The sequence below is a fragment of the Rhamphochromis longiceps genome, linkage group LG22, assembly GCF_057381845.1.
Source record: "Rhamphochromis longiceps isolate RC_006_pf linkage group LG22, R_longiceps_female_GT1.1, whole genome shotgun sequence".
NCBI classification, from domain to species: domain Eukaryota; kingdom Metazoa; phylum Chordata; class Actinopteri; order Cichliformes; family Cichlidae; genus Rhamphochromis; species Rhamphochromis longiceps.
In genome coordinates this window covers 23393348-23465436 of record NC_140577.1, presented here as the reverse complement: position 1 = coordinate 23465436, position 72089 = coordinate 23393348, and the positions used below count along the sequence as shown (strand labels likewise).

The window sequence follows — 72089 nt, the reverse complement described above, 5'->3', positions numbered from 1 at the left end:
CCCACTTGTGATTCCTAGATAACACCGCATCTGAGACTATTCTCTCCTGTGTTTCGTGTGTGTTGTGTGTGAGTGTGTCTGTGTGCCTACCATCTAATTGGCACAGCAAAGCCACCCCTGCCCAGCAGTTTGAAGCTGAGGACTCCTGGCAAAGACAGAAGGGCTTTTGGGACCTGCAACCGTATGAATTTTTCATTCACTTGCCTCTGCCAACTCTCGCCCCTCTTTCTCTCCCTTTATCTCGGTCTCACTAGGCTGCTCCCTCTCTCACTGACAAGTATTGTCTCTTGCTCAGTCTCCAATAGCACACCTGGTACCTGCGCAAGCGGAGAGAGTAAACACAAAAGCAACCCCCACGCTACCCCCACAGCCCTGATGAAACACTCCCTCAAACGCACCGTGTAGCCTGCAGATGGAGTAAATGGCTCCTAGACCACGGTGGCTGGTATTCTACATTCCCATGTTTTGTTTTTTTTAAATCTCCCTCCTCCTTCTCAGGGTCCCTGAGGCTGGGTATGTAGAGAGAGGGCAGATGAATGGAAAGGAATCCATTCTGCAGGGCAGTGTTAGCAAAAACAAGGGAAAAAAATACACGAGAATGTGAATGAATTCACACTGGAATTGCACTGAAGGCACTACAGAAAAGAGTAAGCACTGCATCGGCAAACGCACAACCTATCCTAGCCGGTAGCCACAAATCTCATCCCTCTGCGTAGCACTTTGTGTAGTCATTGGAGGGGTGCTGGCAAATATTTAAAAGCGAGATGACATCCACTGTGCGATTAAGTCCTTTCTGCGATAAGCTGCCCTGACGAGATGGCAGATGAAAGAGTAAACAAGGATTTTTTTTTTCCACTTTTTGTCATCTTCCTTATGCGTCACTTCTGCATCCGTGCACACACAACAGACAAAAACAATGACTGCGCGAGACAACCTGACATGTCCTTTTCATGGGCCAGAAAATAGAGCTGTCAAGTGGCGGTGGCACAGACAAGCCACTGAATCTGGATGGATTCCTCAAGCAAAATTGACTTTCCGAAAGCAGTTGAACCCACAGGCCATGACATTTTAGATCTCAGCTCCAGAGACATTTAAGATCTCAGTGGGTGACATGTTACCTTTGCCCATTGTCTGTGCTTGAATCTATATGGCTTGGCAGGTCCCGGAGATACAGGTAATGCCCAACATGCAACGATCCTGTGTTATGTTAGTGTGGAACATGTGTGAGATGGGCACTTCTGTGGAGCTCTGCACGGTGCTCGTCTTTGCGTGAGTCTTGGGAGAAGCGGTTGCCTTCACATGCTCAGTGCATTCTTTAAAAAGTTAGGAGTTTCCCTTGATCAATTATTGATCAAAGCCATTTACAAAACACTGCCAAAAGTCACGAGTGTGTATTGTGATTCATGGTGTTCATGTGTATGAAAGTGTGTTTCTGACTATGCGGCACTGAAAGAGAAAACAGAGGGGCATGGAGAGAGGGAAAGGATGAAGCAACAAAGGTATAAATGAGGAAAATAGGGATGGGGAGCACATGTGCATGTGGCTTCACAGCGAAAATGAGATGTGTTTTACCTGTTTCGTGATATGCTCTGTGGGGAGAGGGATTCCAAAGGCTCCTTTGGAAAAATGACACAGAATTTGTCACATGCTCTACGGTGTACAAGTAAGATATATTACATTCAAATCAGAACACGTTCCTATATCCCAGTAAATCACAATGGATGCTGTCAGACTGTCACACAGGATTTGTTCTATTATTAAGTGACTAGGGAGCAGATCCAAGTCCTGTAAATCATGCTGCAGAGAAAATCTGAAATTATACCCTTTTAAATACAGGTGGTACGAGTCAAATTTGTAGGAGACAAGGCTGGACTGGGACAAAAAATCGGCCCGGGCATTTTGACTAGAGACCGGCCCACCAGGATAAAGATTGAAAATGTGACGTCATTCAGGGGTAAAACCACAAAGGATTCTGGGAATTTGTGGCAAGAGGTACTAGCGCACGCAGGCTTTCAATTGAACTCAGTTACACAGTGATAAAAAGAAACCCAAAAAATGGCAAGAAGCTGTTGTATTATTAACTGCAATAGCCGGTCGCATGGCAGCCACGGGAAGCCGACGGGTAAAGAGATCGTTTTTTGTTTTTTTTTATCGGATTATGTCGTTGAAGAGAAATTTTTTAAGCCATGTTTCCGAAGTAAAAGCTGACGGATGGTCTGGATATACCAAATATAACGTCTCAGAACACTCCAGCTCACAGGTTAGTCTGCTCCAAGCATTCCCACAAAGGTCAGAGTTTTGTAGTAGTTAATGCGTCATTTTTCTTAACATAATTGGTGATATAGGTTACAAGCAAGTCTAGCGCTGAACAGAAATTGTCGCGCTATGCTCCTTTGTTTATTGTGCATAAATAGTGAATTGTCCTGACACAATATTGCGTTTCGCTTCTGTTATTACCATGGTACACTGACAAAAACACATACTTTTATTCACAGGATAAAACAGTTGTTTTGTATCACTAATTGTCCAGTGCGATTACAACATACAATATTATTGTCACTGCTACATTTCTGTAACGCGAACCAGAAATTATTTCCACTACTAATTAATTACCGTTGAGCTCAAAGGTTATATTAATAAACTGTTAACGAATGTGTATTTATGACGACGATTTGTGAGACTGGTAAACTTACCTTTTTTCGTACGATGGTCTTTCGTTCTACACGGTGCGTTTCAAGGTCCTGTACCCATCCGTCAACTGTACCTGGGCTTGTTGCAGTGACCTGAAGTTACTAAACTTCATGAGTGTGTGCACTCACTCCAAGAACCGTGTAATTATAAATATGAGCGTGGTGAAAATTGGGCAGCACGCTAACGTCTTTTGTCCACTCTGTGTGCTCGTAAGGGTCTAACCCTTTCACTCTGATTTTTCCTCGTATCTTTTCTTTGTCTTTTCGTCGAGTCTGTCTTTGACCGGCCTTGTTCTCCTTTTGTTTTGTACATTCCTTTTTTGTGCGGCAAAGAAAAAACAAGAAGGTATTGGAACCGGAGAATGAACGTTTTGCGGTGCTGCAAATTCTTGCATTTGATGCAGTACTTGGATTGTTTTGCCAAGAGTTCCCGGCATGCAATGCGCGAAAATCACGTGATTGCTAAACAAGGGGGAGGCACCCTCCCCCTTGTTTAGCAATTACGGCTTCCTCGGCTGTAATTGGTCCAGCCCATAGTCGATCATGACCAATTGGCCAATCCAACACCTTTCATTATATATACCCTTCCTAAAAAAAAAAAATTAAAAAAATCCATCGGCCCATAAAAACAAAAAATCGCCAGCGGCCCACCAGGCAAATGCCCGGTATGCCCGATGGCCAGTCCAGCTATGGTAGGAGATGTTACTTTCAATCAAGATGACTTGCCAGTTTAAAAGTTGCAGGATGCCACAGGTTGGACTTAAGCTGCAAGTATGCATGAGAACGAAACACCAGGCAGGATGAACCTTATGAAAGAAGATACGTGATTTCATCTAAATAATGAATCAGTCTCACTCATTGTCACATTTATTTTTTATTTAGGCATCAGTGCATTTTGTCCCAGGCCTCAGACTGCTGGTACCGTAGCTCTGCTTTTGAATGAAATTACTGTTTATTGGATTTGAATACATGGCATTATTGGAACTTCTCATTGCAGCCAAGCCTGCTGTCTGTGTTTTTCTTGTTTGTTTGTTTTTAATTTCTTATCTTGTCATAATAATTAAAAGGCAGGAATTAAAAAAAAAAATGTGTGTAGCCTTAATGCATTTAATCATTTTTTTCAGTGCTGTTTTTTGTACACTTCCTGATCAGCCTACAAGACTCAGTAAAACAGCAGCATGACAGTGGATGAGCATTGACTGTGACATGGTGCAGATTACAAAACTGTTCTGTCTTTTCATTAATAAAGGCTTATACAATGTCAGCCTTTCATTTTCCATTATTTTACCACTTTCTGTTACATTTATATTGGCGTAATTATGTAGCTTGCTAAGAAAAATGTTGTTTTTTTTAAAGTACTACCTTAAACGTTACAGTGTGTGTAGTCTCACAGCTAGATTGCTGTCAGCTGAGTTCTGTTTTCTTACTCTTCCCAGTTAAAATGCATTATGTACTATGGTGGTTGCTGAAGGAAAACATATCATAATCAGCTAAGAGAGAGCAAAAACATGGCATATTTCAACTACTGTTTGTGCAAAAAAAAAAAACAAGAAAAAAAAAACCCTTCAGTTGATCCAAAATGCTATTATGACATAACTGATAGGAACTAGAAAGACAGAGTATATATATCTCATACTGTCCTCCTCTTCACTGGCCAAAATCCATCTCATTACATATAGGTCTTGAATTTTCAGACTGCGTCTTATCTTATAGACCTTACAGAACCATATCACCCCAATACAGAATTTTAATTATTTTAATAATTCTATTTATTTCAAAGTAGAATGAGAAGCTGAGCCTTCAGCTTGCATGTCCACCTTCAGTGGAATCGGCCCTTGTAATGTAAATGTAATGTGTTCATTACAAGATCACGTTTTGAAAGAGTTTCATCATTTCAGTCTGGGGTTGAAAAATATAGTTCAGCGTTTGTTTGTGTTTTAAACTTAAAGTACTTGAAAAACCTTCAGACTTGGCAACTTAGCCAAGCCCACATCTGGCCTATTAACCAATAACTGATCACAGCAGAAAAGAGCATTGCTCTGGCTCATCCAGTCTGGCACCAGCTTAAGCTAATCTACCCTTACAGTTGTCAGGCCCGAGGAGGAATCATAGCAGAGTTTAGTTAATAGCAACATACCTACATGTTAGCCACAAGTAGATTAAATGTTAACTGTTTAACCATAAACCTTGTTTTTGCTGGTATAGCATTATCAAATAAAACCAGAAATGCCCTATTGTTGTCTATAAGGTTATATAGTCTGCTGTATTTCACTACAGGGAACTTTATATACTTTTGAAAACTACTTTTTGGGGATTTTGTTATTTTTTTCATGGTGACTGCTCACTGTCATGGTTGTGTGCTCCAGAAAACAGCATCCCTCCTTCTGACTATCCTAGAGGACCTGGCCAGACACACACTGCCCAAGAGACAGGCTGCCATTTTCATAAAATTAAAAATGCAACCTCAGAGAATAATCTGCATGCGCTGGTTGTGAAATACAGTATCTTTGTAGACATGTTAACTGCAAGACTAGGTTACAATGGATGCAGAAATTTCTATGCTAACATATGCAACTCTGTAACTGCAAATCTTGCAGTAAAAAAAAGTGCAGCATGCTGGCATTTGTTAATTGTCCTGTTTAAGCATTCCTGTTTTATATGCTTTGTATCTTTTTTTCAGTCTGTAATTGCACATTTTTTGCTCTGACCAGTATTATACTACAGCATAATGGCAGTATGGTGTGTATGCATATAGATCGGAATACTTAAAAATAGTACAGTATCTATTTTCATTGTAGACTATGAGGGGCCGTACAAGCCAAAATTCATACTTTGACTCTCACATACATATATTCTTCTTTCACACACATATATTTTCACTCTCACATACATATATTCTTCTTTCATGCACATGTATTGTCACTCTCACATACATATATTCTTCTTTCATGCACATGTATTGTCACTCTCACATACATATATTCTTCTTTCACACACATATACTTTCACTCTCACATACATATATTCTTCTTTCACACACATATACTTTCACTCTCACATACATATATTCTTCTTTCATGCACATGTATTTTCACTCTCACATACATATATTGTCATCTCGCACACCTTTATTCTTAATTCATATCCATGTATATTCACTCTCACATAAATCCATTAATCTTCCTTTCACACACATGTATTCTATTTTTCTTAATGCTACATATTTTTATGTGGACATATATTTATTCTCCTTGCAGGTGCAGCCCTTTCTAGTCATACATATATATACATACCCTTTACCTTTCAACACATATATATTTGTACTCCTATACTCATATACACATACAATCCCAGTGTTTATCCTTTACCCTTGCATACATACACTCTGACATTCACATCTGCATTTCCTAACACAGGAAGTTAATCCTTTAAGCAGGAAGTTATTCTTAAACCAGGAAATGTAATACACTTGGAGAACTTACTTGACATACCCAGACCTAAACCAGAAGAACCAAGCAATGAAGCTGTTCAAAGTTGTCCTGCTTTCTTTGCTAGTATTGCAGTTAATTTGTCGAGTAAGTAGTAATGAAAATGACATTAGAACTTTTTTAAATAATGTATTAGAATGTTTGGAACAAATTCAAAGAGAAGCTACAGATTCTTTTGTTCGTCAGAGGCTCCATAGAGAACTTGGTGATCACATTCAAACCTTATCTGGAATTTTGTCCATCTCAAGATTTGTTGACGATGCAAGAAATAGAGAAGCAGTGAATACATTACAGTCCTTAAATGGATGGCTAATTTTTTTACTGACTGCTTATGAAACCAGACAAGGAACTACATCTGAGAACAGACTTGTCTTGCTACCTCCACCTCTCATGACTTGCTCTCAAGGTCGACCGCGATACAGCATTTCAAGAGAGCAAATATCTCATTTAGTATCTCTTGGAATGAACTGGCAAAGCATTGCAACATGCTTAGGGGTTAGCTCCCGTACTCTGTACAGGCACAGAGAGGACCTTGGCATTGAGCCACTGACTTATGCAACATTATCCGATGAAAACCTGAACAGGGTTGTTAGGGAAATCCTTCAGTATACCACAAATGCAGGTGAACGATATGTGCATGGCAGCTTGAGATCACGTGGGTTACGAATCCAAAGGTGGCGTGTAAGACAAAGTCTACAAGAAATTGAGCCCTTTGGACGTTCCCTCAGAAGACGCAATGCAATACGTCGACGACTGTACAGTGTTCCTTTCCCCAATCAGTTATGGTGAGAAAATTCTAACAGAAAAACAGTCCTGATTCTAAGTCTATAGCGAAATGGATTATCTAAAGCAAAATAACTCATTGTTTTATTTACTCAAACGTGTGCATATCCTTGACCATGTCATAGTTTCCCCATACATAACTTCTACTTATTTCATTTTTCTATAGGCATATAGATGGAAACCACAAACTTGTGAGATGGAGGATGGTGTTCCATGGCTGTGTGGATGGTTTCAGTAGAACCATCATCTACCTTGCGTGTTTAGATAACAACAGGGCATCAAGTGTTTTGTCACTGTTCATGGTTGGTGTTCAGAACTTTGGAATGCCATCCAGCGTGAGATGTGATCATGGACTAGAAAACACTGGTGTTGCCCGTTTCATGCTTTACAGGCAAGGACTGAACAGGCATAGTGTTATCACTGGCAGGTCTGTGCATAATCAAAGAATTGAGCGATTATGGGCAGAATTAAATCGAGTGGTCTCATATCATTTTGTTAATCTTTTCAATTTTATGGAGGAGCATGGTGTATTAGATTCACTTAATGAGGTCCATTTATTTTGTCTTCATTATATATATTTGCCACGTATTCAAAGAGCTGCCACAGAATTTCAGAACCAGTGGAATAACCATGGACTTTCAACACAAGGAAGGCAAACCCCTCTTCAGCTGTGGCAAAGGGGCATTATCAACAATGCAGGAATACATAACCCAAATATGAATGGTATTTGTGAAAATGACTTTGGTATTGATGAATGCAGACCACTGCCAGAGCTGGAGACAAACAATAATGTCGTTGTTCCATCAATTAACATTTCCATCAGTGACACCATGATGGTTACACTTCAACAGACCTTTGATCCATTTGAAGATGATGGCAATAACGGTATAGATTTATTTTGCAACCTTGTTCGTTTTCTTGAGAGACAATCCTAAAATATCAACAAGGCCTCTGGAGAAATTTCATTTACTGTAATTGTGGTTGTGCAGCTTAAAAAGAATACAGTGCCAAGACTGTTGTTAGTTCAGTATTATTAGAAGTTTAGTCACAGCTTTAAATTTCAAGAATGCTACTATCAACCTTTACATGCATGTTTACGGTTTGTATACAATTTTAAAGAATTTATGAGTTGTATTATGTGAGTGTTGTTAGATTTGTATTGTTGATTGTCATTTATGCTTAGAAATATTTACTTATATATGCTTAGAGTTTTGTAATTAGTTGTAGATTGGTAGAGGTTTTGATCCTTGATAGTCTGCAAACTTTGTGTGTATTAGACAGCACTTTGGGAGCATGAGAGGTCATACCGTGTCTTATTGTTTTATGGTAGGATTAACGTAGCTACGTCTGTTCTAGTCTAAGTGCTCTTTGTTTAGATGAACTGCAGGACTTCCTCACCGTGTTATCTAGGATGAACCATCTAGGGTGAGGGGGAGGCTACCCTCTTCCTGACCAAGGATGTTTAACCCTTTGATCAGCAACACACACACACACACACGCATACACACAGGCAAGGTACTCTTTGTTTGTATGTAGACGTCGTATGTTAATGAACCTATGCATATTCATGTAACCTCAATAAAAGGGCAGTGTTACAGGAGGACGGACGAGACCAACTGGAGTCGAGCGGTTGTCCGGTTCTCTCCCGTGCACGAGTAACATGAAGAACTTTGCCTATTTGTGTCTTGCTTAGCAGTGTAATTATATTGTCTTAACGTTCCAGCGAATAGGTTTATGCTACAAACCTATCATTAATTGGTCCTTCGAGAGCCGGAGCCCTGGAATCGCATTCACCGAGGGGGGGAGAGGCACGCTGAAAGACTGACGTCAGCCAGGAAGTTCCTGTGGATTCGCGGTCTGTCTTTTCTCCTCGATGAATGACGGTCGGCGGGATTCGGGCTGATATTACACTCTAAGCAACGCCAAGTAAGTTTAAAGAGGCCGACTCTATAACCGTGTCGTTGTGCAGTCTCCGCCACTGTGTGAGGCGTTGAGAAGAGGCCGACTCTATAACCGTGTCGTTGTGCAGTCTCCGCCACTGTGTGAGGCGTTGAGAAGAGGCCGACTCTATAACCGTGTCGTTGTGCAGTCTCCGCCACTGTGTGAGGCGTTGAGAAGAGCCCGACTCTATAACCGTGTGGTTGTGCAGTCTCCGCCACTGTGTGAGGCGTTGAGAAGTTCGCTACTTTGTGTAGCGATACCCAGGTTCCTTGCTACTTTGTGGAGCAAGAGGTTCCTCGCTACTTTGTGTGGCTAGAGGTGAGTTCTCCGCCGCTTTGTGGGGCGTTGAGAAGTTCCGCGGGGTCCAGACTGTGCTGGACGATAGGCCTATTTTGTGTTGTTTTTGTTGTCGTTGTCATTGTTGTCATCGTTGTTGTTGTTGTGTGTGAGTGTGTGCGGAGCAGAACATGTGGTCTGTGACACCGACTGTTGTTGTTATCATGGGTTTCTAAGCAACCAAGAGTGAGTCGGAGGGAGACAGACGTTTGTGCTGGACTTTGCTCCTGGCAGCACAAAGTATTTATGTAAAAAAGAGAGGGAGCGACGGCTCCACAGCTGCCCGGGTTCACGCGAGCGCGGTCACGCGGGTTTCACGCGGACCTGAGCCGTGCGGTTAATCGCAGGCTTAAAAATGGAAGAGATTAAAATGTTAGAAGTTTTCAGAAAACACACCAGCCTTGAAGAGCGTGTGGAGAAGGCCAGCCCACATCAGCAGCTATGCTCTGGTGGGTGGCTGTCCCCCCACCCCTTGCTGACACAAAACGTTAACTCTTCAGCCTGTGTGCCAGACCATAGACGTAATTGAGGTGGATAGTTGTTAAAAGTCATCTACATTACGCTTGTGGTTGCTTAAATTCAGTACGATGACATGTGAGGTGAAGTGATATAGATAAATATTTAAACTAATGAAGTGCATAGAGGCACTTGACCTGTGTGGAAGACTGTCGTCTTATTATGAGCCATTGTTGAGATATAGAGCACATCTGTGAAAACAACTAATATGCTCAACCCTGTATGAAACATCTAAAAGTACATGATGGAGAAGCTGAGTTGAATATGAAAGTGTAAGACTTTGCCGCTGTGGGCAGAGCAACTACTGTGTGATGTTGTGTTGCAGTTTTTTTTTTTTCTTCTGAGCTGATGAGCAGGCTACACATTATCAGATCGAGAGCTGTCTGAGAACTACTCTAAGAGAGGGAAACAGCGCTATGATAACTGTGATAACTGGAGTGTGCAACGTTTCCATGAGCAGTTTTCCTGCATCTTGACTTGTGTGTAGAGTGTTCATAACATCAGCATCATGTTTTTGATTATTTGTTTGTTGGGTTGAAAAATAGTTAAATAAACTGGTGATCATATTTACGGATCACCATGGCACATATCATCAGCCATGTGATTTATTTTTGCAGATGACAAAGTGAGTGTGAATGTGTCTGACATCACAGTGTTTTTGTGCACTGTGCAAAAGTAATTGCCTTTGATTGTGAGTGACAGCGGTGATTTTGCAGGTCACCAGCTATTGTAAATAAAAAAAAAAAAAAGAGTGAATAAGAGGGAGAATTTATATTGTAGAAAAAAATAATCATAGGAAAAAGGTTTTGTGTTGATCAACCAAAAAAACATCTACAATTTCATTTTCTGCTTTTAAGAAAAGACTGTTCACATAAACACAGAGAGAGAGAGAGATGTGTGTTGATTAAGCAGTGATGATAATAATGAAATGTCTTAGTTTGTCACTTTCAGGTGAAAAGCAGACCTGAATCAATTTTCCACATGCAACGGTCGGAAGAAAGTTATAGTTTAACATCATTGGAAACATGCAGGCCAAGTTTCTGGCTGACTTATTTACAGTGCCATGTGTTTCTCAACCTCACAAGCGAGCTCACTCCTCCCTGAAGATAAGAAATGCAGCTCCAAAGCAATAACATGATAAAGAGACAGCAGCAAGTCCTGAGCAAAAAAGTCCCAACAAGCAGCAGCAATGTGGATAAACAGCAGCAGAAGAAGAAAGCAAACCCATCTTCCTGTCTGATTGGATGAATTCCACGGAAGGGCGAGCAAGATGGTGGCGTGAAGAATAGTTTTTGTTTGAGTTCTCAGCACGAGACACTTATTTGACGTCTTTCTGGCTTTCGGGACTTTTTTGGAGATCAGCGCGCTAAGCTTGCTGGATCTGAGGCCAGGTTCTGCGGTGGCAGCATGTTGAAATGCTCAAAAAGGACTGAGTGACTCGGGCAAGCCACATGCAGCTAGCATGCTGGCTAGCGACATGAAAGAAATGGACCCTTCATGATGCGTTCAACGTGCCAGCGCTGTGGTGGGAAAGGCTCCATCATAAACACGCCCTGCGCCGAGGTTCAGGCCAAGAAGAAGAAGACGATGACTTCCAAGCCCAAGAAGGTCGGCCTCAGCGTGGGCGAGCTGATTGTGAAAGCCGTGGCCGCTTCCAAGGAGCGCAACGGCCTGTCCGTGGCCGCCCTCAAGAAGGCTCTGGCTGCCGGAGGCTACGATGTGGACAAGAACAAGGCCCGTGTCAAGACCGCCATCAAGAGTCTGGTGGCGAAGGACACTCTGGTGCAGACCAAGGGCACCGGGGCCTCCGGATCCTTCAAGATGAACAGGGTTACTGAGACCAAAGCTAAGACGCCCGCCGCGGCCAAAGCCAAGAAACCGGCAGCAGCTGCTAAGAAGTCGCCCAGGAAGGCAGCAGCAGCAGCACTTCAGCCACTAGCACGAAGTCAACCGCATCAGAGGACAATAGTGACAGTGGCTGTGACTTCACTGTGCATGTGAAGAAAACGTTTGAGGAGAACTGAACAGTTGGAGTTTGACATTTGCCACCTGTGGAGTAAAATGGCAAGAAGAGACAGTGGGACACAGGACAAAGCTGAAGGAGAACTGCCGGCTGTTGGACTGTTGAAGTGGGAGAGGACAACAGAGTGAGAAGACTAGGTGAGAACACATAGGAATTATTTAATGTGGGAAATCAAAATTTGGGTTAGCAAACCTGGGGAAAAGAAAACTGACTGCTTAAGTTGGAAAATTGAGACGGAGTCTGAAACATTGCGAAAATAGAAACATATACAAAATCACACACACACAAGCAGAACATGCATTAACCCTACTAACAATTCCAAACACAAAATGACTCATGAAGACTCATAGCACATTAGTTAAGAAATGATTAAATAATAGCAGAGAAGTGTGTAGGAAAGGCAGCTTTAAGAACATGCTCTGCTGGAGATGCAGCTCCACAGACATGCATTAGACCTGCTTAATAACACAAACACATGTAATGAAAATTAGCTTGTTATCTTTCATCAGTGTTACAATAGTGTCAATTTAGCAGACACTTGTTATCAAATGCTGAATTTATCCTAAAGAAAAAAAATTGACTCTCCAAGTTGCAGGACAACAATTTAACTTTTGTGAGAAAAAAAGATCCTGGTTTGACCAACCAGTGATCAGACAATAAATTTAGTTGTTAAAATGGTAAATTGGGAGAAGCTTCCTGCTTGATTGAGGCAGCACATGTAATTTACTGTATGAGGGAAATTGTCTTTTGTGATACTATTTTGAACATGCTTTTCTGTCGTCCTGTCAACTTGGTGGGTTAATAGCTGATATGCAAATTAGTTGATTGGTTTTAGATTAATGAAAGGTGACTGAATTCTAGTATGAGTGAATGAGATGTGTTGGAGTTGTTGTGTGTTGAGCAGAGACTCTAAAACACTGAGTTTCCTGCTTTGATGTGCGAGTGAATCCTGTATTTAGATACACAACTCTGAATACGTCAGAACAGACTGTTTTGTGAAGTGCATGACAGCATGTCACATGTTTTATGATGAAGGGAAAAGGAAAATTGAATAAAATAGATCTGTGGCCTAAATGAGTGAAGAGCACAGACCTGGTAATTAAACTCATAGCTAATAAGACATTAGGATTATGTTGTGTGTTGTGCAGCTGATGGTTGATTTGGAGTGAATCTAGCTGATGATTTTTCTTTTGTTGTGAAGTTGAGCCTGCCAATTAGTATGATGGTATGATGAACCATGCTAATGGTATGATTTACCCTCCTGAGATGAGGAGCTTGTGTCATGACTTAACAAGGCCTTTTTATTTTGATACTTTCACAGTGCACTGAAAGTTTTGTTTGATAATCTCTGTTCTTTAAGCAGATCTGCACGTCGGGAATTAAAAGCGCTACACGTCGTCGAGAAAATTGTGCCAAGTGAGTTCTCCACATTTAAATGGACTCTGGAGAAAGCCACTTATTTGGGACAATTATTAAATGACAGTCCCAGTCCAAAAGGATTCAGCGATGTAATCCAAACTAAAGTTCTTCTTTTTCTTTTTGAAATGACGTCATTTTGCTGAGAGTGGAAACTAAATGCGACGATAGGTTCCACTATCAGCAAAGAAAGAAAGAATGAATGCATGAATGAGTGAGTGAAAGGAAAACAAACTGACTGACTGGTAAAAGCTGACAAAAGCTGACAAGACTTTACTGATGTAACACGACTGTGTGAAGTTGACCCCCGCCTGGCAGGGGTGCAGATGAGTCTGTGTGTGCTTCCCTTTACAGGAGCAGAAAGATGACAGCAACACTCGAGGTTGCGTGATGATTTAACATTTTAAATGCCATTTTCTGTGTCTGTGAATTTACTATGTGTGCGTCATTCACTAGCTTGTGTGCTCACAGAGATATCTGTGACAAAGTATGCATACGCCTGCGCAAGCGCTAACATTTGCATTTTCGTTTTTACAGCATTATGGTTCTTCATGTGTTTGATCATGTGATTTATAGGAATACTGGCTAATGTTTCTCTACTACGAGATTTCTGGGTTTATGTGTGAAGAAAACTGTAGTTACAGGCATATGTTGATGGAGAAATTAATATAGTTTGAGACATACTGTGATGAGACCAGTGTTACTGTTTCCACAGCGAGTGTTAACTTAATGGTGTTTTATGGCACCTCTAGAATCCGTTGACCTGTGTCTGACCTCCGTCTGACCACAGTCAATGTGTATTGCTAATGTTTGTTTCTTTGAGAATGCTGTGGTAGATTCAGCTGAAGCGGACAAGTGACATGGGTAAAACAAATAAGAGATTACGGTATTTATGGAATAGTTTATTATGGGCTCATTTGCTGGCCACTTTTGAACCCATAATAATAATATATGAGTGGAGTGACTTTGCTTAAGAGAAGTCACTGATTACATTAATGTTAACAGAGTACATGGGATAATCCATGTCTGAGGTGAATTAGGGTAATAGTTGTAGTTACTGATTTGAGAAAACCTGCACATGACACTTGTCTTGCTGATGTTGAATGCTTATTACTCTTATGATACAATTGTTTACAGGTATGAAGTTTGATTTCACTTCCAGATTTTGCTTTCCAGGCCGTGATGGTGTGTATGCAGGCTCCTGGGAGAGCCAGGTGTTAAGCAAACTTAATATGCAACACACGCTAACATCTTTTATTGCAGGGTTACGGAGCTACTCCAGAGGAGATGCCCTGATGTTGCCTGGGACATGATCTAGCTAATCTTTTTCTTTAAGACAGGGATCCAGGTTTGGTGAGTTGACGCATGGGAATGTCCATGCGTCAAGAGGTGGAGTGCAAGGATTAACATTAAACAATGTTTACTATTATTGTTGCAGTGATTTGTGTGATTAGCCGTTTTATTTACAAATATTAAACCTATGCAAGTGGTGCATCCATGTTCAGATGAGGCTTTGATGGCCTATAAGTGAAGTTCACTGAACTAAAGAATGTGGTTTGATGATTGTTGACATGCTCTCCAAATAGAAGTTTTTCTTCTTAGCAAGGAAATACAGGTGCAGCAGTAATCTCCTGAGAAATCTTCAGAGGCCCAGTGAGAAGCGTGAACCATTCCAGGCATAGCCGACAGCCAGGCAGTGGTTGAGGTCAAAGGTCAAGCTGGTTGGGGCCCATCATGAGATCAGACCTTGGAGCCACAGCAAGGACCATGAAACTGCCTGCAAAATAGAGGAGAGGATCGTCCACAAGATGGGAGCTGAGGCCAGGAGAGAGGCTTCAGGAGGATCAGAGATCATCTTCAGCACAGCAGACATCACACAGAGAGCTGTGCTACTGAGCTTCCAGGAGATTTTAAATAAAATGAAAGATTCAATATTGACGCTGAGGAAGACAACTAAGGTGTACGACGTGCTCTGCCTTAAACCTTCAGCAGCGTTGGAACATGAAAACTCGTGGGATGAGGGGAGCGTGCCAAGCTCCATCGACAGCGCAGAAGGAGTTCGGGGATGACATCATGATTCTATGAAAGCACAGGAACCAGAAGCTATGGTGGTGATGACAGCAGTTTCCTATGAACATCACCTAATGCTGTGCCACTATACTGTGCATACGATGACACTCTGAAGGCTGCTGGGATCATAACAGCAGTAAGACAACTGAACCCTGCACCCTTTCCACAGAGGTGTTTCTCTGCAGAGCGTGGACAATTAAGGAGTCATAAATATCCCCCTCACAAGACGAAGGTCTGAAGTCAGGTGATGGGGGCTGGTAAGAGGCCATAAAACTAGAGTGCTGAGAGGTCTGCAGCTTGGAAATAGCTGAGACCCATGTTGACGAACAACAAAACCAACTGGTATGTTTGAATGTCTATTCTACATACATTTGGACTCTGGTCCTATGGACAGTGATGGAAACAACTGGAAGAGACATTCATGACGCCCTGCAGAGCTTAAACCACTCTGCAGAGAGACATGTGATGTGCACACCCGGAGGAAGCACCACCAAGCTGAGATGTTTTTGAAAATGTTACTTTTTTAGTTTCACTATTAAATTAACAATTTCTTTGGTTGCTCGTAAGATGTAGTTTGCCATGAGATGAGCTCAATGAATGGGGTAACTGCTAATACATTTATTAAACTGTGTACCTTTTCAGTAATTTAGGGTGATTTGACATATGCTGAGTATAAAAAGGTTTGCATTGAAACTGTCAGACATGAGGTATTCATACCTGGGAACTTTTTAAGCATAAAGGTCAAAAAGGGGGGAAATGTTAGATTTGTATTGTTGATTGTCATTTATGCTTAGAAATATTTACTTATATATGCTTAGAGTTTTGTAATTAGTTGTAGATTGGTAGAGGTTTTGATCCTTGATAGTCTGCAAACTTTGTGTGTATTAGACAGCACTTTGGGAGCATGAGAGGTCATACCGTGTCTTATTGTTTTATGGTAGGATTAACGTAGCTACGTCTGTTCTAGTCTAAGTGCTCTTTGTTTAGATGAACTGCAGGACTTCCTCACCGTGTTATCTAGGATGAACCATCTAGGGTGAGGGGGAGGCTACCCTCTTCCTGACCAAGGATGTTTAACCCTTTGATCAGCAACACACACACACACACACGCATACACACAGGCAAGGTACTCTTTGTTTGTATGTAGACGTCGTATGTTAATGAACCTATGCATATTCATGTAACCTCAATAAAAGGGCAGTGTTACAGGAGGACGGACGAGACCAACTGGAGTCGAGCGGTTGTCCGGTTCTCTCCCGTGCACGAGTAACATGAAGAACTTTGCCTATTTGTGTCTTGCTTAGCAGTGTAATTATATTGTCTTAACGTTCCAGCGAATAGGTTTATGCTACAAACCTATCAAGTGTGTTGAGATTTTACAACCATGTTTTGTTTTAAAACACCTTGTTAAAAGAAAAAATAAATTTGTGCAACCACATTTTATTGAGGTTTTTGGTCATCACAATCACCAGATGTATTGTCTTGGAACAAGATGACTCAAACTGATAACATTAACATTAATACAGTCATACAGTCAATACATCAAACATGGATCACTGATCAAATAGAATAGAAGTGTCAGATAAACAATATTGAAGAACACCAGAGAATAAAAGCAACAAACAAGTACAAACCTAGAAAACAAAAATAATCACAATGCACATAAATTAATGCAATGAAAAAATTATTATTGAATTATGTTAGTATATATAACTATTGTATACTTGTAGAATGGTACCCTGACAAGCAAAAAACTTGAAGCAAATGAACATTTGTTAAAAGGTCAATGCAAAAACAGAGCCTCCAATCACAAAATAGGTGGGTGACATATGAAATATGGCAACATAAAGTAAATTCAGCTTGGTCTCAAGCGTGTTAATTGGTGTTTTAGGTGGAACATTTTGAACATTTGTTTGATTTCTGGGAAAGAAAATGCAATGATATTCAAAACACCCCCCCCCCCTCTTAGAATTACTTAATGGTTGACACTCATTAATTTAACTGAGTGCAAAATAGGGCTGCCACAAACGATTATTTTGATAGTCGACTAGTCACCGATTATTTTTGCGATTAGTCGACTAATCAGATCATCATCCATTAGACGTAAAACTACAGCTTATTGCACCAGCAGCATCTGCTCTTATATAACTATCATTAGCTTACAGCTTTAAGTGTTTAAGGTCTGTGCTAACTGAAAATAAAGACAAGATGATAGTTTATTGAATTTTAATGAAATTTGCAGATTGTTTCAGTGAAGATTAATAAACTCCTTGCTATCTAAAATATAACAGGACACTGGAGTATATTCTGGAGCATCTCACACTTCTGATAATCAGCTGTCTGCTTGACGTTTATTCAGCTGTGTAAAAACTATAACTTTAATCTCAGACAAACTGATTTACTCAGGAACAAATAAAATACTAAAAAAAAAAAGCCAAACAATAACATTTTTAATTTATCTAAGTGACTCATATATATTTAACCTGAGTAGCGAAAGACGGCGGTGGGTTTGAAAACGATTTGCGGGGAGTCCGGTGTTCTCACGGCGCTAGTGAGCCTAGCCCCCGGCTCGCTAACGAGCTAGTGGGTAACAGATGTCTCCGAAAACGTCGGAGCGCTTTTGAAAATATGTGGTGTCCTGATAAACTGAGCAGATATTTGAGGTTTACACAGCTACATTCTCGCCTGAAAATATGTTAAACGTTTATTTTGTGACCCAGAAAGAATAATAAGAGTAACATTAAAACTAACTAGCTGCCGCCATTGTTGGAAACTGCGCCGGGCCGCGCTATGAATTCTGGGACACAGCTGCTTCTTCTTCTTCTTCTTCGGGGTTTAACGGTAGCTGACATCCTTGTACATGCAGTGCTGCCATCTTCTGTTTCAGTCCGTTATTACACTCTTAAATCCTGCCACTTATTCCTGCGTCTTTTGTGATCGTACAAAGTTTCAAACGACGCGTCGACTATTAAATCAGTCGTCGACGATTTTGATAGTCGACGTAATCGTGACTAGTCGACAAATCGTGGCAGCCCTAGTGCAAAACTCAGATTAGCATACTAACCTGACCAGGAATTAAGCTATTCCAAAACCATGTGTATTACCTAATGCAAAGTCCATATTCTCCTGAAAGTCTTTGTAAGAGGTATGAAGTGGTAACTTTAAACAATTGATGCACGTGTTTGCAATGGGTAGTTTAGACATGGTTTGTGCATCTGGCTCTTGGTGAAGAAATTCAATGGACGGTTGTGGAGAGAAGCCAATTGGTGGAACAGTGTTGGCTCCAGTGGCGAAGGCAAAAATTGTCCCCAGCTTCTGTGTTCCGTCTTGATCTAAAGGAAAAGCAATACTGTCAAAAATGGCATTAAAGACAAAAAACACAGCAAGCATTTCTACTTTTAACTGATTCAATGAAAAGATGCACTGCATTATAAATTGAACACAATGCTTAAAACGCTAAATTTACCTTCTGCATCTGCTAGGTAGTCTCTCCAGAAACTAATGACAACTGCTTCAGCCTGCCTTTTATTGCTCCCAGCCGGAGAAAGGCGGATGGTAAAGAGGCTGTCAAGAAGGTCAGCTGTAAGCACTGAAGGTGACCAGCATGGAAGGGTGCGAAAACTCTCTGGGTGATCTTGGATTTTGTCCAGCACCTCAAGTGTCCGTAGTCCATCCTGAAATCTAAATGATAATCAGAATTACCTTTAAAATCACAAATCACATCAAAAATGAATGGATCCAAGAAGTATAATCTAAAACATATGAATTTATATATACAATAATTTTTACTTCAGATTATTCACATCATCAAAAGTGTATATCCCAAATCTGCATTTTTCATGTGATGCTGTCACCTTTGGAGGCATGGTGTACCTACACATAAAGAAATGTCACACAAAATTCCCAGAATACAAGGCAATCAGCATGGGTTTGAGTTACTTATTGGACAACAATAAATACATACATACATACCTTTCAAATGGACCACGGACTCTGTGTATTACTTGGAACATGATAATGTCATGTATAAGCAGATCCTTGTCTTCCAGCCTCCGTAGCGGCCTCAGGCAGCCAGCATTGGCTAAGTATTCCTGAAGTGGCTCAGTTGCTACTATCAGATCTTCAAAGGATTTACACTCTTTAACCTTCAAATAAAAAAATAAAAAATTAATGGGCCCCAATTAATACATGGAGTAGAACGAAATGCACACAATACTAAAACATTATCCAACAACTGACAAATCAGTTTTACCCTTTTAATTTTTTCACGCAGGTCACTATCGGCAACATCTTCTAAAACTGGTTCAGCCAAATCTGGGCCATCAACAAGGCAAGAGAAGAGTGTTGGGGACAGAAAGCCTGCTGGTGGACCACCATGTACAAGGCTTACTGCAATGGCTCTGCCTGCAATGAAGTACCTGTCCTCCCTCATGGCTAGAAATAATGAAAAACATTACATGTCAATAGATGCATGAAAGCGCTTGACAAGAACTTCATAAAAATGATTTTTTTATTGCATTACTCCAGGGATATCAGCCTAAAATCAATACATACCAGCACTATCAAGCGCCAAGTTCATTTTGCCTTCTTCACCCTCAAACATTGGAGACAGGGGCAAAGCTTCGATCAGAAGTCTTAGAAGTCAACAGCCTCTTCAGGTACTCCCATATCGTCAGAAAACCTGACAGAAATTGTGTGGCATGGATCATATGTCGCTCGTTTAAAACCTCTAATTGCTCCATCCAGGACTGTTGATCTATTAATGTTGAACTTGCATTTCTTCTGTTGGTTTACTTTTGCAGAAAGTTCCTCCAAAATATCTTTTGCTGATACCAAACAACTTGAAGTCCTGTAGGATTAGAAAAAAGAAAAGAAAAAAAAAAGAAAAAAATATTGAAAAGGACATCAGTAAAAACATTCACATACAAGGGCTACAAGGACATACAAAGTTTTGTCAAAATCAGAATCAGCATACTTTATTAATCACCAAAGGAAATTATCATAATCATAAGCAAAATGTACAAAGGAGTATATTGCTCAGTGGCTTTTTATATTGTTTATATGTTTTGGAGAACTAGAAAGCACTAGAGCAAAGAAAAATAGTTTCAATGCACAATAAGTAAATTTCATTTCATTGTCAGATAGGCTGTTAAAAATTCGCTGCCTATTTCAAATAAAATAAAATTTGCCAGCAATACAGCATTATCATTTGACTCTGTAGACATTATTCAAAAAACTGTTTTGTTAACAGCAAATATAAATATCATATATGCATATAAATATCTGAGGATGGATTACACTCCTTCACAACACTGGTTACAGTATTGGATTGCAACAAATATGGTGTGTTTAATTGGCTACTGTAAAACATTTGTATTTGAAACTAACCTTTCGCTCTGCAGGCTTGCTAGTATAGCCTGGTTAAGTTCCTCATCATCAGAAGACATGTCAGATAGTGGAGTCATGATTGAAAGGTAGTTATCGTAGTTTACAGATTGACTGTGTGTTGATGTAGAGGGTAATGCTGAACAATGATTCTCTGGATTCCTGGTCTGGTAGGGTGAGCTTGAGGTATTTCGGCACGTCAGGACCAGAACTGGATCACTTAAAGATGCAGATGATGAGGTAGAAGGCTGACTAGTGGAAGGGTAGATTTCCAATGAAGACACTGGTAACTGGCTGAAGGAAATGTTTGTTGAAGTGCTGCTGTACTTGTGTGAGATACTACTTTCATGGGTCAAGGCAGGAGTTTCCGTTAATAATGTTCCATTACAAACTGATGAGGTAGGAGATTGCGTCGGAGCAGAGATTGGTTGGAAGGCAGCTGTTGAACTGGCAAAACTGTCTGAAGATGATGAGCGCAGCTGCCTTGATGAAACAGGGTTTTCTTCACAGTTTTCCTCACTGCTGTAGCTTGTAATATCATCCTTAGAAATAAAATAATAATTATAATAATTCACATATATTGAATTTGAACATTAAATACCATATATCCAACCTCTTCTGCTTATTCTTATCAGAGGTGGGGTGGTTGGAGCCTATCCCAGCTACCATAGGGTGAGAAATTTCAAGAGTTAATAGATCTTTCTCACAATTACTTTTACATACTAGGCAGACAAAATTGTAACACATCTCCTGAACAGCAGTAGTCTTACGTTCTATAATTCACAAACAGTCCAACAGAGCAGCTGTAAATTTAGTCAATACCAGAGCTTAGGATTAACATTTTAAAAAAGGAACATTAACTTGGTACTATTCTATCCAACTACAAAAGGTGAAAGGCAAGTTTAAAAAGAACAGACATGAGAAAGTTCAAAGGTTGTTTATGCACCAATTTCTGGTCTTCATATTATTATTACAGTGCTATGTAGATTCATTCAAAAGTCAAATAACGTACCAAAATTGGTTTTGATGGTCTGATGTATAGGGCTTTCGATTTATAAATTTTATGTATGAGATTTGCATCCAGCTCCTGTCCTGCTCGCAGTTTGGGCGCAATCAGTCTGTTGCCACAAGCCATCAGAAACTCCAGGCTGGAAAACAGTTACAGTAAGTTGTAAAATGTTTAAAATCCAAAACAGCAAAAATGTTCCAATAACTTTTTTAGAGCTAATCTTGTTTTCCTCTTTGAATCAGACTGAAACCAGTAGTAACAGAAGTAAACTTTATACAAATGTCAAAAAAGTATGCCAAAAATGGAGTGTTCAAGAAAGGATAACTGATTTGGTTCTTTTATTTTAGTTTACTGATTCATGTCTACCTGTTCTCTGACTTAAATCGTTATGTAAAGCTTTGAAATGCCTAGATATCGAAAAGACTACTGACAAAAGCTGTGTCGCATTAGGTTTCGACTGCTAGCACAACCTACCTTACATCAATAGAAAGTTTATCTCCAAAGGCGTCCCTTATTTGTTCAGAGACAGTTTTCTGGTCCCAGGATTTTTGGAATTCAAATCCATTCAATATATGCCCTTGTTCATGTAAATGTTGTTTTGTGCGATGCTTGACAACAACACTGCTTGATGGCCGTGGAAGAAGGATGACATCTTTGTTGAAAGTATCATGATAATGTGTCTTGGCCCTATAAAACAAAACAGAAACTATATTCAGATTTATGTATCTTTTGTTTTATTTACCTATACTTAGACACTATCAGTTCCTTAAGAAAGTTGCTAATGTCACTTGGTAGAGACCAGCTTACACGTTAAACTGTTGCTAAGCTTTTATGAATAAAATAAAATGTTACACAGTTTATATTAAAAAAAACAGTATCGCAGCTAGCCATTTAGCCCACTTGAATATGTTTAAAGTTGCTTGTGCATGTAAGAGTTGAGTATAATAGCAAACACAAATAACAGAAACATAATTTGAAAGAAAAAAAAAATGCATAAAGTAATAGCATGCCTATAAATTGCCTTTGAAAAAAAATGGAAAATGTACGTAAAATAGAAAATGTTTTGGGGTTTGACCATTTTAATTCACTGACGCTTGAATTAAATAAATAAATAAATAAATAAATAAATAAATATATAGTACAATGCATAAGGATTTTTTTTACTGCTCTACAAAGAGGCATACAAAGAAACATTTGCTATTACTTTTTACTTTGACTAAAGAACAAAAAAGACACTGATCATATTTCTTTTTTTCTTATTTCATACACTGTAGAAACTGGACTGAAGGCATGACTTGGCATCCATGTTTATCTACCTCTACAGTGGTACAGATATTGATCCACTCACAACACAGAGTTGGATTGATGTCTTCTAGCAAGATTAAAATTCTACCCCAATAAATAAATAAATAAATAAATACAAAACTAAACAAAAACAACAAGAAAATTAACCCAACCTTTTATTTAGCAGGCTAATGTAGCTACCACCTCCCACATTAATAAAGAAGATTTAATAAAGTAATCTTAAAGTAAGCATCAACTTACACTCGACGTACAAACAGCCACTAATATTGAAATAAATGCCACGGTCTTTACTGTTTTTAATGTGGATGCTGCTGAATAAATTAGCTAGGGCTAAAAATTTATAAGGGTAAAAAAGTGCGTTGCTAAATCAGCAAAGCACATTTCGTATTTTGTATTTCGCAGTTGTATAGTTAAGTGGCAAACTGTTTTGTTCTTACCTTTTCCTTGATCTGCAGTTCCAGTTGCCAAAGTGTTTTTGGGTCTGATATCGCAAAGACTGCCCCACTCCAGTCGAACTCCGTGTAGCTACTTGACTCGTTGAAGATACCCGGGTGTTAGCTGGTCTAAAAAGTTCCCTCATCTCACTTTCCACCGTGCTGTGGGTAACACTGGGTGCAGTTGAGCCCGTCCCATCTTGATCAAGTGACGAGGACAACGATGTGACCGTTTCAGGAGATGATAAAATATTTCTTAACAACCCGACAGCTTGCTGAAGAACTCGAGTTTCTTCTCCCCCCTCCATGCTGTCAGACACTTGAAAGTGACCCGCGCGTGCTTCTCAGCCAATCACAGCGGTACAGACACCCAGCCTTCCGTTTCCATTAAACTCCTTCCGTTTCCACTATACTCTTTCATTCACATACATTATTCTCTTGCATACATATATTTTCTTCAGATATGTATGCATTCTCTTCTTACATACATATATTATTTGTAAGATTAAATGCATTTTGAATGCATGTAAATGAGAGCAAAATGTAGGAATGCATAAATGAAAATGCATGTATGTTAGAGTGCAAATGTGTAAATATGTAGATTAAAATACATGTATAAGAGAGCATAATATTGCAATGTGTGTGTTAAATATGTGTAAACATGAGAATAAAAATATCTAAATATAAAAATTAAAATAAAACTACGTGAGAGTGAAAGTATATGTATGTGAAAGAAGAATATATGTGTGTGAGAGTGAAAATATATGTGTGTGAAAGAAGAATGTATGTGTGTGAGAGTGAAAATATATGTGTGTGAGAGTGAAAATATATGTATGTGAGAGTGAAAATATATGTGTGTGAGAGTGAAAATATATGTGTGTGAGAGTGAAAATATATGTGTGTGGAAGAAGAATGTATGTGTGTGAGAGTGAAAATATATGTGTGTGAGAGTGAAAATATATGTGTGTGGAAGAAGAATGTATGTGTGTGAGAGTGAAAATATATGTGTGTGAGAGTGAAAATATATGTGTGTGGAAGAAGAATGTATGTGTGTGAGAGTGAAAGAATAAATTTTGGCTTGTACGGCCCCTCATAGTAGACACACATGTCAGTCTGCGCCATCATGTGCTATTAGTATGGCTGTCAAGAAATTAAAACTGTAATTGTGATTGATCGCATCACGTTGTGCAGAAATTTATTGCGCAATTGCAATTATTCAGGGAATAATCACTGCTGTCACACTGCTACATTGATGGCTCCTGTATGGTGTGCTGGACACTATGTGTACTTACTTTGCTTTCACTGTTTAGCTGTTTTGCTACATCCATAAAATAATAGGCACATACCTCTTCATGCTGTCCCTCCTTTATTTTCATGAGTGTCAAAGCATGTAATTGCAGTTCCCACTGTCTGTAATGGGCTGTAACCCACACTAACTACTGTATGATGTTTTGCCCTCTCTGCCCTAATGATGACTGTGGCTCTTGCATGCAACTCATAAGCTGAGTCATTGACTTTCATCCAAAGTATGTCACACATACCTACCAGTACAAAGTGGCCACCCATTGGCAGCGGCAGCAGCCATAATTGATATTATTAAATCAAATCATAACATACAAAGTATATAACATAATGTCTTCTTTATTTCAGTGATGATTTTTCTTGCATATTCCATTTAATAACTGACAATTAGGATTAATGTAACTAATTATATGTCATTACATGGTTAAGATTTCCAGCACTTCCAGATTTTGCTTATCTGATGCTTTAGAAAAATAGTAACATAGAAACATTGCATTGATTGTTTTTCAGTCAACACTATTGAGGTTTGTAACATATTACCAGGGCTGCAGTTGAATAGTTTTTCTTAGGGGTGTACGTCTCTGAAAGAGGTGATACGTTAAGAAGGCATACTAAGAGCTGACTGAATTCTCTGAATACTAAGCAAAGCTTCAGTGCTTACTTTATCTCCTTTAGCATAGTACATAGTGGAATATCCTTTATGTCACTTAGTTGTTTTTCTTTTCTGAAGCAATTTGTAACATGAGTTTATAAAATTCTTCAATAAATTAAAAGAAAAATCTGGTGTGTGAAAATGTTCAAAGTTTAAATGTGTCAAATTGGGTGCAGTTAAGACTCAAATGCAGGACTCACAAACAGATGTGCATAAATTCAAACCAGCCTTTTGTTTGTTGAAATGGTCCAACAAAGTATATGAAAGCCTAAAACATAAAGCAAACAGTGGGATCTAAATACTTCAACAAAGAGAAAAATGAGGCAAGGTGGGCAAATAGACTTCTGACAAAGAACAAATGGAAACTGGAAATATACACACAAAAACACAGAGGGCAATCAGGGGAAGGGAAACGGTCGGGGAACAAGAACCAGTTGAAACTAATCAAGACAAATGACACAAACCAGGATACAAAAGGAACAAAAACTCAGACTGAGTGTAGAGGCACACGATGCACACCAAAGCAAAGAAAACCCTGAAAGCTATAAATCAAAGGCTTCAAATGTCAGAACTCACAGACTATAACCAAAATAGAGAACACATAATAATAAACCAATTCAATTCATCCTTTTTATAGAATTGGACAACAATATGACATGATATAAGAATATTTCCAGAACTTTCCTTTGGAGAGACACCACTGCTTTTTTCCACTTAGACAACCTTCCGTTCCTTCATGCACTAACTCGACTAGACGCTGGAACCCTTCCACAGAGATCTTGGCCCATGCTGATTTGATAGCATCACACCAATATTCCGCGGCCACATTAATGCATCTGATGGCACATTATGCTGCAGGAAGCATCCATCTGAAAAATGCATAGATGGTGATGATTAACGGCTGAACTTGGTCAGCAGTAAACTCTATAAAATTCAAGTGATGCTTAGTGTGATCTAAGTGATATGATTGGTTGTGTTCAATAACTGGCCCTTGTAGTATTTTCTTTTAAAGTCACAGATGAAGAATCTACAGTGTAACCCATTTGCTTGTGCGTGTTCCATGACATTCTTTGGTACACTGCTGCATAAAGTGAGTTTACATTTATGAACACATCTTACCACTCTTTCTTTCATCTATGATGCATTTCTGTCCCAGGGATTGCCTCCGCTGTCGTGATGTGTTTTTTTTTTTTTTTTTTGTTTGGTTGGTTGGTTGTTTTTTTGCTTCTTTTTGCTTCTGTCCCCAGAAAACTCGGTAATGCGTAAATATCCCGTTGTGAAGGCTGATTGTCAGATAGTGGAACCATCGCTTCTGTAACGATCATACCATATTCAAATCTCAAGTCTTGCCCATTCCAATATTTAGCCGAACAGCAATGGAGCCTATCAACTCTGTCTGCTTGCCTTATGTCTTATTTACACATCAGGCAGTATGAGAAGACAAGCTGTTTGCATAATAGTGAGGTATGAATGGAGGGAGTCTTTTCTTCTTCTCTTTTTTTGAGAGAGGTATTTGCAAGCTGATAGAAGAGAAACACCAGACAGTTCCACTGGAGGTATTTTATTGATGATTGGATTTTGACAACAGCAAATAATAACAACAACAATAAAAAATTCAGCTATATTCTACATCATTATGTGGCACTCAGCTATGATTTTTATACCCTGAACAACATCTCAGTTTCTTGACACCAAAGGTTTGTATTTATTAATTTTTTTCAAGTAGCATAAAAGTTAACATAGCTTTTATCAAACACGTATTTTCACCCTTTTCAATGTCACCAGTTGAGTTAAAGCCCTCTTTCGTGCAAGGGTTTCTAAAGTGATTTTCCTGAGGTAGTACCCAATCTCCTCCCTAATGTCCTCTGTAGCCTTCAGTTAACCATCTGCTGGGAAGGGAGCACATGGCAGAAGATGTGTTAATGAATGCACACTTATATAATCCAGACCTGTGGTGGAGGGAAAGACAGAGTGCACGAGTGGCAGGCCAGATCCACATCACTTGACACTCCACCAAGTATAAAAGAGAACAATAATAAGGTTTCTTTGTGCCACTAGTGCCTCCAAGTGGCCCGAGAAGGCAATTTTTCCCTTCTTCCTTCTTTCCCCTTTCAAACGTGACATGACAGCTGCTGTTTTCCCTTTTCTCTTTCTATAAAGAAAAACCCAAAAGACATAGGAGCTGATGTATCGCACACGACAAGGTAATATACGGATGGTATTGCTTTTTCGATGACCACTGCTAAATGGGCAGCATGCTGACACAGTAAACCACAACGCAACGACGACTGTTACAGATTGGTCCTTAGCCCTCCTTCTTTCCACCTCCTGCCAAAATGCCATACCTAGCCCTTGCCCTGGCCAACCATCATATCCCCCCCTTATGAATCAAAGACAATGGAGTAGAAGAGAGAGATGAGGGCTTCCAAGCAATTGGCTCTGCCTCACCATTTTTTTTCTTTTCTCTCTCTTGCAGTGTGTACATTTCCTACTTCTCTGCATCGAGCTGTCTAGCTGGGTTGGATGATAAATCCTGAGGCGAGTTTTAAAGCACCAACAGAATACAAACTGCCCAGGCTACGCTTTGTTCACACAGGTTAATATACACATCAGGGCAGCATATATGGGAGTGCTTGCCCACCCTTTCCTCTGCCCTTTCACCCATCTGCTCATGTATCACTCTTTATCTGTGTTGCTTTCAGTTTTGTTGGACTAAGTTGGCTTATTGACACGAGCAATCATCAGAAACAATACTGCTGATGCAGTAGGCAAACAAAGCCAGCAAAACAACTGCTACTGAATATTCACATTGTATTGTTGTTGTCAAGTTTGAGTATTCTCAGTCCATTTTTTATTCATTCTTCTACTTACCAAGCATGACTTTAAATCGATATTGCAGCATTTTAAAACAATATTTGGATTCAGTGGTATCAGTGGAAAGATCTATACTACTCTGCTATCTGTCCACTTTATGCTACAGTCACACTGGGGAAGGCAGTGCTTGAAGACTGCGGCACGACCAAAATCATTACAACCATGAACTTGCGATCTCATTGCCTTTGAAATGGATGCTTCACAACTTCATCAAAGCTACTTTGTTGTGTCAGGATGGCAATGAAATGGCAACATGATGGAGTCAGTGTGTTATCACAGTTGAACGTGGTCAAGGTTGCCATTACATACAAAACATGTTTTGTGCTAATAGATAGATTATTGGTAGAAACACAAATGATTTAACTGCAAAATCACAAAGACCCACAGCAATCTCTCTATTTTAAAGAGTTCCCATTTATCTGTTTGCCTTTATAGATTAAACAAAATATATTTCCAAACTGCCAAGAAGTCTGAGAGTGATATGGTTTGCTGAGTAACCAAGCTGTGTTGTTTCATTCAAATAGGTTCACTTCTAACGCCTATAAACAGCATGGCAACATGGCAAATGCGATTGGTTGAGTTAACAGTGGTTACATCCACCTTTTATAGGTGTGTTTGCCAAAAAGCGGGCAAACTTTATTCTTGTTGTTAGCTGATTCATTGATTCACTGCTAAACCAGGATAGAAAGTAAGGACTGAACTAGCATAGCACAAAACACTAGCATAAAAAAGCAAGTGAAGTAAATTGCGCTAAACTGCCACATAGACATTTCTAGCTAGCTTATAGCTATTATCTCAAACTGCTAGCTCCACGCTAGCAGTTTGGGTTAAAAGATCACAGGCCTTTTACACAGTGAACATTTTTTATTTTGTTAGATATTCAAGTCATTTACAGAAATGATGCCAGAAACATTTAAAATGGGAAATCTTAAATGTGTCTTGCACATTTTCTAAGCACCGCTGCATTACCATTTCATGGGATGTTAGTGCCTCTGAAAACAAGAATTTAATACTGAGATGTGTTGGGCTAAGCAATGCTTGTGCAAACAGTGTAGATTTGCAGTGATTAATCTGCCTGAGAAGAGATTAAGTATTAGATTGTAGAACTATTTGCATTGTGTATGAGAGGCTAATAGAGATACAAGTGCAATCTCAACCTATAAAAGAGCATTTTACACATTCTGTTTTGGAGATGGCACTTTTCTTCCTTTTGTTGGGAAATCCCCTTTCTGTGAGCTAACATATATCATTAACACACTGGCACAAATGTTGATAATATAATAATACATTTCTAAAGTTACTGTGTTCTTTTCTCTCTGCCAATAAATAACCACTTTAATAATCTGGGAACAAGGCAAGCAGACACACTGTGACCTAGACTATGGTAGGCTTCACTGGACCTGAACACAACCATTTTAGCTGTTGAGCCAGCAGGCCAAATCAAGTGGTCTTTATTAAAGTCGCTTTGATGGATTCACCTCTGGCCTCCCCTGCTGTGATCTATCGCCTGTCCAGCTCTTGGAGGTCGTAATAAACTTGTTTAGCAAGAGGGTCACTGCATGCAAGCAGGGTGTGAGTGTGTGTATGTGCACGCGGGGGGGCGGGAGTAGTTTCCTGCTTGTAAAGTCTGTTTTGTGGATCAGGTGGATCATATATCATATGTGGATCATATACAGCCTTTCATCCATGGCTGCTGGCCCCGGATCCACTAGTAATGATGTGTCTAGTTTCTCCACAGGTTATAGTGTTGTAGCATATATTTATACACACACTTTTAAGATATCAGGCACAGTGCCAGTGTAGTAGATTTTCTTAATAGAGTAGTAAATCAGGAGGCTGCCTCTTTCAAGTTTGTCTTCACATGCTTGTTTGTTAGATTTAGGCACAAAAACTATTTTGTTAGTATCTGTTCTTAATTGAGGTTAAATTAGGCCATTTTAAAATGTTAAACATGTTTATGTTTTTAATCTTACATGGGGGACATGGGTCATTCCAAAGATGAGGAGCGCACGGTACATCCATTCACATGGCTGGAAGAAAATGGTTAAAGCCTTTTTAAAGCATAATATAGATAGTTATAAGATCTTGCATAAACAACTTGTGGGGTCATTTTTAGGAATTTTCCTGATTTTGGATATACTGTACACTGTATTACCAAAAGTACTGGCTCATCTGCCTTCAAAAATATATAATAATAATAATAATAATAATAATAATAATAATAATAATAATAATAAATTGTATTTATGAGCACCTTTCAAGTCACCCAAGGACACTTTACAATAGGATAAAACACTTAGTAAAACAATAGCAGAATAAGAACAATAAAACGAAAGCAGAATATAAAATTAACAAACAGTGGATTTACAGTGAATAGTGATTTAAACTGGGGGAGAGAACCAATGTTTCTTATTTCTGGGGGCAGAGAGTTCCACAGCCTGGGAGCAGAGCAGCTGAAAGCTCTGCTTCCCATGGTGGTGAGGCGGAAGGAAGGTACAGCAAGCTGGAGAAGAAGATCGAAGTGAACGGGCAGAACAGGTAGTGGTTAACAGGTCAGAAAGGTAAGGAGGAGCGAGGTTATGAATGGCCTTGAAGGTGAGCAGAATAAGTCTGAATATTATCCGGAATTTCACAGGGAGCCAGTGAAGTTCCTGAAGAACAGGGGTGATGTGCTGGTAAGAGGGGTTCTGGTGATAATGTGAGCAGCAGTGTTCTGAACCAGTTGAAGCTTATGGAGGGATTTTTGGGGGAGACCATGCAGAAGAGAATTGCAGTAGTCAATACGGGAGGTAACAAGACTGTGGACAAGAATGGACGTACACTGGGTGGAAAGAGAAGGAAGCAATCTGTTAATGTTACGTAGATGGAAGTAGGCAGAACGGGTGAGATTATTGATGTGAGATTTATAGGAAAGTGAACCGTCTAGGATGACACCAAGGCTCTTAACCTGCGGAGAAGGGAAAACTGTGGAGTTATCGATGGTGAGTGAGAAATGGTTCGCCTTCAAAAGGTTGGATTTGGCGCCAATAAGGAGGATCTTAGTTTTAAAATTAGAGGTAAACCAGGATTTTAACTCGGATAGACACTCTGAAAGGGAGGGAGGTGGGAGGGAGGACTTAGGTTTGCAAGAGAGATATAACTGGGTGTCATCAGCAAAACAGTGAAACTGAAGATCAAATTTGCGGAAAATGGTACCTAGAGGGAGGATGTATATTATGAAGAGAAGAGGGCCTAAAACTGAGCCTTGAGGTACACCAGAGGTGACGGGGAAGAGACGAGAGCGGAATGATCTTAGTTGAATAAACTGGGAACGGTCGAGGCGATATGATTGAAATCAGGCGAGGGGCGTGTCAGAGATGCCGAGAGAGGAAAGTCTGCTTAGAAGTACAGAGTGAGAAATGGTGTCGAAGGCTGAACTCAGATCTAAAAGGACGAGAATGGTGAGAAGACCAGAGTCAGCTCCGATTAGAAGATCGTTAGTGACTTTAAGTAAAGCAGTTTCTGTACTGTGACATGAGCGAAAACCAGATTGAAATCTCTCGTAGATATTATTATTAACCAGGTATAAATGAAGTTGAGCTGCAACCACTTTTTTGAGTATCTTAGAAATGAAGGGTAAATTTATGAACTTGAGTGACATTGGATTCTTAACCCGGAGGGTTTAATATAATGCTGCCCCACCCTTTGCATCTATAATAACTGCAGCTCTACTAGGCAGGCTTTTCACCAGTTTTAGGAGTGTTAATGGGAATTTTTGACCATTCTTCCAAAAACACATTTGTGAGGTCACACACTGATGTTGGATGAAAAGGCCTGGCTTATAGTGTGTGCTTTAATTCATCCCAAAGGTGTTCTGTCAGGTTGAGGTCAGGACTCTGTGCAGGACAGTCAAGTTCTTCCACACCAAACTCCATCATTCATGTCTTTATGGTATTTGCAGTCATGGTGCGCAGTCATGTTGTATCCATTTCATGTTCCCATCTTTGTGAACTGTTCCCACAAAGATGGCAACATGAAATTGTCCAAAGTGTCTTGGTATGATGAAGTGTTAAGAGTTCCTTTCACTAGAACTAAAGGGCTGAGTCCAACTCCTGTAAAAAACAAAAACCCTCCACCAAACTTTACACTTGGCAATCAAACAACCACCAAACCCAGACTTAACCAGTGTCAGCGTGCTTTACTCCTCTGTGTCCATCATGGTATTGCGCTTCGTGATGTAAGGCATTGCAGCTGCTCAGCCATGGAAACCCATTCCATGAATCTCTCTACGTGCTGTTCTTGAGCTCTAGCACTTGACTGTGCATAAAGTTGGTGACCTCTGAGCACCAAGCACCTCTGCATCCACTGACCCCGCTCTATGATTTTATTTGGAATACTACTTCATACCTGAGTTGCTGTCGTTCCCAATCACTTCCACCAACAGTGTATTGTGGAATATTTAGTAGTGAGGAAATTTAATGACTGGACTTGTTACACATCCTATGATGGTACCACACAGGAATTAGCTGAGCTCCTGAGAGGGACACCTGAATTTAATGATTTGAATGGGTGAGTGACTATTACTATAGTCTATTTTTGTCATACATTTTTGTAATAAATAGATGGCAACCATTTGACCCGGTAATGTGTGTCCACTACTTCAATGTTCCACTGACATTGTTTCCATGTTATTTAAACTCATTATACAGTAAAAGAAAGCTTGTTTCTGTGACATAAGATTATAGATTGCCAGTTATCATCCACATGTGTCATCTGCCAGTTAACTGGCTGCTGTCTCCATCCATTCACTTTTTAATGAGCACTGCAGGGCTCAGCGTTATTGGACTGTTCAACTTTTATGTAGCAAGATGGAGACGAGAGCTTTGCACTGTGGGTTGTAGGAACTGTGTAAAATTGTATATGTTTTTACTATTTGGGCAAAGTCCAAATGTAATTTACAGCTATGTTTATAGATGTTATTTCAAATGTTTCATTTTTCAAAGCAAATCACAGCGGTGAAAGAGTATGATTTACATTTATCAGCTAAATCTCTCACAAATAAACATTATGAAATATGGTTGTTGAAAGAAGCAGGCAAAGCCTGAAGATACCGCAAAGGGCAGAGGCTGATATTATTGCTGTTCTTTATGGCGTTGTTTTATGAACAATGGTAAAACTTTAAAGAATAGGTTATCTTTCGCTCTGCGCACATTACAGATATCACAAACACCAAATCCAAGTTGACAAAGCAGTCAGTGTGAAATGGGGGGGGGGGTTCTTGGTTTCTCTGATCTCCTTTTTATTATCTATCTATCTATCTATCTATCTATCTATCTATCTATCTATCTATCTATCTATCTATCTCGTGTTGTAATAAGATAATCATGTTGCAAGTTAAATATTGCGTTATGTATGGTATCATAGGAAACAGCAATATTTACATTGTAATGACAGGCTGAGAGATACTCATATCAAACAGTGATAACAGGAGACAAGAGACTAAGTAATATAAAGACCAGTTTATATTAGTCATCCAAGTTATTGTTATAGATTCCACAGTGCTTCTTAACCAAGTGTAACACATTTTATAAACTTTACAATAGCCGTGCAGATAATGTTCATAGATTGATTGATTTACACACCACTTATTAATCAATTAGTAAATAAGATTCATTATTATTCTATTGTTAAGCAGTAAAAAAAAAAAAGTACAAAATAAACAAAAATTAATTTATCCTTTATTAATGATGGCTGTTATAAAGTGTCACCAAATTATCTTACATCAAATACACAACAAAAGTTTTCATCACTTCATCTTTTAGCCACAGCAGATCATCTACCTCCATCTCACCCTATGCCTAGCACACCAATGCTCCTTTTCTGTGCCCACGAACATCCTCTGTGGTCTTCCTGTTTTCCTCCCGCCTTGCAGCTCCCTCTTCCACATCCTTGTTTGATATATCCATCGTCCCTCCTCCTCTGTCCAAACTATTTCAGCCTCGCCTCTTTTAACTGTATCTCTAAACTGCTCAACCTGAGCTGTCTCTCTGATGTACTCACTTTCTATCCATCCTTAAAAGTAAGTTTTGTTATAACATTTCTAAAGTTTCATCATTTATTAGGGGTTGCATAACTGGTTTTTAAACTGCATAAAGTGATGTGTTATTTCTTCTTTTTTTTCTTTTGTCTGTAGCCAAGCTCATACTCTGTCTCCTTCCTCTCACAGCTGAACAATCCTTATTAAAATATAGCCCGAGTACCTTTGTGAATAGTTCCGGTTCGTGGATTTCCTCACTCAGGAATTCACAGTCATTTGCGGTGAGTCTGAATATATGTCCCCAGGCGATTGCTAAAGCACCCCTCCAAAATGTCCACAAGCTGAAATCACCGAAAGCCTTCTTTGAGTGTCTTCCCAAAAATACACATTTTCTTGGATATTGTATATTTCTGTTTAACGGTGATGACATTCACTTCACAATCCGGTGGCAAGTACATGCCAACATCATCAGAAATTAGCTGGGCGAACCATCATGGTTGTCATGGTAGCGATCACATTTGGACCCTTCCAGTAGTACCACTTAATACTATTGTAGCGAACCACGCTGGAGGAGGCAGGGTAATATATGCCGTTCAGGTTGGACGGACCACAAGCGTCAAACCACCATCCTGCAGAAGAGGAAGTGTGGCAAAAAGTTCAAGGTAAAAGTCAGAATTAATTGAATGCAAGCTCATGAAATGTAACACCCAAATGTACAGCTGTAAGTCAGCAGTAACTTTATACTGGCGCAGAAGGGAAATGAAATGCACTTCAGGACATTTACAAGGGAGTGGATATCGTTTTTTTTTTTTCTTTACAAGACGGGATATGAGGCGAGACAGATTGAGATGATGTGGGTTGAGCGACAGCAGGTGACTGATGCAACGTTACCTCCTGACGCGAGCTGCGCACACTTGCAGGTGCAGCGGTCATTGTCTCTGTCCTTGGTGCTGAACTGGCTTCCAGCGTGGGAGAGGCTGCTGGTTCGTCCAGCTGTGCCGCTGAAGCCCTCGGCATGAAGGCTAGAGAGGAAAAAAAAATGAATATAGAAATTCAGCAAAAAAGCTCAGCTGCAGGCGCTCCTATTCATTATTTAAAGCCATGTTGGGCAACTTGTTGGATGCTGCAAATGACAATGAGTGGAAACTGCCCCCAAACTGGCTGAAGCTCAGTATCTCTAAAGTAATCTAATCGTGTTCTGCTAAACTGAACACGGCACAGTTGTGTTTACTAACCCAGTTTGTCTGTATTTCAATAATACCACAGGATACCAACAGGATGAGGTTGACGAATTGGCTTCTTACTGTTCACTTTTCCTTTGTCGAACTTTGATTCTTCACAGCTTCTGGCAATATCTGACTTTACAATTTGGTTTTAGTAAACCGCTTCCTAAAGAGGGCACAATCCGATGTTCCTCTCTTTCACCGTTCCTTCTTCTTATTAAGAAACTCTGTAAGAGGGGTGTATTTTTGGATGAAAGCCTGTCGAGCTCATCATTAAATTCAAATAAAATTTGTCAATTTATTATTTTACAAAGATAAAACAAAAAGAAACAGATGAATAGAAATATGTAAAGTTATATACCACAATATAATATCATATCCTTTTTATCATATGTACAGTACGACTCCAGCATTCCTATTGTTACCCCATTGTTGTCTCAACATCAGTATAAAAAGTAACCTAAAGAAGTTCTCATTATTTTTCTTCCATGCTGTGCTTTGTGAAGCAGCGGCGCCTGTAAGAAATCTCTATCCAACTTAAATTGATTCGCTCAATTATTTTCATACACCAGCCCGGCAATTGGGTGTGTGTGCGTTTCTGCGTCTGATTCCGCATCTGTGTGTGAGAGTGTGTGTGTGCGCGCACATCACGACTGCTTTAAAGAGAGCAGACAAGGTCAGTCTCGCTGTTTGGCATCTCCTCTGCCCTGTCATTTTGTCTAGTTAGTGCCACACTCTCCCCTGAGTTATGTGACCCCCCTCTCCTCCTCCCATGTTGCCTGGGGCACGCTGTCTGTGAGGACTAAGTGAAGAATCCTCCTCTTGAATTTGTAAGTTCACCGCAGGGCAGGACAACACATCGTGAGACGAAGGGGGGGTGAAGGAGATAATGGTGCTGGTGCTGGGGGGCAGGAAAAAAGCTAGAACAGCACAGAGTTCATTAACAGAATTTCAATCAAATTTAATTACTTTTTTTTTGTTCCCCAACAATACTCATCTTAAATTTTATATTGTGAGGTATAGTGGTGCAACAATACAGAGAGAACCCAACTGATCCGTGAGCAGAACCAGGTTAAGCCGTCTGTCACGACCAGTCAAGATGTGGGGAAAGGTTCAGCCATGCATGAGGATGGGTTTTTTCATGCTAATTCAATGATGTGATGCAAATTAGGACCAATCAAATTAGTCAGAATGGCAACAGCAAGCTTACAGAATATGCTACTGGAAAGAGTGGCCTACAGAAGGTGTCAGCTCCTCCAGCACCCCCGAAAAACATTTGCATTAGCCATGACTTCCAGATGTGTTTTATTTTTTCTCTTTTCCCTCAGCTATTATACCAATACCACAGACCACAGGCTAACCCTTTTCAAGGTGACTGTCTTTTATATTGTTATTGTATGGCTTAATGACAGAGATACAGTTACGCTAAAAGAATGTCGACTACTTTCCCTGCTATAAGTGCAGCTATTCTTGGCTTCCTCGAAGGGAAAGGTGGTCTGTCATATCGATGATTAATGTATGAATCTTGTTACTGAGTTTTAGGTGAAGACCTTGATGCAGCTCTGGGGAGTGCACCGAATGCACCGAGGATGAGAACTGCTCTGGCTGACGAGCTGCATAGCACCACAGTTCCAGCTGGGGAGTTGCAATAAAAAAAACAACCCAGCTTCTTCGGGGTGCTAGCTGAATCTGATGCACATTGAACTGGTTAGACAGAACGTGGTTATATGCACTCAGGTGCTTCAACTCACACAGTGTAGCCTACAGCTAAATGTTGAAAGGCTGCGTTTCATCACGCTAATTATGGGGATGAAACTCAGGCAAATGCAATTTTGCTGCCCTATTAGGCGTCTTGGAAGCATACCTCCACATGTGATTATGATTTGTCATCTCTCAGAGCATCAATCTCCATAAACGTTCCCCAAACAAGGGCAAATTCCTGTGAATTTCTATCTAATCTAACCTCATATTACATTTCTGTCTGTTTTAGAAGCTACATGGCTTCGGCATTCTCACACCTCACCCCACCCCGACTCCCCCACACACACACATAATCTTGTTAGTGATTGCTGGGTTACCAAAGGGCTTTGTGTGAGTTGTCAGTTTCTGGCTGCGAGCAGGTATTGCTTAGTGTTCCTGTTATACTCTAGTGGATGTGGCTCCCTTTGGGGATTTTCAGGGGGAAACAGCAGGTGCATTGATGGGAAAAGAAAAATAGAGGCAAACTAAAAGTGCCCGCTTGCCCTCCACTTGGCTCATCATTTTGAATGACATTCTTTTAGAAACAGTCCAATTGCTGCCTCCACTTCAGCGGTCGCAGATTTAAAAAAAAAACCCAGAAAAATGAAAACATAGAGACGAATTTTAACCGTTGATAACGGCTTCTAATCCGAGAGTCCCGCGCCCGCATCAAAGGTGACAGCTGAAGAGGTGTCACTGTACCGCCATTATAGTAATTCACAACAGACAGCTCTTAATATAGCACTTACACTGACTTCTGAAATAAAACACCTTCATTAAGAGCCGATTCATGTCATGTTTCTGAGAAAGTGGGAAAAAGAAATAATTAAATTTTCGATCAGAGTGTGGGTGTTTTAAGTGGGCATGTTGTCAAGTCTTGCCCAATCATGTACTAATTACCAAGTCATTCAATAAGACAAGAAAAGCATTGCTGCAAGCTAAAGAAACACAAGTTACAGTTCATGCTTTTTGGTTACCTGTAGTTTTTGTCCTCTCCGTCTATGTAGAAGTGGTCATAATGCGAATAGGCTTCATACCCCTCTCTGTCTCTTAGCTGGACATGCAGACTGTAATCCTGGGAGCTGGTCAGCTCGTGGATGATATCATTCCCCAGCCAGTGTTCCCCAGACGACTCTCCAAAACCCTGGATTAGACACAAAGAAAAAGACACAATAGAAAAAAGAAAATATCCTAACAAGGGGGGGATGCTTTTATCAGCAGCCTGCCAAGTATGTTCAGAGTTAATATGAAAATGGACCTCAATTTAAGAAGTGAAACATATCATTCTGATGGGCTAAGACTGAATAAAGGAAGTGAAATACTCAACTCCCAAAGCTAAAGACCGGTCAGCTGACATGTTAATTTACTTCAAAATCCCAAAGCACAAAATCTCCACAAGCAAATGTAAAATACAAATTAAAATAACAGTTGGCTTTGTGAGTTTGTAGGCTGTTTGTTTGAACTTTAGACCTGGACAATAACAATATTTTTAGTATTATTGATAAACAGCAATAAATTATACAAAACCTTCACACACAAACACACTCCACTGCCTAAAATATAACACTGGTTGGTAGTTCGATCCCTGGCTGCTTCGCAGTCTACATGCTAAATGATACTTGATACTAAACCCTGACTTTCTCCTGATGTGTTCATTATGGGAGTGTGTCAATATAGATAAAAAGAACTAAGGCACAGGTGAGCGTGTGTGTGTCTGTGTGTGTGAATGAGACAGGTATAAAGTGCTTTAAGTGCTCGAGGACAGTTGGAAAGCGATATATAAGAATCAGCCCTACTCTCTATAGCATTAACAATTTAGCATTAGCTAACTGCACTTCATTTCCCAGCACTGTACAATGTAGAAGTTGTGCAACAGTTAGCAATGGCAAAAAGTGAATAATAGCTGGAATTCATAAATAATGCAGACTGATATCAGCTACCTCACACTGAGATCTCTGTGCATTTATAGGCTTAGCAGCCATTTCTTCTCTCATTATTTTACTGGTGTAATGTGAGAGACCCAGCCGGTCAGGCACGAAGAACAAGAAAACCATCATACAAAAAGTCAAATAATGATGTCTGTGCCCATAAACGAAGTTAAAATAAACAGATCTAGGCTTGATCATAAAGTAAGACAGCACATTAACCGCTTAAACAAAAAAAAAAACAATCCAAAAAATACAAACAAACTCTGTCTACACTGACCCAAACTGATATAAACACACATGAATCAAGAAAACAGGCCAGAAAACTGACTCAGCTTAAACACACAGTGGGAAAAAATCCTAACAAATAAATAGTTAGCTTAATAGCCACTGACATAACTACTGACATAATCATTGTTAAAGGTGAAGAGAAACACCTACCACAACCAGAAACAGCTGCAGGTCTTCTCTGCATGGCCACTAACGTGCAGCTAAGAGTCAGTCAAAGCAAACAAATAGAGTTTCTAGAGGACCCTGTGTCCCTTAAAACCACCAAATATCTGTTTGTGCTGGAACTCACTATCCTTAGCAGAGTTTCCTGAAAAATTAAAACAGAGGAAACTCACAGCGTACTCATTAAAGTCCTTTGGCATGGGCTAGAAGACCTGTGAGGATACAGAGGTGCACTGTAAGAGCTTCATAGGCAGTCTAACACAGCCAGTTTGTCCAGTGAAGATTCGGGTAGTACTACCAAAATCAAGTGACCTCCAGAAACATCAAGGCGACATTGCTCATTACAAACGTTACTTTTAAATCTGATGGTTACAGTAATTTTAGTATTCACTGTACTGTATAAACTATAGTCAGTTATTTCACTTTTCTAAATAGCAATTGCCTTTTCCTTAAATCCTCAGTGGCACAATTAAGCCCAAGGAAAGCAAAGAAGAGGATGCCCCAAGCAGATATGGAGGCAATCTTTCATGGATAAACTGAAAGCTGCTGACCCAATCGCCAAAATAACTTTCAGAGAGCACAGGATGTGATGTGGAGACAAACTGTCTGTCCTATATTCCATAAGGAGTAAAGAGGATTAAACAAAAGTAAGGAAATAGTGAGCGATAGTGCTAAGAAGAAATAATACAAATAATAGTCTGTAACTGAGCACAAACTGCTAAATATGGGGGAATGAAATGGCTTGCAGAAAAGCCCAGTTTTGTCAGATACCATCTGTGTGTCACTATGAGAAAACACCGGGCGTGGGTCTGTCGTGCTACATCTGCCATGCGATTCTGAGCCATCTCCTGTTGGGCTTCAGCCCAAAATGGGAGCACTTCAGAAGTGAGGCATTTGGTCTGCACAGGTAATTTCTTTTTTATTGACCACTGTTCAATGTTCAATGCAGTTCCTGTGTCTGACTTGCTGCCCCCCTCGTGTGCTCTTTGCAAAAAAAACCCCAAACAAACACACACACACACCGAGGACTGTTTCGAGGAGGTGGAAACAGCTCGGTGCAACTCGGCCAGGTCCATTGAATTCCCAGGGTCAGCGCTTGGCACATCCCGTCCTTTCGTGACACATCGGTCTCACTTTTGTGGTGCTACATAACTGACTGGGTTATGCTACACGACTGGCTTTAAAAAAAATGTTTATGTCTTAAATATAAGTTACCTTGTTTCCCTGTCAAACTTGCTTTTTGCTGTGTTTTTTTTTTTTTTTTTTTTTTTTGTTCAAATAAAGAGCTGTGGAACATTTATTATCTTTCCAGCACGTCTGGGTGCAAAATTCGATGAACTCTGAGACAACCTCTTTGAGAATACTGTGTGTGGACCAGGGCAAGTGAAGCATTATGGTTCATACGTTATCTGGCATCTACAGGGGCCCCTGTCCTCCCACGCCACAGCTGGAGCCAAATATTTATCATCCACTTGTAAAAATATTGTCCTTCAATAGTTTTTAAGGCGTTTTTTGTTCCCCTCTTTCTCCCACTCTCTCTGTTTGCAGTCACACGCCGCTATGCATTTAATTTCCAAACCGAGCAATGACAATTGATTTCTTGGCATAGGTGAAAGAAAAATTGCTCTTCCATTCAGTCAAAAATCCCAAATTTGTTTTGTCTGTAAAAGCTTTACAAGCACTGGCTTTTTTTTTTTTGTTGTGCAACACTTTGCAAATGGAATCAGAAAAAAAGAGCATTATTTAAATTCCAAGCAAAATGAAAGCCAAAGGTGCTAAAACATGCTCGATTCCCAGCCAAAGCGCTGGAGCAACTTCACAGTCTCTCAAGCGCAATTGTATTGTATCCAGTTTGTTTTAGGGTGGTCTTTGCATTTGGAAATTCGGTTTCTTTCATCAACGCACTCATATCCCTGCACAGGAAGGCTTAGGGGAATCTGAGGATGGATGCAAATAATAGTGCTGCGTGACACGTGAGTGTGTGTGTGTTTGTGCATTTTTGTTTATGTGGATGTGTGGGAGTATGGCTGGGACAGGGAGTGAGAGCAGGTGCAATAACATGGGGGGGCTGTGGAGAACATAAGGGCGGCCAAATACAACAAGCGCAGGTCACCCGGGATCACAGGCGAGCTGCTTTCCCTCACCTCTCTGTGTCAAAGCACCCGTGGAAAGTTATTGAAACCTCCTGTCCAGTCCTGCAATACTGATACCATAAGACCTGAGCTTAAAAGTGGCCCTGCCATCTGGCTGGGGAACCCACCGTTTTGTAATCCCTCCACCCACGATGGAAGTCGACGGAACCGTTTCTTCTGTGCTGAATCACCGTCCAACCCCCGCCTCTGGTCTTCATATCACAAAACACCTGTAAATAGAAAACAGCTAAAACAAGCTATTATTCATTAGGGGTGAGTGTCTACAAGAAGTACATCTGAAGCTGTCTTTAAAGAAGACCTGTTCTTGGTAGTCCAAGAACCACCACATTAAGTCCCCTTCAAGTTTGTGCGTGCATCAATACGTTTTTATCCAACTAAAGAAGCATCAGAGCAACTGCAGCTGATACAGAACATAGAGCATTTGCCACAGTGATTGTTCTCTATTCAGAAGAGGCAAAACATTCATTTGGACTCCTGCTTCAAGCCACCTGGTGAATGCCGATCCTGTATTCCCCACCAGCTGCTGTGAGGGCTCTCTGGCTTTTTATCAGCTAACTGCTTGGCTTTGTTAACCAGCTTGTCACTGATTGTTGGTTGGCATTAAGTTGGTGCAGAGCAGATCCATTGGAGATGGGTTTTTTTTCAAATGGCATTAAGACTGAATGAAAAGAAAGAAGTCTGATGCTGTAAATTCGAAACAATCAACTAAAAGAGTCTAAAATGCAGGAAGTCCTGCAGCAGATTTACTTTGCAAATAAGTATTTAATTTAATGACATACAAAAAGTATTTATTTTATATTCAAAAATGAAAAAAAATGTTCTAAAACATCTCAATAGTCTATGAAGTATCATACAAATGATACAAATGATGAACATATGTCAGACATTGAGTATTCCCTATGTTTCCCATTTTAAACCATCTGAGACTGACGTCTAATCTTTCCTGAGTCTATGTATCCTTAAAGAGGGATTAATCTGAAAATGTCACTTCTTAAGGAACCAAAGCTGTCTACACTAAGTGAAGAATTGACATGAAGAAATAAAACACACCGCAGCCTTTCTGTTATTTAAAGCATGCCTCGGAAACCTCGGGAACTCTGCGTCTAAGGTTGTCACAATGATACAACCCAGGTGGGAAATAAAAAACTTCACCTCACCATGTTCTCTTATCCCTTGTGTAGCAGCTGAGGACGAGGCTTCTGCGTTTCTGGTTACACAGTCTGCTTTCTTTCTTGCTTGGCCGCAGGTTTTTCCATGGATTTTTGGACAAACTAATATGAATTCATTTTACTTGTTTGTCTCGTGACAGATCTTGAAATCTAAACTTGTCCAGGGACTTACTTTAGATATCTGAGGTATTTAATTGGACCTCTTCCAGCCTCCTTCAGGTGTGCTAAATGAATTTCTCCCATGGGTGGTAAGATTAGATACTTCAGTGATTCATTTTAATTGAACGCTTGTACTCACCATACCTCAAAGCAGTGTTGGACTAGTGTTCTTTGGCACTATGTTTGAATATCTATAAAATGTTGTCTCCTCAAATTATAAATGTTGTCAGCGACAGTTGTGTTTCAGAAACAATCTTACACTCTGGAATGTGGATACAACCAATAGTTGCTTGAATGTCTTCAACCAACCAAACCTCAATTCAGTTTTATTTATATAGCACCAAATTACAACAAGAGTGGCCACAATGTGCTGTATATCATAACAACTCAGAAAGCCTCAGCAATCAGGGAACTCTCTTTGAGCAAGCACTTGGTAACCGTGGGAAGGAAAAAAAACTCCCCGTTAACAGGAAGAAAGCTCCCAAAGAACCAGGCTCAGGGAGGGGCAGATCAGTTGAGGGAGAACTGGTCATGGCATATAAGCATCCACAATGCAGGTTAATTTTTTTTAGTAAGAAATTAAAGTGTTCAGATGGTTCCGAGAATTTCATTTACCCTGAAATACACAGCAGACCAGCAGTGTTGTGTGATTATACTCTGGCACATTAGGCCAATGTTCTGACCTTAAAGGCATCACACCGAATACAAAAACAGGGTCTTGAAATAGAATTCTCAATTTAAGTCATTTCCCAAATGTGGTTGTTACTCTGATTTAGACCAGATTCATATTTAATACTCCAAATAGACTTGTTATTGGCCAAGAAAGGCATGCCAGGGCCAAATCCATTACAATAAAGCACTGGAAGCTCAAGGGTCATTAGGATTTTCAAGAAAAAAAAAATAATGACTTTATGGTCAATGTGATAAAGGGACTTTCTACGAATGGAGTTCTCAAAAACATACAGAAAAGAGACACAAAAAAGGAAGAAAAGAAGAAAAAAACAGACCCTTAACTATGTGGTTTTGTAATCATTATCATCATTCACAGAGCCTAATGGATGGCCCGCTAAATCTGCCTCATATATCCAGTTTATGCATTAAACATGTATTCTTGTATTCCTTTTGTCTGTAGAGAAAGCTGGCTTTCGGCTTTGAAAATAGGGCAATTTGTATGTGCCCCACTTTTATGCAGCCACCCAGCTTGCCAGCCACATTGCAACTTGAATTAGATGGCGTAGATTGAAAGCAGCAATGATTTCACGAGTACTAACTTGTATCAGTGGAAATGTACACTGGCCCCAGTTGGCAGGAAACACATGGCACCAGTGCCTAACACCTGGCTGCCTTGCCCACAGGAAATAAAGAGGAAGAACAGGGGGTGGGGGAGGGGGGCAGAGGCAGTAGGAGTTGGTGCCAACAGCTAACTAGACTGAAAATAATGAATAAAACAACACTGCTTCAGCCTGTCTTTTTTGCCCTGTAAGGCTTTGAGAGTTAAGATCCCCAGAATGCTAGATGTGACTCAGAATATGAATAGCCTGCTGGTGGATGTCATGGTTGACTTACCAAGGGCTAGTTACTTGAGATCAGTAGAGGTACCTCTTAGGCTTTTCTGACTTTGCATTCTGCAGTGCACTCTCGCTCACCATAAAGCCTGCAGGGCATAATGCTCCTGTTGCTTATTATTTTAGCTCTCTGTAACACAGCATGACATCTCCATCACCTCTACACCAAATCCCTAGTATATTACCATGACATCAGACTAGTTTTGTTTTTTCTCCCTGTATTTATTGCAGCTCAAAATAATGACTCTGGGTTGGGGAAAAAAACTATAAAATTAATCCAAGTTAAAATAACTCTAGTGTTAAATTGTGTGAGACACACAGACCAAAAGAAAGTTTCATGTCAGAGTCGGTTAGGTGATATTTGCAAGAAAAGGCCAGTGGCCTTTAAAGTCTTACTACCTTGACAGTCTGTGTGGAGTTGTGGAGGCGTATGCTATATATTCCACTTTCTTTCACTCCAGATCGCAGGATCTCTGCACAGTCCCTGAAACTAAGCGGCTCCTCCTTGGGCATATTGGAGATTTCTGAAGAAACATGCAAACATGTGTTTACAGATGGCAACCTTACGGGTTTTGCACACAAATCCCAACCCCATATGTGAGTTCTCTCGAAGCTTTACACTCTGCTTTAAGCCTTTTGTGTCTGCAGTGTAAGCATGTACATATATAGCATGTCTCAGATGTTAATTACAAGCTGCCTTTGGCTATATTTGTTTAGAAATTGATATTTATAGTGCCATTTGCACAGTAAACTTACTAAGGCTTACCATTGCAGTGATTGGCCACAGCGAGCAGCTGCTGCACAGTATCTGTGAGCATGGCCTGCTGTCTCTGTAGTAAGGTGCTGTTAAGAGAAGAGCTGCCCAGTTCGTGCTGAAGCTGACTGACCAGTTGGCTCTGCCTCTCGAGAAGCTCTTGAAGCTGCTGCTTCTCGCTCTGCAGACCTTTTAGCTCCCTCCCATACCGACCCTCCAAGGTTAAGAGCCTTTGTTCCAGAAAACTGTCAAAGCAAAGAAAGAGAAAGTGAATTTTTCTACTTTATAGAGCATTCTTGAAAAGAGAGGAAAAAATTAATGAAAAATACATCTGAAGCAGCACTAACACCATTGTTAAATGCATATTGTTTGGAGGATGAAGATTAAAAGCGTGTGTGTGTGTGTGTGTGGGGGGGGGGGGGGTGCAGAATCCATCCATTCAGCATTTACCTTTCACAGTGGAGACTGCACAAACTTGCACATTTATACAAGGATGACTAATAGACATCAGCTCCACAGTCTCATTGGGCTAACATCATATAAACACCTGTACCACAGCAGCACTCGCAGATGGCCTGCATGCTAAGCTGCTCGATCATAGCAATGAGGTAACAACCTGATTGCGTGTGTGTGTGTGTGCGTGTGTGTGTGCGTGTGTGTGTGCGCGCGCGCGCCACACAAGTGGCACACCCCCACGTCCAAACGAGCACCATAAATCCCTGCAGCTTGATCTTTATGGCTTTGACTAATGAGTCTGCAGCAGTTATTTATTGAAACAATCCAGCCACCTAGATTGAACAAGCTACTTCTGAGCTCCGTGAACACGCAGATGGATCTTCAATCTCCCACTTTAGGCAGCAGCTCAGTATGTGGCCGGGAAAGAAAGCTGGATCAATCAAAACCACTTTTTTTTTCTTTTCACTCACTTCCATTTTATTTTTTTGCTTTGTGGGAAAACACTCGATGAGAAATTGTTCTCCATTATGGGCGCTTTGCTTCAATCACAGTGCAAAGCATGGCATAAAGGCAGCACAGCAATGTTTCATTGATTGTGTAAGTTGACGGAACATTTCTTGTGCGACCTGGGCAATTATACTGTTCTGGTTATGATATTCTGCTATTTACTATTATTATTCTAAAATATACACTGGTACTAGTCTTGCTGCAGTGTGCTGTACTTCCTGCCAATACTAGTTCACATATAATGCCTATGAAAGCAAACATGCCTCTCTGCCCCTTCTTAGCTTGGCAGCAGTTCAAAAACTGGCCCCATGCCCTTAATGCTCAGCAGCAGTAGCCTCATCCAACTAGTGGAGCCCTTATTTCCCTTTCATTCCACAGCTGCCTCTCCGCAAATTTGCTATTACATTTCTAATTTCATGCACCCTGTCATGGAGTTTACCCTTGTCAAGACGGATTCATTTATCTACACGTCCGATCTGCGTCACCGTCTTGAAAGATGAGGGCCGAAGGGCAGAACGGGGGGTCGAGCGGGGCCAGATGTGTAACAGGTGCTAGAACGCTGGAGGACTGTGTTCTCTGTTGGTCACACTTGGTAGAGATGGATGGAATGATAAACAAGCGGATAGAAAGAAAGAAAGAAAACTGGCTCCCTTTCAATCCACCCAGAGCCCAGCCCTTAACCTCCTGGCCTTTACTTGACCCTGTGTTCCTAGAGAGAAGAAAGGGAAACCCCTCCTAACTGCACTGCCCATTTACTAGCAAACACACACAAACACACACGCTTATACAATGCGCATTATGTCTAATTGCCCTCTAGTTCACAATTGATGAGCTCATTCAACATATTTCTTTGCAGTTGCAGTATGGGAAGGGCCAGTTTATGCATGTGCATATACAGTGCATTAATCTCTGCGGGGCTTTTATAGTCTCCCTTTCAAAATACCCATGAAGTGGCCTTTTCCTGAGAAAGCATTCTTTTTCAAAGGAGTATTTGCTTTTTTATGTTTCATCTTATTTCATTAGCAAAGGAAAAACCGATGAGGAAAATAGCACGAACCAAGTCTTACAGACAGATTTTTAAAAAATCAAAGAAAAACTCATTATCGCACGTAGAGTTTTAGGGAGGGTTTTACTGATGAAGCATTTTCAAGTGCTCTAAAATGTGCTCTAATGTCTTTTGAGAAGTGTGTGTGTGTATGTGTTCTCACCTGTTTTTATCACTGAGGCGAGAGATCTCTTGAGTCTGCAGAAGTATATGTTTCTCCAGCCGGTTAGTGAAGAGTGAGTACTCAAGTAGCTGAATCTCCAGGCGGCTTGTCTGGTTTAACACCTATAGATTGATAAAAAAACAATAAGCAAGAAAAAAAATCTATCACACATTAAAGAAGATTGAATGAGAACGGTGAGAGATGTGGAGTGGAAAAATAAAGGGCGCTCGCCGGGAATTCATAAAAAGGACCCTTGGGGATAAACTGTCCATCACAAAGCTCGTGAAATTGCCTTCTTTGATCTTATAATCAAAACTTAAGCAAGGATGATCTCATGTGCACCTGTGACATGTTTTGAAGTCGCGGTTAAAACAAAAACTTGAACAAAGCTGCTCGGATTATTTGCACAGGTTGCAAATTTTATATAAGCTTTGATAAGAGAGAAAGAAAGCAACGGGACCAAAAACAGCCTGGTCTGTAATAACAAAATCTGTGGCATAATTGAAGACACATCTGTGTTGTGCTACCAAGCTTTGTGTTTTAATTGGCTTGTTGTCAGACGCAAAGCTCGACTCACTGTGTCAATCAAGAGCCTGCAGGACCAAATACCAGCTGTTTTAGAGCATTTCCCGCCACCTTTGGGCATGGCTTCTCAGCGGGTTACATCTGATTTACATTTAATTAGCTGTTCACCGAGCGTTTCCCAAGTGACATCATTTGTTTTTGCATGGGTGTGGCCCCCACAGTTTTTCATTTGGACTGGCTGCAAATAGGTTTGCTCTGGTCTTTGCTGATAGGCTTACCTGGGTCTCAACATCTGTCAGTTTACGAGTCTGCTCTGCTGATTGGCTGAGGAGGTTGGTTCCCATCTCGAGCATGGCAGCTGTCTGGGTGTGTACCGCAGTTCTCTTTATTTCCTCCACCCCGGAGCGCACATTCTCGTTGATGAAGTTCTCCAGCTGTGGGGAGAACAGGCTGATAATTTTCTCATTCTGTGTTGGTAATAATCAGATTTTATCCATGCACTGCATATGAAGGATGGAGGTGGCCACCATGAAGTCACCCATTAGTTTGTGGAAATTGTGAAGCCTCAGTATTAGCATTTTAATTTTATGGAGTCAGAACCACCACATTTAGACCAGAGGGAGTCGAGTGCTAAGTTGTGAGCAAAGTGATTGGAAACGACAGAGGTGAAGACTCTCAGACAGTAGTTGACTACCAGCTACAGCTGCCTTTGTTGGCAGCTGTGGTCAGTAAATAGCATAGGAAGCTGTGTGTATGGCACATCGGTCAATCAACAGTCACAACACTTAATGTAGGCCTTGCAAAAATCCAATCCATGCAGTTGCGAACAATAATCCTCAGATCACTAGTAGCCTGAAAAGGCTCCTGAATAATAATAAGAAAGACTTTAAACGTGGGGACGGGAAGGAACTGAGGAGAGTTCAGAGGGACCTAACAGTGAAGCTGAGGAAATGCAAGGATTCCTACAGGAGGAAGCTGGAGGTTAAAGTTGAGCAGAATGAGAAGAATGAAAAACAAATCACTGGTTTTAAGGTGACAGACAGACAACCAGTGAGCAACCTGGAGAGGGCAAATGAGGTAAACCTTTTTACCTCATTTGCAGGTTTAGTTCACAGCCCTCCACACACACTCACTACCTTTACTGATTTTTTTATCCTTTCTCCTCTTCTTCCCCTTCCTCCCCCTACTTAACTAAGACTCCTGGCCTCCTCCTGGTGCTTGCCTTGTGTCTGTGATCCTAACGCCATTTATGACGCCATTTTGAAGAAGGAGTAGATAGCAAACATCCTGTCTGGTTCCTGCACCAGAGACGTCAACACTATCAGAGCATAAAGACTATCGAGCAGTTGCTCTCATATTGTATGCAACAGAAGTACTGGAGAGACTAGTTTTGGTCCTATTGAAAATGCATGGAATAACTTCTCTTGGCCTTCCACAGTTACATACAGAACAAATCTAAATACAATCATCCACATACTGCAGAGGGTTTACTCCCATCTAAATAGTAAGAAGGATCACTTCTGCTGCTGTCTCCATTCCTGTTCATCTTGTACACCTCAGACTTTCAGTACAACTCTAAGTCATTAAGTGATGAGCAGGAGGAGGAGTGCAGGACACTAGTGGATGACTTTGTTGAGAGATTTGGAAGAAATCTTTCACTTCTTTGTGTTATTAATAGTAGAGAGATAATGATCGACCGCATAAGGAAATAGATAGCTGTACGGCCCTGGGGCAGGATCTGTGTTCAGATGAGCACTGTATTTACTGCCAGGCTGTAAAAGGTTATTTTAGTGGCTAAAGTTGAGCATTTTAACACAAAGGTCTATGAGGGCTTACTGATTTACTTGAAGCTGGCCTCAAATGGCCACTAGGGGAACTGCAGTTTTTTGACAATTCATTTTTCAGCCCCAAGGGATTGCTGCTTGATTTTAGCAGGCAATGTGCTTTATGTATTCACTAGGACATTGATGCAGTATGAAAGACTGAACCTTGAAGTCGTGTGCCCTTTTTTTTTTACCTCAATCTTTTCAGACACTGTGATGGAGTCACAGAATTTAGTATCCCCGGGGCATTTGCAGTGTATTTCAACTCATCTATCCATCCATCTACAGGTTTACCTCAGGCCAATCACCTAACATTCATAAAATGATGGAATATATAGGCATTTCAGTGGGTATGCAGAAAGAGAAGCGAAAGCATATACTGGGAGTTTGACATCAAGATATTCATGAGCAGGACTTCAGGGATAGTCACCTAAACTCTGTAATCAATCACAAGCACCGAGAGAGAAGCATTGGCTAAAACCCATCATATGTTACACCGGGAGTAAAAATAGGATGACATCCATCTTGTTCCAATAAATAGATTTTCTTATTAATGTGGTCTGTTTGAGAAAACGGCATCAGGAAGTCCAATTTCACTTTTTCTACTGTGAATGAACGGGCAATGGCCTGTGCCTTTTGCAATAAAGCAGAGTAGAATATCGAACTCGAGAACATTAATATTTATGATTTTTCTGGGGAGAAAAGATCAGACTGTACTCATTAAACCACACAAGTGGAAAATTAAGTCTCTGAGGAGAAAGCACTCAAAATTATCCAGCTAATGAGTGGCTATCCACAAAAATCGAAGGAAATTCAAACCAGACAATTGTTTGTTTGGTGGTTTATTTGTTTGCTTGTTTGTTTCTTCGCCTAAAAAAATATGTGGAGGAATGGGGTCATTATAATTCTTTCTATTAAGTTTAAAAAATACTAACTTAAGTGGGACAATAGAGATGAATCTGCACTCAAACTGTTTGCTTGCTAGTAATCTTTCTCTTTGTCTCTTGAACTTTCCCATTCTTTTAAAGTGTCTCCCTTCAATCTTTCTCTGTAAATCCCTCCCTCATATTTTACTATTTTAGGACAACTGAGACTGCAGGGGGGGAATCCGTTCATAATGAAGGTTATGAAGAGATTACCAAGCGGATTAAAGCAGACTCCAAAGAAGAACCAAAGATCCCTGCATCGTAATCAGCCTTATGCATTCAGGGCTGCTATCGGCCTGCCTGTCCAAAGTGTTCCTATTACATCCTTTCTTCCAGAGCTCAATTCAGAAGTCTTGATGTACTCCATCCCCCTTCTGCCAAATGCTCGCTCGCTGTTGCTGTCGCTCGCTGCACTATGCAGCCAGATAAATTGCTTTTGGGATGTAACATAATTCCGTTTTATACGAAAGAGAGAAGGGATCGGTGCTGAGAAAATCATAGGACTTCCCTGATATCTTAATTACTGAGCAAATGGACGCGCTTGTTCTTGGTTACAATTGCAGAAGGGAGGGGAAACATGTGTGCACGTTGTTTTGGCAAATGACCATGATAGACGGAGGCGCAACAGGATGGGTACGACTGCGAGAATGGAAATAGTGATTTGACAGTGCAAAAGCAGAAATCTAGAGAAACTTCTGTGTGAAACTTTTGTGACTTGCTCTTTAATCATACAGATTTTTTCTGCCACCACCTCTATGCAATGGAAGAGACAGAGAGTCTGTTTAAGCTGTGCAGTGTACAAAAAACTCTAGATGCATTTCACACTGCGACCTGTTTTCACAGCAGCAAAGTCTGTTAAAAGATTTGCCTCTGGTTGACACCATGTTCTGTAGGTTGAACAGGGCAACGACAAAGAATATAAATCAATGTGGCTGCTGATTTTGTTTTTCACCTGGGGTTGGCAGTTCCTGCTTGTCAGGAAAAAAACAGACACACCCACCTGATGAATCCAGACTTTTTGATTTTTCATCATGTTATTCACATCTTAGTAGTTAATAGATGGACTGGCAGCAATGTTAAACAGCATTAGTTCAACTGAGGTCCCAGCAGATCTGTTTATCTCCAGCTGCGGGACAACTCCAAGCCACTTTGCAACCCACCTCTACATCAGCTCCACCCTTCATCCTGTGTTTCGCTTAACCTGTGGTGTATCTGTTGTCACTGATATCTGCATTATTATCTGCTGCAGGGTGATGTTCATCTCTCCATCTTATGCTCGTATTTATGTTTTTCTAATGATGGGTCTGGTACCAAGAACAGAAGCATGCTACCAGATGTTAGCTAATGCAATATTTTTTTAGGGATAGGTATATTTTTAGAAAGTCCAAAAATGCATCCCAGTAACTTCGGAGATACCCTGAATTGTCCTTTAACACCATGACAACACTAACCTTTGTAGTTTTGACTGCAATGTCTGGATCTATTACTGGATAAATCAGACAGCTGGGGTCCTGACATTACAATTTAGCTCAAAGCACCAACACAGCCAGTAGCATGAGGGCAGAATTTTATTCTTGTCTCGGTGTCACTTTATTTATTGCTGTGAGGACTGCCAAGACACCCACAGACTGTGGTAAAGAAAAAGAAAAACTCAACTAAACAAAACTGCAGCATAAGTGAAACTGTGTCTTTGTAATTGAGATGAGCACTTAAGATTTAATAATTCAGCAGTCAGAATCAGACCACTTACGAAGGAAAAATGTGTGTAAGTCTATGAAAGTTAATGGAGCCCAATCGAGTGATGTAAGTAATGTGGTAGAAATACTTTGGTTTAATGAAATATTGAGCAGCCAAAATATCAGGTCACCAGTGGTCAGCTAGCTACCTTGATCTGTGCAATATTTCTGCATTAGCATAATAACCACAGCCTCTGAAACATACTAAGAAAAGCAGCCAAGCCCTCAGGGCAGCAGAGAGCAAAAGGGACACGATGGGGGTGATGTTGGGGGTTGTTCCAAAAGAAAACAAACACCAGTTTCTTCTTGGAAACACCAGGAGGAATCTGGAGCATTAATACAGTCCTGTTGGACTTCACTCAGAGTTTACTCTGTGGAACATGGTGGATTAGTATGTGTGTGTGTGTGCTCCTAAATCTGTATGCGTGGGTGTGTGTTTTCTTTCATAGGGTTTTGGTAGAAAGCTCACAGTAAGGGTCGTAGCATCCCAGGGGAGCTTTGAGGGAGATCGTAGGTTTCACAGAAACACCGACACACACTCATACATGTGCCTGAAGCTCTTCCAGATCCATACCACCACGTTCCTCCAAAACCTGCAGAATGCAGATAGGCTTAATGAGCCTCACAAGGTGCTGAAAAAGCTTTGCCATCTGGGGTCAAAGTTCAGCGTACCCTTGTGCAATTGAAAAGAAAGGTCTCTCTAGAGTAATGCTGTGTTTTTGTTGAAATCCCACCTACAGTTTGATCATTTATGCATCAGTTTAGTCTGCTGGGGGTTACTTGTTGAAATGTTGGATCGTTTAGTTTCATTCCAGACGTTATGTGGAGGATGTTGGCAACGGCGCGCGATGTGTGTCAGCAGAGGCTTTTCTGTACATGTTGTGGGACTGTTTTACTGCTTTTTGTTTATAGCCACTTATATCACATCTCTGGTGGAGAAAGTGGAAAGTTAGAGTCCAAGATGAGTCCAAGATGAGAGCAGCATGTGAAGATTTAAATTCTACAGTTCAGCTCGAGCTTTGTAAACGATATGCGTGAGGACAAAGTGTTTTTTTCTTCCTTTTTCCATATTTCAAACACACACGTATATATTTATAATATTACCCCACGAGATGCTTCCTATGGAAGGCGTGACTCCAGTTCATAGATGGAGTATCACGCAGAGCGAATACACAGGGGTATATCAGTGTGTGCTTTTATGTGTGTGTTTCGATTCCATTTCAGGTGAACGTGAGCAGAATGGGAGAAGGTTTTGAGAGCTCATGATCGATGAGACACATTCATCACATCAGAGGTGCGGATAGAAATGACAAAGTTGGATGGAAAAGAATTGTCAGGAGGGAAAGGAAAGAATTAAAAATGAGTGTATATGCACTCAAAAAAATGAATGAGGTGGATTGTTCAGTGTATATTAATTATTTATTTTCATTTTACTTAAAATATATGTTTTTGTTAAGTTAACATATGTTTTTCTAATCAAGTCTACGTAATTGTGTCTATTATTCAACGTACATAATACTAATGTGTTACTTGATCGCATAACATTTAAGTTAAGTCAATTAGGATCGATATACCTTGTATATCCACAAGGTGGCAGTAATGCAAAAACAGTTGTAATGAAACCGCGCAGAACAAGAAGGTTTCACGGCTTGTGCCTGCTCATGCACAAGACTTCAAATTTAACTGAAAAAGGCTGTTTTGGCGCCAAGCTGCTGTTTCTTTGAGAGGTAAGACCACTTTTTTCTTTGACTATGTTGTGTAGTATCTATATGTCCAGCATGGTTATATTTTGCGTTTGTCTTACAAGACATGTTATATCGTTTGCGTGTGCTTGTTTTACATTAGTTTTACTGGGTCCTGGACATGCTTATTTTGTGGACTGTGTAAGAAACATTTTTATTGTTTTTTGTTTTATTAAGGGATTAGCTACAGGGGTTCATGGGGTTATTCTTTCAAGGGGTTATTTTTCCATTTGCTTTCTTGGGATTCCTTTTCTGTAATCCGAGAGTCAGAAATATCGAATAGGATAGCAAGGATAGCATAAAGTGACATTTAAAATCCAAAAAGTCAAGGGCGAAAGCCACTGTGACACCATTGTTCTGCTCTATCAGTAATCTGTATTATGTAAAAATGGTCTGTAAATACAGCATGTTTCCTAGCGGAGTTATACATATCAATGTAGTTATAAATTACAGTTTGTGAAAGTACACACTTACTTTTTTTAATAAAATTATTCAAGACATATGAGTGGACAGACAATGGAGGTCGACAGACCTGGTGATAATTGCTTCTATAGAAAGTTAGCACATGGCAGTGTCAATCTCTTGCTTTTCTTCTGAGTAGTATTTTATTTAGTTGTAATTCAAACAATAATTTGCTTCTTGAAATTAAGGAATTAATTTTTTTTTTTTCTTTATAAATCTCAGATCCTGCCTTTACCTGCTCCCTCCTATACTGATGTGGTGTATGTGGTATTGCTGAGCTTGTATGTGGTATGTGAACTGTTATACTTTTAAAAACAAAACTGTTTTATAAGTTAAGTTTTCTTTTGTGACCCATCCCATGCCCCTGTTATTTCTTCTCCACATCTGAACCATGGTTGCAGTTCAAGGGCCTGAGGCATGAAATTCTTTTCAGATCAGCTGTGATCAATATTTTTTGGAACTTGATAAATAACAATAAAAGCTGTAATGGCTCCATTAGCATTTTGTGTAAATGTTTGTGTTAAAATTATAGCTTTAATGAGGTCTTACTACATTAGTTTTAGTTTGTATATGTGTACATATAGTATGTATATTTACAGTACAGTATGTTGTGTTTGTTGACATATTTTCAGGTGGAAGCAGAATATGTGAGGATTACTACTGCTGCACATGTTCCAAGGCTTTTTACACAACTTGACCAATACACTGACCAGCTCATAAAAGTCTTCAAGAAAAAAGGAGGCGTTGCAGGGAAGAAAATTAGACAAACTTTGGCCCCAGCCACACAGGTGCGTTATTCTGTTGGTAGCAAAATATTATGGCTAATAAGATCATTTTCAAATTTAAACAGCTAGTGTATGGTAGCTGCACAGTGCACTTACATTTATATTAAGCAAGACAAAGTTTGGTACTCAAAACGTTGGAAAATTTAAATTACCTAAACATATGTAAAATCTGATCCCTTGATTTAGGTTAAACCAGAAGTGAATGTTTTTATGTTATGTTTTGAATGCAAAAAAGATGATGTATTAGTTTGTCTTTACCTCCATTATGGACATATATAATGTGGTGGAAACCCTGCCCAACAGGTTAACTATTCATGTCCATGTGATGATTAGTTGGTCTTGTGTACATGTCTATCTGTGCAGTGGATATGTCATTCATTTTGCGTATAATGTGAGTTTCTGTCATCCTAAAGTATATCTGTTTTCTCTTCCTGTATCTCTGCCACTCTCTACAGAAGGAAACCATTGAAAAGGGGAGGGAGTGTGTCCTCAGGGCACTACCTTTTTACCTGAATGAAGACCCAAGCATCCTCTTCAAAGAATAATTGGTTGGTAATTTTAGTTTAGTTTTTTATCTGTATTACACCAAATTTTGAATAACTAATGTTGTTGCAATTTGCATGGAACCTGTTTAAATGTTTTGGGAAATCTTCTTGTATACCCAAACTATTTATATTTATCGTTGAATCTGTAGTCTAAAATAGTGGCGCACTGGGGTGCATGTTCCTAATATTGTGTTTACGTCATTAAAGGGTAGCTTTGGCCCTTTTTCTTTCTTTTTTTAAAACTGGATGCCATTTTTCTATGTTTTTGTGTCTAAGCTACAGCTGTTCAGAGGGAGCTGGAACAAATTACCCTTGCTATCTTTACCATCGAAAGAGCTGATGCCAGCACTCCTCCAGCCGATGTGGGTATAACCATCTAGTGTGTCCTGCATGACCTGGAAGACCTGGCCTCTGCATGTGCACTCTTAATGGGTGGGATATATGCACTGAATCTCAGTTAACCTCAAGACTGAAAGCTAAGAGACAATCAAAAGTATTGAGATTTAAAGGATTTAATTGAGAGATGATACTGCACCAGAAATGTTGAAGGGTGGTGTGTATATTAGCGTTCAAGGCATATTGTTATGAGGTAGAAATATGTTCATATTCAGTTTGTGTTACATTGTGTGCATTGTAAAGGTAATTGCAATACATACTAAAAATAAGGGTAAGTTAGGAGGTTGATCTGATATCCTCGTGTTGGTGTTGTTCCCAGATCATCATACTAAATGTTGTTCCAGGATCAACATTGCAAGTGACCAATCAGAATGTTGTGACGTCATACTTTTGCGACTTCGGGAAAAACCGGCGTAAAACAAAAAACTGTACTTAAGCTGCGTGAAACCGCCTCTGTCCGCCGATCAACTGACCCTAACCCTAACCGTAACCCTTTAATAAACAGTAAGCAGAATTGATATTGTCCTTGCAACATTGGAATTTCATAAATGCACGAATGGCTTGGAATAGAATAACGTCACAACAATGTGATTGGTCACTTGCAATGTTGAACCTGGAACAACATTTTCATGATGGTCTGGGAACAACACCAACACGAGGATATCAGATCATCCAAGTTGGGAATGCAGGATGAATGTATATTTTGTGGACTTTTAAAGACGAACAATTGTTTCCATGTTAAAATGTTTACATCTGAAGTTTTTTGCCCAAACACTGGTAAAATAAATGTTGACAGTGGCAAGTGTTAAATGGTTACTGCTGTGCTGTTGCAAAAAAACTGAACGCTGACAAGCTGTTTTATTGTTAGACCATAATGTTGGCATGTTTTGTTAAAGTTTTATTTGGGATGGTGATGTAATTTTCTTTGATTGCTAATATCAGTGGACTATTTATTATTATTATTATTATTATTGTTGTTGTTGTTGTTGTTACATTTTTTTTTTTTTTTAAATTGTGGCTGTTGAGGTGGACACTTCACTTTGCATTGTTAAAGGAAAGCACTTCATTGGCATTGTGTTACTGGACTGACCCTAAGCAATCATTGCAAATAGCAACTTTGCTATCCATTTTAGACACTAAAAGAAAAAAACACTCACAGACCTTACTAGCATCACATGTGCATAACTCAAGTGTCATCTTATCAATGTGTTATGTGATCTTCAATGCATTTTTTTTTCTCTTCTATTTCTGGTAGATACAGACATTTAATTTAAAGTCTTGATGTTGCATCTGTCTACATACTGTTAATTACTAACCCTAATGAGCTGTTGTGTTTTATTTTGGACTGGGTTTACACAAATGCTCACTGAATGTGTTGGCAATAAAAGAAATTTTAAAAAATAAGTTGGATGTACTTAATTCATTTGTGTGGAACCTGTTGACAAAATAGATTTATGTAAAACTAATTAATAAAGCACAAGGTGGCTGAAAATATAATATTTGAATTAATCTAACTTAAATTTAACATTTTACTGCCACAAATAAGAAATGTGTTGAAGTAACTAATCTAAACTATCTAACCTGAAAATATATCATCTATGTTCATACAACATAACTTGATTTAGTTAGTCTTAAATATGTCTTGTTAATCTTAAGTAGTTTTTTTAAATTAGATGAACTAAAGATTTTTGCTTTAAACTAACATAATTCAATTTCGTGGAACCTGTTGACAAAATAATTTTAATTAAAGTCAACGTTTCATTTTTTTGAGTGTGGTGGGAAGGGTGAAGTGACAGCAACGGAGGAAACATTTTGGCATTCACAAAACCACATTTTCATATCCTCAGATATGTGTTTGCACTCAGTCGGCCAGTCTAAACACCCAACACAAATTCTTATAATCAAACTGGGGATTAACGCATACCATAAATATACTGGCGGAGATGGAGACGAGAATAGACAGATGGGTGGAGAGGGGTGACCTGTCAGTCACTCAGTCAGTCTGTCCAAAACAATGGCCCAACACTGATTCCCTGCTCAGATAACCTTAGGAATGGAAACTCCACTGTGAAGCCATTTTACATTACATCATTTCATTTTACTCAGTCATAATCTGAGTCAACCGGAGCTACAAAGGCTAACAATCCAATGAGGACAAAATGTGTCCAACACCATCTTACTGAGAAAGGATGATACTGTTTTTATGTACATTGGGTTTGGTACAGAGAGCATTTGAGTTGACTTTGGCTCATAAATCCACTAAAACATGAGTCAAGAGTAGAAGTTTTGTATACTTGTTGCTCGTGGGGGCGAAAACACTCATTTAGAAGGTTTAACCATGTGAGACATATTTGGCATGATATTATAAAACTTTTTTTTTATCCATTCTTCTTCCACTTGCATGCAACAGGGAGTTCTGACATCCCAGTGGTCTTAAATTCAGACACACACTCATACACTAGGTATTGTCATGGAGCCAGATATCCATACAGCAAGCATCCAGGAAATCCCAGCTAAGCAGTGAACTTATCAATAATGAGGGCTTGTCAACAGATGTTATCGGATGGAGCACTCTGTGGACATCCGGTGCTTCTACAGCATTTAGTTTGAAGATCTGCGAGCTGAAAGCGACATTGCAAAAAAAGACAAGAAGAACACGGTATGGCAGGAGGAAGTGGTCGCCTTAGTCAACAGTTCAGAAACCTTACCTTCTGCAGCCACTGAGTGTTATTCTCCATGGCACTCTCCAGACTCTGCAGCTTCCTCTCTTGCCAGGAAGGCCTCTCCTTTTGGGCCTTGCTCTCCTTGGTTTGGCTTGTATCGGGCTCGGCCTCAGGTGGGGAGTCCCTTTGCAGGATATTTGTGACCTGGAAGTCCTTTAAGGGATGGCAGTGTTCCACCTCAGGGAGGATGAAAGTGTAGCTGCAGGGGCCATGCTGCACACGGTGCTGCTGGCGCTCTGAGGCAATCGCGATGGCCAGCACATAGGCCAGGTAGGTGAAGGTCAGGGCCAGCAGGCGGCCCATGTCAGGGTCAAGAGAGGTAAAGGGATGGGAGAAGAGAGATGGAAGAAGGTTCCACCACACCTGGGAGAACTGGCAAGGGAGTGAGATCAATTTCTCCTTTTGCCCTTTCTATATTTTTCTGTCCCTGAATGCTCTGCCTCTGTCTTCTTCCTGTATTCTCAGTCCAACTCCTGCTGCTCCAGCCTCTGTTTTATCACTTTCACTTGTCCTCTTTTGGCTGATCCTCCACTTTGCTGCTGCATCCAGAAGTCTTTCTCCAGTCCAGTTCGTAGTCCAGCTGTTCTTTGTGAGGGGTGGATACAAAAACACACACACACAGGAAAAAAGGCAATTGTTTCCTATTGTAACTCCAACACCCGGCCAGCCAGCACATGCAGCTCAGCCCAGGAAGCCAACAGCAGACTTCCCTCCCACCGTTTATCTCTCTTTTGAAAAGTTGCTTTCCTCACTGCCGTCTACTCAAGCTCCTGGAGTCCATACATTGGTCTGGATGAGAGAGGGGAGAGGAGTGAAGAGAGGCCTGCTTCAGGATGTTGGCTGAAGCGGTAAAGCTCTTAAAGCAGTAGAGAGAGAGAGCTGTGTACCTCACCACACACACCTCTTGAGCACATAATCAGTCAACCACCCTTCCCTCTTTTACTTTCTCCCTCCCTCTTGCGCTACTCCTGTTTGCAGGGGGGTTAGAAGAGGAAGCTGCAAAAATTACACACAGCTCACCACAAGAGCCAAAAACTAGGAACTCTCTTTGAAAACCTTTTGCTCCTTCTCATTCTCTCTTTCCTTCTCTCCACTTCCTGTGTCTTTTTAATTTAAAACCGTTTTACTGGCATGTCAATTATTATTTGGTAAAGAACATGTTTACCTGAGACGATACAAAAAAACTGACTATGTCAAATTCTTATCTTTTGATTAGGAATCACGTTTGTTATGTTGCAGTACTGATTAATACTAGTTTGGTGTTTTCAAACCCTGCAGTACGATGCCTGTTTTGCCTTCAGTTGTTGGCTAAACTGATATTTGCTCAGTCTTTCATTTAGATTATTTACAATCTAAATGAAACTAGCAGAAACAAGCCTATTACTATGGCTCTGCTGTAAACATGCATAATCAAAAGAAGAAGAGAACATTTTGGACATTTTCTCTTCCAGGTGTACTGGAGGGTGTCCCACCTGTGGACTTCATTGTCCTTTTGCACCTGTATTGTTGAGGTATTGACATGGAGTTGGAGCTTCAAGGTGGTTGCTACCTGCCATGGTGGTAATCCCTGAACCAGATGGAGGACACGGGAGATGAAGGGATCCATCGCTCTAAGGAGTTCTGTCGGGCTTGTTTAGCCTGTGGGACTCCTGAGACAGCTGAAAGGTAGCGGCAGCCCAAGAGAAGTGTGGCTCCGGAAGTAGTTGAAGCAAAAACATGGGTGTGGGAAGAATTCAGTGAGGTCACAGAACAAGATTTTTGGTCCACCTTGAAGCAAAAGCGATGCTCTGCTCACTCTGTATAGTGCCTCAAGACTTATACTGTAAGGTTAATCTCTTACAATAATACAGAGAGAACAGAGAAAACCTTCACAATCAGATGACCCCATACGAACAAGCACTTTGGCAAGAGTGGGAAGGAAAAACTCCCTTTCAACAGAAGAAACCCTCTGGCAGAACCAGGCTTAGGCAGAGGCAGCCATCTTGAGTGAAGGAAGAAAGAATCTGGGTAATGATTCGCCTATCACCAGTGGTGAGGTCACTTAGGTAATTGAAGAGCTCCTTGGTGGCAGAGCCCTTGAGGTGGATGAATCAGCCTGTCTGTGAAGGTCTACAACCAGGCACTGGAGAGGAAAACCCATCCATTGGTTGAACCTAAGATTCAGGAGGAACAATGCCGGTTTCATTCTTTCGGAAGATTGGATCAGCTCTATGGTTTGTGGGAGTTTCCCCAATCAGTCTACATGTGCTTTGTGGACTTGGAGAAGGCATTCCAACATTTCCCTCATGTGGTACCTGTTGGAGGTGCTCAGGAGGAATGAGATAGCTGACCCTTTGTTACAAATCCCATACAACCAGAGTGAGAGCTTAGTCCACATTGCTGGCAATCAGTTGAACTCAATCCAAGTGGGTGTCTAAATTTTCCAGGGTTGACTTTTGTCACAGATTCTGTTCGTAATTTTTAAATAAATTCTAGGGGTATCCAAATGGCTAAAGTCTTCCTCGTTGGTGATTTCAGGATCTCATCTTTGCTGGCCTGCAAGTGCTGTCAGTGGAGGAGAAAATGGATGGATGGATGCATTGACATTAATTAATTTATTTATTTATCATTTATCATTAGTTAATTTATGTTGTAATTTATGTTAGGTCAGTCTGTCTTGTCTTTGCTAGCCAGCTAACCAGGCCTCTTAGTTAGCTAGTTTAGTGTTTTCTGTTAATTTATGTTGTAAATTTATGTTGCATGTAGCACCTTGGTCCTGGAGGAACGTTGTTTCGCTTCACTGTGTACTTACTGTATATGGTTGAAGTGACAATAAAGCCAACTTGACTTGACATATTTTGAAGGCTACTCCAATACTCACTAGTGAAAACTCCTCTGGTTAATGTGGTTGTATAGATGTTTGTTGGAAATAAGTTATCCTTCTGCTACTGTGACCAACGGCCTGAGTAAACACTTTGCTAATGCGTTAAAGGTTCAGTTATAAACCTTACTAAAGACTACCTGATGTGCATTTAGTAAATTATGGTAACCATGAGAAGAAAAGGGACAATAAATACTCATCCGAGAGGTGAAACATCTTCAAGCAACTTAAAGAACTCCAGACGCTTTTCTTTGTAAGCTCCTTTGACTACAATGACCTGGATGACTGAGAACCTTCACAGACATACGACAATAAATATGGTATACAAGTGATTGAGAATCTGGCACCATCACATAGTATTAATTTGGCAATCAGATCCACAACTGGCTGGACACATTTGATGAGATCAGATGAGACTAGCCAAAAAGATTATCTCAGGGCCTTTTACAACAGTACCAGTGTATGGTATCAGTAACCAATGGATGCTATGACAGTAGCTATATATGTTTTTATACAGTCTCCATGCTAAGAAAAAAGCCCTTGTATGCATTGCAGCAGTGGAATAAGGAGTAAAGGTACTGCATCTTGGAGAACAATAATATAATAACACAATAATAATCTAAAATTTAATAACAATTTTGACCAAATGACAACACAAGCTAAAATAAACATAAAGGTCTCTTCATTCAAAAGCTTTAGAAGAAGCACTCACAACTCTTAAATTATTCATAGATTTTTATTGCTCCAACCGAGTAATAATGGTAAGTGGTCATAATGTATATTGCCTCCACTGTTTGAATACTCCATATCTATCTTTCTGCCTGCAGACACTCCACTCCAGGGACGCTACTGAGGCAAGCTCCACCCTCAGGTTTTTTTTACTACGAGGACAGGAAATCTCACCAAAAGAAATGCATAGGCTTATACCTTAAGTGTCAAGGCACATACACACTGCTGTGTTGTTTAAGTTTGTTATATTTTGGTAAAACATGCATAAGCCCGCCATGTCCATTCCTATTATGGCAAGCAGGGACAAATCTGTGTGTGTTATTTCCTGTCCTCACAGCAGTGCCTGTTCCGGAAGTGTCCCCACAGCGCAGCCAGACCTCTCTCACCAAACCTGCCTCTCCATCCATTTCCATTTCCCCATCTACACAATTATGTTTCGTTCATATTACTGCTATTCTCTGATGTGTCACAAATGCCCCCTCTGCCTTATCTCCTGCTGCACTGTGAAAGATTCGGTTCACACTACAGCACATATGATCCACTTAATCATAGCTTGAATGGGTGAATACACCACAGGGCACCATGCTCACTTTCAACACATCCTTTTTTTGTTCCTTCCCAATACTCTACTGTGACAGTGATCAAGCACTACTGACTCAAACAAGCTGAAAACATCATTCTCAAAGGATAAGAGGAAAGGAAGTTGGCCCGTCACACATCCGACTTGAAGGCTTCTAGTTTGCTTCCTGTGATCAATACTCCCAAAGAGTGAGAGACTCATACTTGACTTCCTAATTCACAGATTTGGGTCTTTTTTTTCTATTGCATTAAGACAGCCAGTGTACAGTATGAACGTCTCAATCTCATATATAATTTTCCAGTGTTTTAGACTCTGGACCCTTAACATGTCGCACATTCCACTCCGCTGCTGTTGTGTGGACGTTTAATGACCCAGCAGCTTTAAAGCTCAGTGTGCGGCCACATCACTCAGCATACCAGTGACTCGGATCTGCACACCAGCTCATACCCATCTGAGTGATGCTAAGCTGAGTCAGTGTGAAATCTTCAGAAAACAAGACAAAAAATATTTACTTCAGCCTCAGACTATTGCTTTGGTTTTGTTTGATTCAGTGCGGCCTCGTTCTCTGTAGACATCAGTGAGACATACATCAGACTGACTCGTGTCTTATTAAATGATTTCCAACTACTGTCGTTTTTGCTTCTTGCTATGGAGAACAGTCAATTGTTGCTTTAATTGCATAAATCAAAGAACATGGATTCAAGAGTTTTGTTTTGGTTCTCAGTTTTCCCACTGAGGCACAGATACTGGTTTTTATGTGTTAAACATTTTACATGTGAGACCGATCTTCTATGAGGTGATATAGCAAGTGTATTGGGTAACAAGACGTAGCAGAGTAGTGATCTCGTGCAAACTCAATGATACCACAATATCCAGAGGGAGAACTCAGAACCCCTGTGGCCTCTTTCTGGAGAATAAAAAAAGAGCCCACATTTTATTGCACGTATTTTTTCATATAAAGACAGGCCGAAGAGAAAGACGGGATTAGATCTTTTTGGCAGGAGATGGGACCGAATGAACAGCAATGAACCAGGCTGCAATCTAAGAGGGTCACGCCAAAGAGAAATACATCAATATGATTATTTATGGAGATGGCTTAAACAATCGTGCTGCTTCAGGTCTGTTGAATGTCGACAAATACTCCATGTATCATCTGACCGGTTCCAGTGTTCAATGACAGCATGAAAGTAAATATTTAATATGTAACATTTAACAGAGTCTGCTTTCAGTTAAGCAACTGGATATGAGTCGAAGTGAAAAGTGACTGTTGCTGTGCGTTGAGAGGAGTTTGAACGCGGTCCAGTGTTCTTTCATAAAATAAATAACTGCTTATAAACCTACATCCAACCTTACATCCATTTCTATAACGCTAATATTATCACACTTAATTTTATCTGTGAAATCAGATACAATTGGAAGACTTAAAGAAATGGTTTGCTCCAAAATCAGATTTGCATACTTTTCCCTCTGGAGTGTCACGCTTTTCGTAAATCTAGATTGTTTGGATGTATCGGAAAGAATGGCTGAAAAGATGTCTTCCTACTTTTAAATATAACCAGTGAAATCAGAAGAAACAACATTGCCTCTTATAGAATGATAAAATAGTAGGTGCTGTGAAACTAAAAGACTATTTGAATCAAATGCCAACGCAAGCTAAATTTGGAACTCTTTAGCCAAAAGCTAGCTTAAGTCTTTTAAATTATTCATAGATTTTAAATGCTCTTAACGAGCAATAATTATAAGTGGTCATAATGCAGAATGCATCCACTGTTTGGATACTCCATATCTATCTTTCTCCCTGCAGACATCAATTCTGCTGATGCAAACTCCAATCTCAGGTTTGCTCCACTAGGAGGATAGGAAACACTATCAAAATAAAACACAAGAAATAATACTTTCACTGTCAAACTTTTAAGTTCATTAATGAGCTTAGGAGCAGTGTTGTTTTTTCTGCATGTTTTTTTACGTTTATTAAACAAAGCAATGCGAAGTCGATCAGATTATTTTATTAATTTAATAGTGTCCCATTAATGTTTAAATGGTCGTAATGGACCACCACTTCTGAGTCAAACAGGAACAAGTCTGTCAAATGGCATAAAGATGTCTTCAATTTTGCATATATAATGGCGGGTACTTCCCTTTATGATGCTCAAAAGGCCAAAACGAAATATTTAAAAGAAATAGCAGTACAGTGAATTTCAATTAAATCATAAAAGTCATGATCAGTCACCGTACAGCAATATTTTTTAGATATTGTTCATACTGAAATGTCACACATTCTCACATTTTCTGTTTTATCAAACAAAGTTTTGGTGTGGAAAGAAATTTCCCAGAGTCTGGAATTCATGGGATCCTATAGTCGAGTGCTCTCCCAAGAGAGCCCTGGTTGCTTAGTTCAGTGTCTCCTGTCAGGCCGAGGTATTTCCCACTGCTCCCCAAAGGACCTGAATCAATCCGCCTGCTGGATTTGAAGGTCACATTCAGCGTCCCCTCCTCCCTGATCTGGGTCTAGCTGCTGGGTTTTTTCCTAATCTGCCCCACTCATCACCATGTCCTGTCCCCCGGGTGAAAGTGACAGAAATGTCAAGCGACCATTTTTTAAATGTATTTATTTTTGGTTAAATTACATTCACAAGGAAAAAAAGTGTAAATTAATTTTAGATTATTTCACCGAATCCCAACTTGCTGAAAACTTATGGCCATTCACTTCCATTTTGTTATTCTAGTGGAGCAGTGGGGAGTTATCTGCCCCATGGTACAGCTTTGCGCTGTGGGCCCCATCACTCCACACAGCAATCTAAACCTTCCATCTGGGCAGGATGGAAGGACCAGAGAGCAAGAGCAGAACTGCACCAGATTCCCTTTAAATATATATTCTTCTAAAATAATTTTTACTGCAAAAACACCATCCTCTACACCAGCTGTCACTCAGAGATGTCCACAGATTTGTTTGTTAAATGTGACACATTTTAAAAAGCACCTAAAGCAGGTATTTAAAGCAAGTTAAACAGTGATGACGATGGTAGCATAGCTTTGCTGTCTCCCGTCGTGCTGTTTCTGGGAGAACAAGGCAACCAGGCAACAGCAAGCCCAGGGGAACTGCTCTGAAGAGAAAACAAAGTTTAGCTCAGCTAATTTAAACTGGAAGTAATGTGAACTCAAATGAACCACATCTGACAAGCCAAAGAGTGAGAAAGGTCTTTCTGCTCAGCGCTCATTTAACATATGCTGTGCGGCTAAAATTTAAAAAACTCCTTATGTATTCATTCGTTTGTAGTTCAAATCCCTCGTTGTAAAGGTGCTTGAAGATGACATAATCACAAACTGTTAGGTCCAGCAAAAACACAGCTCCACATTCAGAGCCGGAGACTGAATAGAAAGCCAAATGCCATAGAGAGTGATTCACCCGTGGACCCTTTGATTGTGTACACAATGATATGCCTTCATTTCCATGGAGACTAAACAAATAGAGCGGTCGGTGTTCCTCTTTCTCGATACGAGAGAGTTTTTACCTCTGCTCACTTGCCTATCAAAGCAAATAGGCTATTCCAAAGAGGAAATTCTTACACTTGCCAAAAACCCCAAAAAACAATCTATTATTGACAATAAAACTCAACCATACTGCAATTTTAAAAAAAAGAAAAAAAAAGAAAGAAAGACAAACAGTTTTCTGTAACTGATCATGGCTTATGGAGATAAAAAAAAAAGGTGTTGACAAATGAGCAATTTCTCCCTTTAACTCTAAATCTTAACACATACAGGTAAAGAGTTGTGAGAATGCGGTGCTCAGTCTGTGTTCAAACCTGCCAAATAGTCTACACAGACAATTTAACAGCGCTCGTAAAAACAGGAACATTAGGCAAAGCATGTCCAGATCCACGTATGTCTCTCATTGAACTTCCTTGTCCATCCTTTGCTTGCGAACCACTTCTCTCCTAATCAAAAACATCCCGACTTGGCTCTCCTGCAGCTCTGCCTTTTATAAATTTCTTAATGTACATTGCATTTCGATTCACCTGTGACACACGCAGTCTGTTATGAGAACGATGCCTGATGCACAGCCCAGAGAGCATTTTTGTAGCAAGCTGTCTCTTGTAAAACACGCAATTACTTCGAGAAACGGGCAGATGAATAGCGTGATGCGGTCTGTTTTTAACCACTGCTGCTTCCTGCCCATTGATGACCTGTGCAAAAATCTTTACAGAATCGGTTTGTGAATCTTGGCAAGGATGTGACAATGGCAATGAATGAGCTAATGCACATATTAAATAATAATAAAAATTATTTCTTTCATCAAGTTTACTGTCACCTTTAACTGGTCTGTTTCCATTCACTGTCTCTGGTTAGACAAGCCTTCAGTGGCTTCACACATGATCCTGCTCTAGAGGCTTCTAACTGCAGTGTGTGAGCGAGGTAGTGTGTGTGTGTGTGTGTGTGTGTGTGTGTGTGTGTGTGTGTGTGTGTGTGTGTGTGTGTGTGTGTGTGTGTGTGTGTGTGATTGGGAGGCACCTCTCTTGTTTTGCAGCGAGATTAGGTAATGCAAAGCAGTTTATAGATGAAACACATATTGAAAGCAGCTGCTTTTCTCAGGATTGACTGTGTTGTGTGTTGAGTATCAAGAACATGTCAACAGTCCAGCATGCCCTACATATGGCTTTGCGTGCCTGTACTTACATTAGATTTCACGTGGAACACATGCAGTATGACTTCTGACCTTGCACACTCTCAGTAGTCTGTTTCCTTTACCTGACACTGTGCACCCGGGTCCACTTTTCAACTTTACGCTTTTTAATCTGGGGGGTGCTTTGTGTGTGAGTATGCACATATCTATGTGTGTATGTCTGAGCATGTGCATACAGAGTAAATGCTTTCAGTGTCTGGCTATGGAGGCGGTAACGGGTTCGCTAATTGGAGTTCATTAGCTTCCTTTTCAGAGGACTTTAGATGTGTGTTAGCTTGTCACAGTGAGCTACAGCTTTATTTGCTTATCTTACACATAATAGATGGGAAGGGGTGAAATATGCCAAAAAAAAAAAAAAATACCAACAGAGTGTGACCACACCTCTGTGACGTTAAGATATGTGGTTAAGAGTTAATTAAAAGCTAATGTGCTAGTTAGCCTAAAGCTACCTGTTAAGCTAATCCCATTTTAGCAGAACTTCTTAAACAGCATCGCTAAGCTGGAAAAGATGATGAACTTCACATCTGTGTTAAATGTTAATCAGAAATTGGAATTTTCACTCAGAAGTGTAAGATGAAAAGGAGAGTAAATTCAGATAAAGCTAGTCGTGGCACCGTGCCCAGATGGTTTTAGCTTGGCAGTGCTGCCTTATGTCAGGGTTTCCAACTCTCATGTTTTTAGCTTGACACGTCCACTTTTTCTCTCTCTGTCTCACGCTCTCATGTTGCCCAAATACATTTCACTGTAAATAAGAGGAAGCTTTGAACTCCCTCATTCATGGGCGAATGCATAGGACAAAAGCTGTACACCATGTTTTTTCCACCCTACATAGCATCACTACAGAGTTAACATGTCACACAGTGTAACAGATATAATGATGGTACTTCTGTTAAAATAAGGAGAAAAGCAAAGACCTCTACATAACAAACACATTTTGAATAGTTTCTATTTCTACAAGTTCACATGGAATATAAACTGAAATGTCCATGTGTGATGGCCTCTCCCTATTTTAAGCCAGTTCATGACACTTGTAAATAAACTTTTAGAAAGTCAAGAAAAAGACTTGAGCCTGTGATAAGTGAGATGAGCAAGTCTCAGTGAATGCATCCAGATACTGAGAAAACATTAAGGCTTAGTTTCCCAGACATGGATTAAGCATAATCCTAGACTACAAAACCTTTTCAGTGTAGATAGCTGAATTTGAATTTTGGTCAACAATGTAGTTTAAAAAATGGTGGTGGTAGCTGGGCCCCCTGTGGTGGGTGAGGTTTACCCTGAGTTCTATAATTCTTTGGATGTTGTGGGGCTTTAAACCTCATGTGGATCAGACTTCTTGGCCTCCTTGTGAAGTTCTGTTCCAGGGTACTGGGGAGGAGAGGAGATTAGTGAAGAACAATCCAGATTGTCCTGGTTGCTGAACACTGGACTCGCTCCTTATCCTCCTCAGCATATTCAAGGTTGAGTGGAAGTTTGTCTAACCAGTCTATATGTTTTTTCTGGACCTGGAGTAGACATTCAACTGCATTCCTTAGAGCGTCCTGTGGGGAGTGCTTTGGGAGTGTGGGGTATTAGGCCTGCAGGCTCCCCGGTTCCTGCACAAAAGCAGTGAGAACATTCCTGACACTAAGTGAGACTCATTCCAGGTGGGATTTGGACTCAATCAGGGCTGCCCTTTGTCTATGATTCTTTTCATAACTTTTAAGGACATAACATCTGACACAGTCAAGGGGTGGAGGGTGGTCTCAGGACCTTGCAGATGATGTGGTCTTTTGGATTTTTTTTTTTTTTTGCAGCTCTTGTGGGACGCTTCCAGCCTGCAGTGGTCAGTATTTATCAAAAAATGATCACATAATAGTGGTGAACCACTGGTAGGACCTTGGGTGGCTAAGGTTTAGTGATGCACGTGAGGAGGCAATGCTGGTCCATGTGGTCCAGTCCAACAGAGGATAGAAACCACAAAGCAAAAATGGTTCAGGAATGGTTTGAGGAGCACAACAATAAGTTTGAGGTGTTGACTTGGCCTCCAAATTCCCCAGATCTCAATCCAGTCAAGCATCGTGGGATGTGCTGGTCAAACAAATATGATCCACAGAGGCCCCACCTCGTAACATGCAGAAGGATCTGTTGCCAGATACCACAGCACACCTTCAGGGGTCTAGTGGAATCCACGCCTCAGACAAAATATTAGACAGGTGGTCATAATGTTATGCTACGCAGCAGTATTAGGCAGCAGCATGATTCATATAAGCAACTCTACGCATAGGACCCGTAATTACTTGAAAAAGCCAGTAATAGTAATAATAAATGACACTGTGTTTTTCTTTGCTTCAGATAGGTGAGCTGTTATACATTTCCCCAAATATGAAATAACTTTAATAATAAGTTATAATAATTCTAAATAATATTATGGCAACTTAAACTGAAATTGTGACTTTTACAAATGTAGCCCCAATCTCAAATACTGTCTCTAAATCTCACTCCTGCTGTTATCTGAAAGTTGGCAACCTCGCTTACAATAGAACAGTGAGCGCATAGTAACACCTGCAGTCTCTGAGAAAAGCAGACAACAAAATAGATTTTAGTCTTTTTTATTAATATGACTAAATTTAATGTGATTTCCCGTGAAGTGGAGAATGGAACATTTCCAGCTCACTCTGACAAAGCGTTTTGCTGCAGTGCATTTGGGAAAGACTGAAACGATGATCATCAATATGTATTCCTTCAAAAGAATGCTGAACAAAACCGCCAAAGAAAACACTAAAGCAAGACTTTAGCAAAACATTAAGTCAGTGCATGTCTGCACATACAAATGGGCACTAAATCCCAATCATAGATGAGTGCATAAATGTAGCTAATCTAACAATCTGACACAAATACACATAGGCTGCAGGAACACCTCAAGTGCAAATTTTACAGAAAACCTCTGAACATTATGTCCCTGTGAATTATGGTTTTAATGCTTCATCTGTTCCCATTAGGCTATCCATCACGCCGGTGCTCACTTAGTCATTGAGCGGTTTCATCGAGGGGGGAGAAGCGCAAGGGGAGACAGGAGGAGGTGTGCACATGTAAGAGCACGAAAACCACAGAGCAAAGGGTTGAGAGAAAGAAATAAGACGGGGGGGAGGAAGGTGTGCGTGGGGGGGGGGGGGTGAGAGGGGTGTCATGCAAATAAGCGGTGGGAAATGAAAGGATTAGAGAAAGAGAGGGGGATGTTGAAGTGACCTGAAAGGAGATAAAATGCGAGGACAAAATGGACGAGCAACAGCAGCGGTGCGGAGACAGAGCCGAGAAAAGGGGTCATTTAGACAGATTGATGGTGATGAGGGAAGGCTTGAGATCCCTCCAATACTGATAGCTACTCACGACTGCTCTGTCTGACAAAAATGGGTCCGTGTTTGTTTCTGTACGCGCGCGTCTGTGCGTTTCCTCGTTTGCTCATTGTATTGTCCCCTGCAATACGGGCTTTAGAAAAGTGGCCTTGACACCAGGTGGGAACCAAAACACAGCACTAGGCTGTTTAGACTTGCATGATCTAAACTATCAATTTTAGCTCAGCCTGTGAATTCAGGGGCTGGTTTTTGCAGGTCACTGGTTGTTTCCGTCTGTTTGCATTTGGGGGAGATTAGAGAAAAGGGATAAAATGTACTATTAAAGCCAGTAATTGTACGCTGAAACACACAATTATGCAAAAATGTGTTCCGTAATGCCAGCTTATTATAGTGACTTGTTCTATGAAATTGGCGCCGGCCCATCTACCCAACGTGGTATTAACTGTGTCGTAGCTTATCAGCAGCGATTGAATATTGATTCGCATAAGCTTGTCTGACTGCATGCCTCCGTCATGTTAAACATTTTCCATTTCCATTTCCATGTCCCTGTTGTCAGATCAGGGACAAATACTTGTAGAGCTTTTGCAGTGAATACAAATTTTACTCCTGCAAACAGCTATTACTTCCAAACATCCTTGATGCTAGACCTTGTAATTTTCTTGTTTAAAGAAAACTAAATCTCACTCCATTGT

General features: G+C 40.3%; 1 protein-coding gene, 1 long non-coding RNA gene and 2 pseudogenes across 4 annotated transcripts; 2 read left to right on the top strand and 2 right to left on the bottom strand.

The window, feature by feature from the left end:
- The first annotated feature begins 8617 nt into the window (after positions 1-8617).
- On the top strand, positions 8618-11892 carry LOC146644101 (histone H1 pseudogene; annotated as a pseudogene).
- A 5985-nt stretch (positions 11893-17877) lies between these two features.
- LOC146644100 (uncharacterized) lies at positions 17878-23704 on the bottom strand (annotated as a pseudogene). Its single transcript, XR_014909274.1, has 9 exons — positions 23400-23704; positions 22132-22344; positions 21661-21796; positions 20652-21190; positions 19818-20112; positions 19516-19697; positions 19236-19408; positions 18730-18944; positions 17878-18595 (listed from the first exon to the last, which is right to left on the bottom strand). The product of XR_014909274.1 is annotated as an uncharacterized LOC146644100 (transcript).
- Positions 23705-33815: 10111 nt separating this feature from the next.
- Positions 33816-60026, bottom strand: angpt2b (angiopoietin 2b). The gene is made up of 9 exons (XM_085396673.1): positions 59201-60026; positions 48356-48511; positions 47553-47674; positions 45394-45626; positions 45027-45151; positions 41842-41943; positions 38181-38347; positions 35132-35262; positions 33816-34869 (listed from the first exon to the last, which is right to left on the bottom strand). The coding sequence occupies exons 1-9, from the start codon at positions 59516-59518 to the stop codon at positions 34709-34711; spliced, it is 1515 nt and encodes a 504-aa protein (XP_085252799.1). The 5' UTR covers positions 59519-60026; the 3' UTR covers positions 33816-34708.
- On the top strand, positions 53969-56679 carry LOC146644099 (uncharacterized). 2 transcript variants are annotated; one of them, XR_014909363.1, is made up of 5 exons: positions 53969-54289; positions 54989-55054; positions 55399-55554; positions 56007-56099; positions 56373-56679. It is a non-coding gene; the product is annotated as an uncharacterized LOC146644099 (long non-coding RNA). The 2 variants fall into 2 exon arrangements; XR_014909364.1 differs by lacking the exon at positions 53969-54289 and adding an exon at positions 54313-54445.
- Positions 60027-72089: the final 12063 nt, after the last annotated feature.

Bases quoted from the DNA above. Each gene is read 5' to 3' on its own strand.
- angpt2b (XM_085396673.1), bottom strand. From the start codon at position 59,518: ATGGGCCGCCTGCTGGCCCTGACCTTCACCTACCTGGCCTATGTGCTG. The intron at 47,675-48,355 runs GTAAGCCTATCA...ATCAATCTATAG, and splicing joins TGACAGATGTTGAGACCCAG to GTGTTAAACCAGACAAGCCG. The intron at 45,152-45,393 runs GTAAGCCTTAGT...ATGTTTCTTCAG, and splicing joins TGTGGCCAATCACTGCAATG to AAATCTCCAATATGCCCAAG.